The following is a 59,722-nucleotide window of genomic DNA, read 5'->3' on the forward strand; positions in this document are numbered from 1 at the left end:
TAGAATACCTATAAGCTCAGGGCGCCAAATCTTTAAAAATGCCACTTTAACTATGTGTTAAACCATGCATCTTGCTTTTGATCACTGAAAATTCTTGTCTATATTATGCAGGAAAGAAAATTTTAAACCTCTCTAAAAATGATTGTTTTCTCCATTTTTTGACAGACATTTTATTAGGTTTATTTGATTGGAAATAATGGTTTAATTGACGATGAATCATTTTATCTGTGGAGTCCACAGATTATATAACTGACACTGTATAACTTGGATACTGGATAGCATACATGTATTATCTATGCTGGATAGTGAAGTATGTTGATCTCCCCTCCCCGCTCCCGACGCTGGCACTAAGTAATGGCTGTAATGGCGAGTGGTGAATTAAGTAAATAATTTTTAGTTCCAATGTAATTGAGCTAGATTTATTCGGTTAAATGTTATTGATATGAGTAACTTATTTTTTTTATAAGTGGAATTTAAACATTTCTCGTTATTTAAAACAAATTCAAATTAATATTAGGATACATTTGTATGTTATTATAATTTACTAACATGGCCGAGTATTTGGCGGCTATATTTGGTACTGAAAAGGACAAGTAAGTTTATTATATTTTAGTAATTTACAAATACTTGCAGTTCTTTTGTTATTTAATTGATTAAATATTAATCTTATTTTTTTTTTGGTACATAGATAAAAGTTATCTTTAAGGTTATGTTGCTATATAGATGTCGAGTATTCCATATAGATGTATAAATACGTCAACATTTATCTATCTATTAATATAAAAAAATTTACAGAGTCAATTGCTCGTTTTACTTTAAAATTGGAGCTTGTCGACATGGAGATCGGTGTTCACGAATTCATAATAAGCCCACTTTCTCTCAAACAGTTTTGTTACAAAATTTGTATGTAAATCCTCAAAATTCTGCTAAATCTGCGGATGGAAGTCATTGTAAGTATCTTCTCATTACATTTTAGTTGCGTTACATAAAATTTTTAATGATAAGAATCCTTTTGAAATCAGACAATATCAGCGCCTTCGGACTTTTTCAAGAGGCAAATTAATTTTAATAGAAAAGCCTGTTTTTACGCTCTTCGTAACATTAATATATTTAATTCACAAATCAGTGTATAGGAAAACATTATATATTGTTCATTACAAATAAATATGTAACTGGCATATTCAACATATATATAAATGTCATTAAGAGATTTTGATTTTTTAATTGAAAAAAATTAGCATTTAATAATTTTTGGATATTTTTTTAATTTTTTTTTTGTTTTAGTGGTTGTGGCAAATGTTTCTGATGAGGAAATGCAAGAGCATTATGACAATTTCTTTGAAGATGTGTTTGTCGAGTGTGAAGACAAATATGGAGAAATAGAGGAAATGAATGTTTGTGATAATCTTGGCGATCACTTAGTTGGCAATGTGTACATTAAGGTAAATTAATATTTATCAAATTACTATTTAATTATATGGTAGTAAATATGAATTTTCTTATTTGATAAGAATTGATTGTTTGTATTGTAAAAAGTACAAAAACATTTAATTTAATTTTTTAATAACTGCTATTGCTATTTGTTCACAAATTGTGAATGTAAACACTCGCTTAATATTTGGTATGTAAATAATTTCAGTTTCGTCGTGAAGAAGATGCAGAGAAGGCTGTTAACGATCTTAACAACCGCTGGTTTGGTGGTCGGCCTGTATATGCAGAGCTATCACCTGTGACAGATTTTCGTGAGGCGTGCTGCCGCCAGTATGAGATGGGGGAGTGTACTAGAAGTGGTTTTTGCAACTTTATGCACCTTAAACCTATTTCAAGGGAGCTTCGGAGGTAATGTGATAATCATTTCAGAATATTACATTGTAAATTATTATAAATTATTGTTATGATAGTGATTAATAATTTTTCGGGGGGAATTATTTTACTCCTGGAATGAAAACAAAATCTGAATATTTCTCAGATACCTGTACGCGCGACGTAAAGGTGGTCGCCGCTCCCGCAGCCGATCGCGCGATCGCCGTCGCCGCTCGCGCTCGCGTGAGCGTCGCCGCGAGCCCCCGCGCAACTCGCGCTCCGGACGATACTAATTCACTATATCTGATAACTTGTGCGCTTTTCCTATCATGGCTCTGGTAATTAAGTATAAAATGGGAACTATAATTGCGAGTCTTTTAAAAATTTACAGTAATCAAGGAGTTACTTCTAAAAGTTATGTCATTCAGGTTAAAGCGCACAATAACCCGACGATTTGTATTCAGAATACAGCATCCATAGTTGAATTTTTTATAAAAATTTTAAATTTAGAAATTTAAGGCTTCAAATATTATAAAAATAAGACCATTTGTTTGCAGAATAATATTTTTTCTTCTGTTTGCAACGTTGGTATCATATAAATGTATACTGCAATATCTTTGAAAAGGTCACATGTAATACAAGATTTAAATTTTATAATAGTAACACAAAAACCTATAATAAGGCACTAAAGAGCCGCTTTGGTTCGGATTGTGCGAAAAGTCTTGTTCTTACTTTAATTAATTTAGGGAAGTAAAATAATTTGTGAGTGTTTGACAGTTTTATGTAATTATAAATATTTTCTTTTCGTTTTTTTTTTCTAAACAATAAGTTAAAAATAGTACTAAATTATTCACAATTACAATGGAGATTGTCTTGTGGTATTGCCGTACACATTATTATATCATACAATCTAAAAACTACAACAACAAATACATTGTATTACATTTATTATAAGTATATTCCACTATAAAGTTTTTTTTTTTTAATTCGAGAATAATGTTAATGCATTATACTTTAACATTAAAAAGTTAGTATATTGATAAAATTAGGATAAGTTTTTCATATTTACACTTGAATCATTATTACTTTCCAGGTGTATAAGACAAAAATAATTCAGGGCAAAACAGTTTCCTCGAAAATATTTTCCCAAAAATTCATATTCTCTGCGTCAATATTCGAAATACAGTTTAGGGTCTTGTCAATTACAAAGCACTCGCGTTCTTTGTCTGTAAACTGTTTCCACTCAACCGCTATATTCGTGGACGTAGGATTTCTAAAAAAAAAAAAATTAAAAAAAAATTATAGTCCTGCAATTTACTTATGTACATTACATGAAAAGTACTTTTTTATCGGTTACATACCCTGTTGAAGCAAAGTTATACCATAATTGGACGAAGTTTTCTACAACATGTTTCGATTCTTCTGTCATTGGAATATCAAAACAGGTGATATTAAAAAGGTACGGAAGGTCGTCCGCGTGACAAACTCCAGGTATAAATTGCATATTGTATATTTTTTTTGTAAAGTTTCTGTCCGTTTCAACCGTCATTTTATACAAATACACGGGCGTGGACGAGAAGTTGTAATAACGTGCGAGTCTAGTAATATTGTACGCGAACAGCTTGTCTGTTTCCAAATTAACCACTTCTTTAATCATATCTGCATTCAATTGTTTGCCCTTAAAATAATACTTGCGAATTTTATCATCAGCGTCCTGTAATTTTGCTATGTCGAATTTTAGTTTTAGTTCTCTCGGTACCACAGCGCCTAGAGTTGTTAAAAAATCCAAAGTCGCAGGGAAACTTCTTCCTAACTCTATTCCTTCTCCCGAAGTATACCCTACAATTAAAGGTACTTTTGCAAAACACCCTCTTTTAACAAGATCAATCGGAGATTCTGTGATAAATTTTTCAACATTCAGTTCAGATTTTTCTATAACAGGCGCGAAAAATATGCCGTCTGTGATATCTCTGTGATTAGTTTCGACTAAGGGCAATTTAATATTGACTAATGAAGACACTGGGACATTCCTTAAGAATTCCAACAACTCGGCCGTATCTTCGGTGTCTTTACCTAACAGTCTTCCTAGCTGAAACGCTCGCTGTCGACCGTATATACTGTAGGCCCAATCATTAAGGCAAACGCCGCTTTGACATATTGCTTTGTTGAATAGCCCAGTGCTCATTTTAGAAAGTAAGTGAAATGAAACCGATGCAGCGCCAGCACTGCAGCCGAAGATCGTTATGTTATTCGTATCGCCTCCAAACGCACCTATGTTATTTTTGACCCATTGCAGCGCAGCCACTTGATCTTTTAAACCTGCGTTACCAGGAACCTCTTCGTTATCAAGACATAAAAATCCAAGGACTTCCAATCGGTAATTTATTGTTACCAGGATAACGTCGTGCTTCATAAAAAAATCCGGACCATAAAAATCGGAGTTTCCAGATCCCGTGTAATAAGCGCCACCGTGGATCCATACCATCACGGGCAATGGGGTCGAGGGCCGGACCGATTTAGAATATATATTAAGGTAAAGACAATCTTCGCTGCCAGCCTCAATACTTTGTAAACGTTCATTAAATTGAGGACACACAGGCCCATGCTCTGATGCATCACGAATACCTTGCCATGGCTCTGGGGGTTGCGGGGCCTGTTATATAAAAAACATTCTATTCTATTTCTATATGAAATTTGAATTCAATTCTATTTGAAAAGAAAACAGTACACAGATAGACAATTCAGTTAATATTGTGTATTTGTTTGTTTTTACTATATAGTGTAAGGTTCGTATATATATCATATAATATAACAATTGAAAGATCAACGTCAAAATACTTTAGCCTGTTTATAATTTTGTTTTATTATTCATAATGGTAGCCTAAAATTCGGGATTATAATATTTAATAGCATTCAGAAATCATAGATTATATTCTCTTTGGCGACTAGATTGTCATGAGTACATAGTACAATATACATCTATAGAGTATTGAAAAATAAAATAAAAAAATAAAATTGAAAATATGCACATTTAAATATAAATTTTGATAAAAGATTTAATATAAGAACAAAAGAGCCTTTTAGATAAACAAAAATTTTAAAAACTTGTCTACCCTCGCATCTAAACAAGTTTCTAATACTTAATTACGTTGTATTTTAGAACTCTAGTTTCAAAAGCGAGAAACATGTAAACGTGGTGAAAAGGATAAAATAGGTATGTATAGACTAAGGAAATATGAGCTAAGGTTTTTTAATGTTAAAAAGAAACTAGGAGTTTTGTCGATTCAAGTGCCAGTAAAATTATGAAGTGGGGTCAAAGATGACTATTGCGTATACTGCACTTTTGTTTTCATAAAATTTACCATATATTGTGGAATAGACCAATGCGTCCCCGTAGATGTGAATTTATATATACTGAAGCTAACAAACTAAAGGTTAAAAGGCTAGGAGTGATTTACATATTAGGTAATATCATGATTTGTGCTAAATTCCTTAAAAACAAATTAGCAATGTCTCCGAGCCACAAATGATAAAACAAGTATGGAATAATGATTGTTTGTATACTGGCATACCTTGAATCTTAATGGTCCGAGCGGCGGCTTTGCATATGGAATTCCTTTAAACGAAACATATATGCCATCGTTACTGCCACACAGAACTCCTTTTACCTTTCCTTGTTCAATTTCTATAACTGCCATTTTTAGAATTATTCTGTAACATTTAATGTTTTAATCAATTATATCACTACCACAATTTGGTCTGTTGCCAAAAACCGCATTTGATAACCTTGTAAGTAAATACAAAATATGTGTCTATATATATCGCAAGTGAATAATTGATAAAACAAACAATGTTTCAATGCAATATTATATACTTTAATAAAAAGAATGACACCAATCCATTTTAAGGAATTCTTAATATTCCTATCGAGCTTGTATTAGGAGTAGGGACGAAAATAGCTTAAGGATTCAGAATCGAACCTGCGACATTTAGGTAACAACGCTACGCGGCCTGCAACACGCTGCGCTATGGAGGTTGAAAGAGTGTGGTAAGTGACTGATGTCTTTATTTGCGTTTCAATCATCTGTGGATACTCCGAAGTAAAGGTGGACAAATTCAAATGTCCGTTTCTAAAGCGGCGTTTTTTAAAATTCGAGTGTAGATGTATTCATTTACGTACCAGATAATTTTAATTACTTATAAAAATTAAAAAACTTGTAGATAAGGGTTAATATAAGCTTATTTTTGTAAAAAAGCATTTTAACAAAATATCTACTTTGCTCCCATCGATTTAGTGGTGTGTTAATATATCCTTTTCAAAATATACGACATAGTACTTATAATAAATTGTTTGAAGTACAAGACAATAAAAACTGTAAACAACGGCGTTTATATATAAATAACACTTTCGTACATATATACGTTCTAACGTATATATGTACGAAAGTGAAGTTAGAAAATATTTTTACAAGAAAATAAAATTAAAACGTTAATAAATTTAATAGTCTAGCTTATGTATGTATATATATGTGCATACGTTATTACATATGATAGATAATATTTATGTCCTTAATATTTATAAAAGAAAATTTCAATGTAACGTATCCAAATAATTTCATAACGTAATTTTTTTAAGCCTACCCAATTTCGATCAGCAATACCACAATAGTGTTGGAAGGTGGAAACTACCTAATGATTAATAAGTATTTCGTTTCGTATTTTGGCAAGAAGGAAATGTTTAGTTGTGTACGTAATACATTTTTAGATTATATTTATATACTAACTGTGCCCACGGCTTAACCAGCGCATAACTTAAATAAATCACTAAGAGTAGACTTATAATATTTCAGTATATACAACATATTTAATTTTATTTTCGTGGAATATTGGTATTTATTAGTTTTCGCCGCACAAGGATTTAGATAGGGCGACATACAATTGGCCATAATAAAAGCAGTATTCCCTTAAATCTATTCCGACTTACTAGAACGCATTCCCCTTTGATTTATTTATAGAGACTGGAAACGATACCTTCACAGGAAATTAAATCCTTAAATTAAAACCTTTTAAAACTGAAAGGTAAATAGGGGAAGGTAGCCCCAAAGCACGTAAGTTAACGTTTGTGGTATAATAAAAAACCACTATATAATACACACATAAGTATTTTAATGTTATATGTATTTAATACGCCTCAGTTTATAGTCATAAAACTTAAAACAAATTTTAAAAAAATCTTACAATTTCATAATAATAATTATTTTTGAACTGCATTTTCCCATGGGGGGGCAAGCAGGTATATTAAGTATATATATTATATTTGCCTTGCCTACCCGCTTTGGGGCCTTATTGATCTATATGTGTAATGATCTATATATATATATATATATATATATATATATATATATATATATATTTTTCTTATATAAATATTAAGGACATAAATATATATATATATATATATATATATATATATATAGATCATTACTATCGCTATATATATATATATATATATATAGCGATCAATTACATCAACCTTTAATAAACCCTTTTAGATACATTTAAATTAACATTTTATGATCTTCAATAAACAAACCAAGTTCGCCTACTTAGTCTCTTCTTAAGATTGACATGAAAGATGAAGGATTCTGTGCTGATTCCAGAACAATTTTTAGCATCAACGTTTTCAAAAGTCATGTCTTGATCTTCCTGCATTTGAAATAGTCAATAATCCTGACTCCATTCGTTTCCTACGATTCTGATCTAAATTCTCACCTACGTGAGGCTGTACGATCAGAATCAATCAAATAGGCTCTTTTGTGATGAGACCAGCAGCGAGTGTCTTGGATATATTATATAGGCAGACAGATTGGCTTCAGCATCAAAGCCTCTATTTAAAGGGGTCGATCCGTAAATTCTCAAAAAAGAAGATCCATTTAGCGTTGTGCGAACTAACCGCTTTTAAATAGGCCTCCCCAAGCAATCTTCAATCGGGTATACCCGCTTTACCCAACGCGATTTTTTTTTTATTTCTAGATACCTAACCTACAAATCGAAACTAAATGACCAACTATTTTTGAAGAAAAGTGCAGTTAATTACTACTTAATAATCATAGAATAATCATAGACATCCAGCATACACGGTTTTTGATTATTCGTTTTTTAAAAATACTCAAATATTTATGAAAATGAAATTAAAAAGATTATTGTTTTGCCTTGAAAACTTTCAGTGCACTTGCACAACTGTACAAGCTCGTCTGGGTAGGTATCTCCCACTCATCAGATTTTCTACAAGAACACAGCAATATATTGTATACTTTGTATTGCTGTGTTCTGGTTTAAAGGGTGAACAAGCCAGTGTTATTACAGGCACAAAGGACATAACATCTTAGTTCCCAAGGTTGTTTCATGGGGGTAACGCGTAATATGTTTTTCCTGCATTAAATAGAAAGGTATACTCGCTTTGGGCTGTATACCCGCTTTGAGCAACTATCATCTTTGCGTATTTAAAAAATAAGTACCTATTTATTATAAACTAACTGACACAACAAATATATATATATATACGTATAAACTTTAACTTGCAAAGTTATTTACAAACCGAAAACAAATACTTAAGTATTTTCAAACAACCTACTCAACCTGTTGAAATATGTCAAAACTATAAAAACTGTCTATAATCTTATCTCGATATCTTTCATATGAATTAATCCCATGTTTATAAAAACGACTTCGTAAATAATGCATTATTTTACAAAAAAAAAATTTATTATACAAAAGGTTATAGTGAGTCAACCTTAAAAGATAGACATATGCTATCACTGACTTTTTTTAGAACCTTTCAAGAGGAACAATTCCGTCATACATGATTGTTGTGTAACTTTAACCGTTTGCGCAGCGCACGCAACGAATGCTCTCAAATGGAATAAATTTTTCCCGTTTTTGCAACATTTTTCATTGATGCTCCGCTCCTATTGCTCGTAGCGTGATGTTATATAGGTTCTCGATTAATGGGCTATCCAACAATAAAATAATTTTTAAATTAGAATAAGAGTAGTTCCTGAAATAAACAAACAAACAACTCTTCAACTTTATAATATTAGTAAAGATAAATAGTCAAGTTTTCAGATAAATAGTAAAGTTTTCAGTGAGTTAGTTTTGTTTAATCTGAATACTTTGTAATAAAAAAAATGTGTGCACTTGGACATTTACAGCATTAACAATGACGTGGATGACGATTTATACAGACTTCCATACAAACATTTATTCTTTACCTACATTTACGCCCGAGCGAAGCCGCGGACAATAACTGGTTAAGTATTTAGTATCGAAAAACAAAAGAAATCTGTTTTATAAATCCGTAATATGTACAGTTTCTTTTAATAAGCTACTACTACTACTACTTGGGCAGTTGACGGTCAGTTTGCTTATTAGCTATATAAGATCAACTATCTACGTCAACATTAGCCGGCTTGCTATGACTTTTGTATTTGCAACGCTACCTCCCGACCAAATCTTTACTGCCGATTATTGTTGTCGTACTTTAAAATATGTTAGCAATTACAAAGAAAAATTTCATCCGGCGTACTATGACTTTATTTTTCACATTATTTTAGAAGTTCATGTGCCTAGCTGACGCATAAACCCCCCTCCACTTTACAGCTGACGATTATTTTCCAGCTCAGTATAATGTTAACACAGCCGGCGTACTATTACTTTTTTAAATGCAACGCACTACCTCCCGGACCATCAATGCTATAGGCAACAGTGAAGCAATCGGTGCAAATTGTCCAGTATAAGCAGAAACCTATTTAATATGACTGATCATATAGATCTAAGCTCAACTTACATTGAAACAATTTAAATATCTGAAACTGTCCATTTTTTAACTTTGTTTTATTTAAATATATAAACTTTTAATCATCATTTTACAAACTATAATTTATAGGAAGCTAAAGTTTTAAGCCAATACAACTGAACAGTTATTTTAATATCATTTTTATCGAATAATTGTTCGACATGCTTTTTTAAAGTGTCATTTTTTTATTTATAAGGCGATTGAAATGAAACAAAAACTCAATTTTAAATGAAGTTTGCCGCAATACTTTAGTGAAAACCGCACCCAAATCAGTTATGCCGTTTATGTTTTTTGGCAAGGTGCCTAGTGATCAAAAAACAGGTGAATCATAACTGATTGAGAATTCAAGCTCAGGCAAGCACCACTGAATTTTCGAGTGCTTAATTTGTGTAAATATTTCGGTGGTGAATGATATTTTTACCATTTGGGAATCCAGCAACTCATATCGGACTAGCGTAGTAGAATAAGCTTAAAACTTTTGCCTCAAAAGAAAAGCCTTTAATTTAATCTTTTTAGATGCTGTAACATTTATTGCCAAGATCATTTACAAAAACTAAGTTAAACAAAAACAGAATTGCAATCTACAAATCGTCCTTACAAATTCATAATTCGACCCTTGAAAGGCAATCCTCACTATAGCGACATTAAGAAAACTTTAGACGAGTGAATCAAAGTTCAAATCTTTGAAAAACAAAACTTTTAAATTCGCCTAATTGTTCGATTTTTTTTTAATGGCCGTCAAAGAAATATTTGTTAGCCTTTTAAAACTGAAAGGTAAATCTGTGTATTAACAAATATTAATATTAGGTAGTTAGTTGGTAGGTAATTTATAGCTTTTGTATTAAGTAACTAAAAATGTTAATTCTAATCTCTATTTAAGGTAACTATAAAATCAGTCTTCTTTATTTATAAAGAGTAGTAGGTATTAATTATAAAATTAGTTTACTACCACTTTGCTGTATTGCAATTTCTTCCTTTGACAATCTAATCTGCAGTCGATATCAATTAGATGTTTATCGTGTAGAACACATATATTCCCGCAATATATGTATATAATCTGGTCTTTGAAAATAAGTAAACGAGTACCTAAATTTAAACAAATTAAAATATTGATGGTATTTTTTCATGTAAATTATTATATATATTATTAAATGTTATGTAAAATATTACAAGAATTTTCAGAAATTGTGATGCGATTAAAACGGCTTGACGGTATTGAAATTATAAGATGGTAACAATGAAGCAACAAGAACTAATAAAGTTGTAATATAAGTGTATTCTAATTCAAATTATGATATAAATATTATATTACATGAAATAATCGTAACTGAAACATAAATTAAAATTAGAACCGGAAATTGACGCTATATTAGATGCATACAGATGCATTTAAAATATGGACAAATTTTGTCTATTTTAAAAAAGGGACTTTTTTATTCTGTAATACCTAGTACTAACTTCCAAAGAATAGCTGCAGATATAATATTATAGAAGAGTAAGTATTCCTTAAGGAATTGCAAAATTTAGTAGAGACATCCCCAGCATTAGTTCTCGGTCAACGGCGCTGTCGTTAGCACTTTTTTTTTTTTTTTTAATAGAATAGGAAGGTGGACGAGCATATGGGCCACCTGATGGTAAGTGGTCACCAAACGCCCTTAGACATTGGCATTGTAAGAAATGTCAACCATCGCTTATAGCCAATGCGCCACCAACCTTGGGAACTAAGATTTTATGTCCCTTGTGCCTGTAATTACACTGGCTCACTCACCCTTCAAACCGGAACACAACAATATCAAGTATTGCTGTTTTGCGGTAGAATATCTAAAGAGTGGGTGGTACCTACCCAGACGAGCTTACACAAAGCCCTACCACCAGTACTACTACTACTATTCTATTTTCGTCAATATTCTTTGGTACTTTTTCTCATGAATAACTTAAGAGGTGGGTAACTGACTACCTTTTTTAAAAAAAAAAACAACTAGTACCTATATACCTATTTTTATATGTGACGATGATGCTAATGATGTCATTCTGACAGTTTCCGTCAACTTCAAAATAGGATTAGATTGACTGCGCAGAATACTACGAGACTACGAGTATATTGAACAAGTCTATTCTCTCGCTCCACAATCCGGTGGGATGGTAAAGGCGACACGATTGGAACAAGTTCAGGCGTAGGACCTACGGCTTCACGTGTATTCGATACACGCGTTTTTTAACACGTTCTATTTCCAAACTCCGGGCTGCTACTGAGTCTTCCTTGACAGGAAAACCCAATCACATTTTAATGGCCCGACCTGGAAATGATCTCAGTACTTTTACAACCTTATAAACAAGCCACTCGAGGCAGTTATAAAAGTAGTAAGATTATATTTTAAAGCTTAGACTACGTAGGCAGATACTATAATTTGTCGTCGCGTTTTTAGTCAGTTATGTCAAAAATGATCAGAAAGTTGTTCAAAATACAAGGATCAAGGCAATTGGCAAAGACAGGTATTGGCAGGGCAGGCGCGGATACTTCGGAATCCATGATAAATCAAAATACACATTATATGAAATCCAAGTGAATTATTAATTATAATATATCCTTGATCTTCATACAACTGCAGGTAAATATTTTATCAATAAACTTTTACAAAGCCTGATCTTATATTTTCTTAAATAATTGTAACCAATAAAATAAAGCAAATGTGGTACTTACTTGTACTTAACAACAAGTTTCACTTAAAACTGAACTAGCTAAAACTGGCTAAATTTATACTGAAAACAATGGTGAGATACCTACGTTTTATCTTAGAAAGATAACTTATGTTATCTGTATTTTACTGTGTCTATAATTAATTCTGTTGATACTAGTGATGGACTGATTATGAATTTTACCGAATACGACTATTCGGTAAAAAATACCGAAGACAATATTCAGGAAACTTCTTTCTAACTATGTTACTTTGCGGTAAAATATTGAGTGGAAGAAAATATCTCATATTTCGATAAAATTATTCGTTATTATTGGAGACTAACTGTGCCCGAGGTTTTGCCCGCGTAAAATTAATAGTAATAAAGAAATTACTAAGAGCAGACTTATAATATTTCAGTACATACAACATTTTTCGTTTTATTTTCGTGGGATATTAGTCTTTATTAGTTTTCGCCATACCTGGATCTAAATAGGGCAACATACAAATAGCCATGAGAAAAATAGCACTTAAATCTATTCCGACATACTTTTATGTCTTTCCCTGTGCTTTATTTATTGTAACTGCAAACGAATGTTCACAGGAAATTTTGTCCTTTTAAAACTTAAAGGTAAATCTTTGTATCTTAAAAAATAGGTACTTATTATCAACTAAACGACTAGGAGGTGATTTCGCGCTTAAGATGCCATCTGAACCGATTTCTAAAGATATTTGTGATGATAAAACGCTCACTTTGAGTCAAACTACACCGTTTGCTATCTCAAATTGTCCTGTTCTCTTTCGAAATACGTCTTCAAGATAATGGATATAAAAAGATTCAGAGTATTCCATGTAAATAGTCGATTTTCCGATAATATCGTCTCAATTCTGCACAGCCTAAGCGAGTCTTTGTTGGTCTTAGTATATAGTTGGACAACACTTATAGACTTAAGTCACCTTAACCGCAATGGTTGAAGATGTAAGTTTTCATTTAACTACGTCTTAATTGATACTGTCATTCTATACTATATGGGCGCATCCGTACTATTTAGCCATATCTCATTAAGTGTTCAAAATTTCGTTTCACTCTAAATTATCAAAGTATCACATTTTTGAGAAACCTGCGACTCTGGGACTTTTTAAAGATATCAAATGTGCTGATAACTCTAGTAATGCGTCTACCATGTGATATCTTAATTCAATAAAAGTCTAAACATATTAAATTTACACTAACATCAGTTTTATTTTCTAAACAGTACAATACGACCTGACACTATATGATTACGATATATGATACGAGCGAGAGCGAGAAAAGAACAAGAGGCGCGCGCGTGCCAATAATGAACGAGGTCAGACCGAAGAGGTATCGACAGTCGTCTTTGATTTGTTTTATATAAGTAACAGTATATACAATTAATATATTGATAAATTGTCTTTTATTGATCTTTTATTTGCATTTGTAAAATATAGCCGTTTCGAAGACTACCCCGAACAAACAGACCTAGACATATAAATAAACGGACAAAAATAAAAAACAAACATTGTTTTGGTAACTCTCAAATAGCCATATAAATTTAAAAGGAGGCAGTTATTTTGAAGTTACAGACAGATTCTTCAATTTTATTCACTTTAATAGATTTATTTATAAATTTACTAGTAGGTATCCTAATTATATAGTAATTCAGCTTAGATGCATGCTTTTTTAGTTTTTGTCCACTTCCTTTTTTTAAATTCGTCCATTTTTATATAATTTAACTTTATTGTTTTTTAATTTAGCCTTTTCTTCGAATATTACGACCGCTTAAAAATCTGTTGTATGTAGATAAATGTTTACTTAAAAAAACAATTTGCCTTGAAGGGGAAAAGAAAGGGGAGTGAACCCTCGTCCTTGCGGCAAAATGAGAGTCTTGCAAATATATATTCCTTAGGGACAAAGGGGAGTTGGAAATTGAAACTGGTGATGTGAAAGTGCTTTTATTACATCTTATACGATCCCGCAGGCAATTCATATGTTGCATTTCTATGATAATGTTTTTTAGGGTACGAGGAATTTTATTGTTTACGGTCTGTGGGAGTCGGTAGAAATATATTTCGCCTCATTGATTTCCTGTTGATGATTTTCTTTTATCGTTGTATTATTTTTTCAAATAAATTATTATATTTATATAAGATAAGTCTCGATAAAATGCGTAAGTTACGTAATATGTATTTGTAATTTTATAACGATATGTATACTGATTTTGCGTAGAGTTGCAACGAATATAATAAATAGAATACCTATGTCAAATACCTAATAATATAAATACAAGTATTCGTTGTAAGTATTTTTTTCTGATTTCCGAGATAAAGAGACCAGCTTAAAAACAATGCTTTGTTTTGACTTAGCTATACAGAGATATCTTCTCTGCCGTACAGTAGTAAACGTAGTTAATTAGTCACATCATCGGCCATCTGATGGTCAATAATCACCACCGCCAATAGACAGTGGCACTTTAAGAAATAATAAGCATTCTTTCCGTCGACAATACGCCACCAACCTAAGAAACTAAGATGTGGCTATTACTGGTTTACACACGGGCTTGCACAAAACCCTACAGCCAAGTAGATACTTAATAGCAACATAAGCTTAATAAACAATAACCTTACATTTTTTTATTTATCATTACATTACCTTACGTTTTATCATTTCATAGGTAAGGAGTGCGTTACGTACGTTTATTTGATATTGTTAAATATTTTAATATATAATATTCTTTTAAAACAAAAATAGGATATTCAAATATTTAAAATCAATATATATAAAGTTTCACTTTATAATTATTCAAATATAAGCACCCCTGTAATGATGACATTTGATGTATTATTTGGCTTAGGGTAAGCAGTTGGCCAATTTGACACGGAGTATCGCAAGGGAGATTGTTAAACTACTAGAGGGTTCGTGTCGGGAATATGCCCATGGAGAAATAATCCATCCCACGCAATCATCTTAATTGTGCAACCATTCCAACCCCTTATGAAACATAGATATTATGCTTTTATTAAAATTACTAACCAGCAAAAGGGACAGTCTAAATTTAATTACGTCTCCATTATGGACGCACAGTCTCATTTCTCAGTTTTTGATTATGAATGGCATGGTATTTCTAAATTGTAAGCTGTAAAAGAAGGGGGATTGTTTTTTTCTTATTTATCAAGTAAGCGGGCTGAGGATAAGTAGTGCTTTCGCTCGTAACTAGTCAACTTAATGTTTAAAGGAAACACGCACACATTTCACTTTTACTTTTTAATGCGTTCTTACAAGCACCATAATTTAATAATCAAAATTACTTTTATTTTATTTGGACAACAACAATTTTATCTCGTGCCTTTAAAACACTAGATATACATTAACTGAAACAATTGTTATACCTTCACAAACTAAAAGTTCTTGTCAAGTGTAAACACGCGTAGACTGTATTTTTATTATTTTCTTTATTTTTTCGATTCTTCAGTGAATTTATTTTATCATATTTTAGCATCGGTTTAAGTATAAAGTTAATAATATTTATTCCGATACATAAACGTTCTACCACCTTCGGGTTTCCCTTAGCAAAGCCGTCCCCTATAGGTGCTATTCACCAAAAATTGTTTTCTAATGACCACAAAAATGCACGTACTTTTTTAATATTTTTATACTCTTTCTACATATTCTGTAGAAAATAGAACAACTGGCAATGTTCAAGGTATAAATACATATTACCATGGCGTAAATTGGAGCCACATCGCTTTAATATACCTATAGTATTTCTACCTACTGCAATAGGTTTAAGCTTCAGCACTATAAGATGACCTCCCTAAATTCCCTAAAATTAAACTGACATGCTTATGTTGTACACTATACAATTCTAAATGAAACATTTGATTGTAGTGACCTGCTACGACAAATTAACCTCAATGTCCCTTCTCGTTTACGTAGTAATAATGTTTACAAGCATTTTTATATTTTTACATCTAATTCGAATCTTGGACACTATGCTGCTTTGTCAAGGATCTGTAGACTAAGTATATAATATGCGTCCTAAATAGTCCTTTTAACCATTGTTTACCTGCTTACAGTTCATATGTTAATTTGTACTACTATGTGACATTTATTTTTAAATTCTGATTAGTCATTATTTCATGTGCTTGATGTGGTCTCCTATACATGCAAACATACATAATCGTAAGTGTGTATTATTTGTCTGAGATCATTAATAAATAAACTATAAAATAAATTTAAATGGATTTTAGAAAATGCAAATGAACAATCCTATTAATTTAAATCCACGCGGATATATATTCTCTAGTTGCCCAGACTCGAACTTGGTTCTCGTGGAATCTTTGTTTAAGATTGACATATTCTAAACATTGGGCCATTTCGGCTCATTATGAATTATAATATTGTTTCTGCGTTGTCTTCTATGCGACACGCCTGCAAACATAATATCGATGTTACGCATAAACGTACAAAAATGATGTATCAGTAAATGCTTTATTATTGATTGTAAAATATGTATTTAAATGTCACTTCAATTTCAAATAATAATTGTTGTATTACATACTTACTCTTATTACTCTTCTTACGTCTCATTTATAATTTCTACAAAAACCAAAAAAATACAGACTAATGAAACAAAATGACAGCAGAGTTAATTGCAACTTAATGACACAGAGTATTTAAAATTTAATAATGTAATAATGAAATTAATGAAAAAGCCTATAACAATCAAACGAAAGAACGACAACACAAATTTGAACAAAACACGAATACTATTAATACACCATCACACACCATCTATGTGCTACATAAACACACACGTGAACTTTTGACAGACTTAACCGATTTTGATGAAACAAAGAATAAACGATACCTTGAAATACTTCTTATAATAATTCAGTTATTTCAATTTGTAATTTTTAGCCGTTTTTAAATATTAGCCGAATAGTAGTCGAAGAGAAAACTGTCGGTCTAGGTTGTTATGTATGAACGCGAACACTATAAAAGTTTAACAAATTCTTTTTGTAGGAGATTTTTAGATCTCGAAAACCGTAAACAATAGCACATAATAACCTTTGTTTCATAGCTAACTCATTATAACCACGATAACTATTTTGTTAAATGTATTGTTATAAACAAAGAAAAAAATTATGCCAACTGTAGTTAAGTTTAATAGTCATATCAGAAGTATAAATCATTATTAAATTATATAACATATTCATTTTAAACGCTTCCTGTTGGTATAGGTAATTTTGCTAACACTAACACTATGTAAATCGAACCAGTAATATTTTATAAATATTATTATGCAACTTGCACTCGTGCACTTTACTGTATGGGCGGCTATTTAATCGATTTACGAATGTTTAATAGCTCATTGATTAAAAATGCACGGAATAAAATACTTATTTTATCCGTACGAAGTCGGGACGAACGGCTAGTTATTTAATAAAAGACTATAAACGTGGAACTTCGAACGGGCTAAATAATAAATTAAATTTTATTTAACATGCCGAATATATAAATTGGTAGAAAATTACTAAGTTTCTTGTCGCCTGCCAGTTCTAGTCGGTTGAATATGCATTACGAACCGGTAATAGCTTTACGTTTCATGACTATCCAAATGTGGTTTTATGAGCCTACTTGATTAAAAATATGTTTGTTTTTTTTTATTTTAAGTACATTCGTTCGATTTATAATATTTTTATTTTCTACATAGTTTAAAATAATACTAGCTTAGGTCAACCGAAAAAATGAATGAAGTAGAAGTACGTTTTTCAATCGCCAATCCTCCGTGCAGAAGTTGTAGACTTATGAGACAACATGTGTCGATTATTTGCTGTCTCTTTCGTTCGTTGTAAAAGAGTGGCGCTGAGCCGGGTGGAGCGCGGCGGGCGGTTAGCATAGTGATGCACCTTAGAGTATTGTACTTCTCGAGTAAAAAAATCAAATTAATATAACTCGAGTTTGAATTAAACACTAATTTAAGGATTACTCGACTTAGGCAGAGTTTTCAAGAATAATGACTAATGATGTACTAAAAACTTACAAGAACGTCAAAGCTTTTAACTAATAATTTAAAGTATCGATACTATTTATTTTGAAATACAATAATTACTTGATATAATTATCGAAAATTATATAATAGGAGAAAAAAATAATATTTTCAAACATAAATTCTTTTTTAATATAAACTACACAAAATATATATACTTAAAATAAAAATATTCGGGTTATATTTTTAATAATAATGTTGTAAATAAAATGTAAATAGCAACTCAAAAGACGCTCAAATTTTTATACTTATATACATAATTTATTTATTTATATTTTTAGTGAATTGACTTAAAATTTAATTTAATTTTAGTTTAAAAGAACAAAGACTATCATAATCGAACTATGTAATTCTATCGAGTATTATGGTGGCGAGTTGAACTCGATCCTCGGCAACTCGATTGTAAGCGGATCGAATCGCAACACTAGTATGGCATGTCTGCATTCATAATGAGTTTGTGTTTAGCCTGAGTTAACCGTCGCTCTAGAGTTACGCTTATGATGTGCGTCGAGAACTCGCGCTAATGTTTATTAATTTTTGTATTTAAATATGATACAACCGTGTATAACTAAGTTAATGTCATAATAATTTAACGAAAGTGGTAATGTTAATAATGTCATAACAGTGAAGTTTAAATTAAGGAGACATTCCTTACGTGAGTGAAGTATGGTTGGTAAAGTGCAATCGCTAAGGATTTATAAGATGCAATCGTTAAGGATTTGTTAAACAGTGAAAATATTTTTTATTAGAAAGTTTCTGCAGCGCCAACATGGGCCCAAACCGGTTGCTTTCACCATTTATTTGCCTGCTGATTAGTACAGGTAAACGAACCAAGTTGCCTTACTTTCTTACTTAACTCGCGCGTCGTGTCGCAGCCGCGTGTTTCAAGTTTCAACAAATGGTCTTATAAACTTGTTCGTGTTTAAGATTTGTATGTGTGCGTCAGCTTAACTGTGTTGTATCAAAGGCACTTTTGTTAAACGTTGTTACCTGCTTTCGTTGTGATATTATTCTGCAGCAACTGTGCAGCGTATTTTGGTTTTGTTTAAACTTATTGTTAAATAAATTTTACAACGAACTTCTATTTAAACTACTCTATGCACCATTAATTTGGTACATTATTGTTTGACGTGTAAACTGTTAAGGAATTTTTATATACTTTCACAATAACCATTACATAATTAAAGATAAAACACATATATTCTAAATATTGAAGTGATTTGTTATTCGCCTGTAATTCTATATTATTTTCTAGAAAACCAGTGTTGCGTGGTCAAGTCCATCGATACTATAATATTTACGATTATAATCACATAAAATAATACGCCGAATTAAATTACGTATGATATGAACATTAATTAACAGACAGGTATAGTACTAAACGTATTTAATAAGTAAATGTTGTGTACAATACACATCTAATGAGATAAACGAGATTTTCAGCGAGTATAAATATTTAAAAAAGTTTTTAAAATGACGTTTCTTAAAACTTTGATAACTTTTTATCGACAATCATTCTATCACTTTATAGGTATCCACCATTTTGTTTCACTCGTTCACTATCTATCTCTTTCGCGCCATGGACGCGTTCCTCTAAATAAAAAACACTAAAAAAAATCCTGGCGTCCTGTACTGGGACAACGGCGAAACCATTGATAAAATAGATGTCGCATATATTTTTAGCCATACATAAAACTAAAGATAAAAGCAAGTCTTGTTGTAATAATAATATATATTAAGGTAAATTGTTTACTAATAAAAACGGCTAATACTTCTTTAGTAGATATAATAATACATTGTCAAATTTCAACATTTTATTTGTTTTAAATAGCGATCGTTGAAGTTTGTTTCATTACATACCTCCTAAGATAAACATATTTAGAAAGAAATGAGATTTTACTTCAAATTAATATCACGTAAATGTTCCACTGCTAGGCAAAGGCCTCTCCTATTACGGAGAAAGCATGGAGTTTATTCCGCCTCATTGCTTCAGTGAGCGTTGGTAGGCACAAGTAGCAGGATTTCATCCATCACACCCATGACCTTGTGATGTTTTCTTTCAACGAGTACAAAATAATTTGTAAACGATAAAACATAAATTAATAACAAATAAAATCAGTAGTGTTTCTCTTATTTGAACAGTTACTTTCGGTTCAGATCCACGTGTTTTACTTATTGGGCATCTTGGCAAATATTTATAGTAGTAAAAAAATACGTTGCGCGTTCGAACCCATTCCCCTTCTGTTATCCTCCCATAAACAAGTTTTACGCTTATCTGATGGAGAAAGTAGGTATCAAAATCAAAAATGTATTTATTTACGTTACAATGTTTTTGCACTATGGATGCGATGACTGTTATTAATAGTAGGAATATTAGTAATTCGTTAAAAACACAATTGTTAACAAATTTATTGAATAATATTAATATGATTACAATGAACAGTCAATCGGTAAATTCCCAAAACAATTCCAAATCCCAGTTCTTAAATTAATGCTAATTCAACTTCTGTTTGTATACTTTATTCCCTATCGAGTTATAATCACAAAAATAATAGTAACATTTCAAAGATATTAAAAAACAAAACTGCAAAAAGGATTAAAAGTTAACATCGCAATGTTTGTAATGAATAAAAAAAGCAATAAAATTCTTAACTACCAACCAGAAACCTTTTGCTAGTAATTCTATTTCTCATATAATAAATACGATATATTATAACATTTTATAAGCAACTTAAAAATACATTTATATAAAAAAAACTGCTTCGTGTTGATTATTTCCGTTATTCTATTTAATTTCATACATTGCGGTGTATCGTGTGAATAAGGACATTCACTTTTACACCGTCCACATCATATTATATATAAATTAACGTTAATCATTACATGAATTGTATTTGCGCTTGAAAATGAGTAATCCGCGATTACATTATTAATTACTAGCTATTCGTCCCGGTTTTACTCTTCTACACTCTTTACTCATTTTGCAAACATTTCGGGTGTAATACAAATTTTACAAACGAAGTTTTGTTGTATATTTTATAGTCTTGACAGCGTTATCTTAGCGTTCGAACCGTCAGCTTGTAATAATAAACTACACTTACCTACAAAACTATAAACATACGACACGCTATTTAGCCTAAGAGAGATTTAGAGTCTTAATTCGTTCTGAAAGTATAAACTATCAACCAGTCTATTGGGCATTTTAAAATAAACGAAAATTGTTACCATTATTTCAAAGAAAAAATTAGCTGGCATTAAGTAACAGTTGTCATAAGATTTAAAGACAACAGTATGTTCGAATACAACCTTCTCCTCAAAAGGGAGAGGAGGCCTTAGCCCAGCTGTGGGACACTAACAGGCTGTTACTGTATGCTCGAAATTCTCTACGCCAAAAATATACAAATTTTCACTGCATATTATTTTATGGCTTATAAAATATCGTTTTGAAAAAATCTTTAAATAACTAGTGAAAAAAGAAATATATATTCATATAAAACGTATATTACATGCAATTATACATGTACAATCTAAACTTAGATATATATTATTTAATTTATAAGTTATATAATGTATTATGTAACTTGTAAATTGAACAAAAGTTTTTTTTTTAAATTAAATGAACACATTTTAATTAGAGAATCAAATCAGAGATCAAACAGTTCAATATCTCTTATTTTCTCCTATGTCAATCGATTTTCTTTATTTTTTTTGCTAGTTATTGGTAAGCTTAAAATAAAAAAAAAAACATTAAATTACCAATAAAAAAATAGCATTAACAGTAGAATAAAAGTTCGAAACAAATTCATGCATTATATTTTCCTAATAACGACTATGGTCGAATTTCGAACACTGGCAAATGCTACAAAAACACATCGACCCCAATCTGTGAAGTTTATAAGATACGAATGATTATTACATTTAAAAAAAAATGTATTTCAGGCACCTATTGTGTATCAAGTCTGCAAATGACTAAAAACGCTATAGTTAATTTTACAGACTAATGAATTTTTAGTATGAAATTACAGTTTTTATTAGTTATCATAATAACAATAGTATGACTATTGTTTCTAATCACTTACAATAAAATTTCAACGAATTCTAATTAAAATGCATAATTATTATATGCCTTTTCTGTTAATGGTCTTGAATGTAAACTTTAAACTGATTAAAAATCAAATAATGTCTCCCGGAATTTATTTCTTCTTATAGAATAGGTTACGTTACCCCCCAAAAATAATTTTCGAAGTCGAAAAGTTGGCATTGTCCTACTCCCCGTTTAATTTAACGTTTTAACATTTTTTTATTTAAAAAATATAATTTTTGATATGAGTTCGGGTATTTTTGAGACATTAGTTTTAGGGGTAATTTATAAGCATCCTTATTTGTATGGTGTACATTGTACACCATCGGCATATTCACAAATTAACAACGTTAAATTACGATAATAGGCTAGTACAGTGTGATACACCATTATATTATTACATAATCTTTATAATCTATTTTGAAGAATTTTGAAATGATAAGGTTTTTTTCAGAGATAAGTATTAACAAGTATAATATCATTGGATCTCATTATGGCAACGTAGTAGAAAATAGGTCTGGACGCTTTGTAAAGTCTTAAACTTTTATAGAAAAGTCAGCGACAGCTTTTTATGTTTAAAAATTGGGAAGATATAATTATATCATCATTAAATACGTCACTGTTTAAAAAATATCACTGGATAAAATTTTAATTCAATCCGTGCGATGTCATAACGAGTACGAAAATATGATGAATATGAAAATAAGTATTCATGAAACAAAAATGTAATTATTTTTAGCTTCAAAAATTAAGAAACAAGCGACATGTCTCAACTGCCTGGATCATTACGAGCTTTATTTTAATATTATTTATTTCATATATAATATTATTTCAGTCCAAACTAAAACGATGAAAATTGATTAAACCAACAAAAAAAAACATAAATATTTCTTTTTACAGAGGTTGCCTGAAAAAGATCACTGTAAGTGATAAGGCCGCCTTTGCATACCATATGTACTACTTGTTCTTTTATATGTTTTAGGGGTAATTTATAGGCAATTGTGTAAAACGTAAATTGTGTGCAAAAAAGGATTAATAAATAAAAAATTAAACCAATCTAAAATTTATTAATTTTGAACCATATATGTATATATTTTCTGAGCTTGTTTTTACTGAATGTTACAGCGGGATAGCAAACGCTACCCAATTCAATCGTACATTTCCTTTTGAATAGTATTTGATAAATCGAGCTACTTTCTTAATTGCTAAATATTATATATATTAATTTATAAATTAATTTTATTGCTACTTCAGAAACACGTTTAAAATCTAATTCAGTTAAAATTATTCCAAATTTACTTCCATTTCATTTATTATATAATTCCTAGCAAAATATTTTATCTTTAAATTACCTATTACCCACAGTCCAAACTACTAATAAAATATAGCGATTATAAATAGTTGCACGATACTTTGTCTTCTTCTTTCCAATGTCAAATGACTGATGACAGAAAGAGAGGAATCAATATCGTAACTGTTCATCCGATAAATTGTTAGTAAGGCCGTTCGTATTCATGCATCTATATGAAATCGTGATAATATAATATTATATTTCTTCTTTGCTAAATACTTCAAATATATAAATAGTTTTTAATAATTAATAATCGTAAGAAAAACTTTAGAGGAGAGTACAAAATGTTATTTCTAAAGATGCCAATGGCTGAACGCCATCAGAGAGTGAAATCATTTTTATAAAAACCAGTTTGGGATGCAGGTGTGCGGCGCGGGCGTAATGCTATCTCCAATGTGGAACGTGAGTTTCGAAAAAAAAAAATACAAGCGACCCGTCCCGGTTTAACTTGGTTTTGGTTTACAAATAAGGTTGTGCTTAGGTTTATAATTTCAGAATCTTTATTATTTAAAAAAAGGAAAATTAGCAAAACGGCTTATCGCGTGAAGAAGGTATATAAACTATAATTATAGTCATTATAAATCTTATTAGATTTGAGTTCCTTTTAAATATATAAGTTCAATGATTTATCTTGCATCTCTTCTGTACATTATATTTTAAGGTATTATATACATTTATTGTAAAAACAGTATTATTTTGTATATTGTTATACGTTTAATAGATCAATATATAATATACGCTTTAACTTTGAAATTTGGACAAATAGTTTCGGGAGTTATTAACAGATGTTCGAAAAAACACAAAAAAAGGCAGCGAGCGTGAGCAGGTAAGATGTGTTAGCACCGGGCACTGGGTAAACTTGGTTTCGTACGGAGAGTAGCGTCGATGTTTGTATGATATTGAGAAAATGGGCCACCTTAAAATACTGCTTTTCTTAAATAATTAATTTAAAGTTTACATGGTTTTAAGAAAAAAAAATTTAAGCTAAATGTAATATAGTTTAAATTGGTATAAGACTTGCAAATTTCGTTACCACCTCGAAAATTGTCTCAAAAAGTTAAAGCGACGACGAACCATTTTACATCTGTACTAAAAAATAACTAATACAGCTATAATAACGCAACGTATTTAAATTTTTATTTGAATAAGTTGAACCTCTTGAAGGGAAACCAGTGTTGTAGCGGATGTTGAAATTAGGTATAAGTGGCGAAATAACATAAAACCAGAGATCTGAGAGTTATGAACGTGAATGATTATGCTTTATGTTGGAAATATACGTTGTAGAGAGCTTATACGGAGAAGACCAGAACTTAATCGAAGCAGCTGACCGCATTGAACAATGTTCGAAACGCAGCCACAAATGACAATAACTTAAATTATTTCTTGCAAACAGCTATATTTTTGATCTATGGTGTCGTATAATATACTGAAGTTAATCATTATAAACTAAGTATTGACTTATTGTTACTATAATTCTAAGACTGTCTTATAGTATACTTTTAATGACTTAATTACACTTATTTACACTAGCGAAAGATATGAAATAAGTACCGTATGAATGAATAAATAATAACTATTGAGACAGGTGCACCCGTCGATATACCTGGCGACGAAGAATGCCTCGTGTGCAGTAACTTAAACCGTATGGAAAATATAGAGGTTATTAGGAAAGTGTCACAATCTATGGCTTAAATGAATGCCGTAGTGGTTAAAGAGGATAGTAGGATTTGTGTTGCTATTGAAACACCTACAAAGACGTGCATATTACTTAACTACCTATGGCTTACAGGTATGAAAATCGTTCATAAAATATTACGATGATAAGCTTCAATGCGCCCGGTATGAAAGTGAATTAAACCCACGGTCAAGACATAGGATATTACAAATAATTGCATATTGAAAGGTAAACTTACAACATTGCTTGGACGATATAAGTTTCAAATACGTTGTTGGGAACAAATTGTGTTGATTGAGTGTACTTTATTATGATATAAATGTTTGGGGTGCAAGCGTAATCATCACGAAATAGAAAAAAATAAAGTTGGTCACATTAAATAATAAGACCAGAAAATGATGGATTAGTATAATAAGAAATGTATATATCGGACCTACAAACTAAGCTACTTAGGTTATGCTTTGAGTGTGTAAGCAGATAGATAAAGATTAAGGGTAACGTTCTTGAAGGAGTTATTATAATATATACGTGTAATATGTTTTCATTGCAAAATATATTTCGTTTTCTTATAATTAATGTTAATAATATCAAGTATACAGCCAGTTTTTCTAATACTACTAAAACTAATTTTCTTTCCTTAAAAAAAAGTAGTTCCTTATCGGACTATAAATATAAACATCATTGAGCACATACGATCTTTCCGAGATTTTTTGTGTCATGTTGAAAACTCGACATGTGTAGAAGAGGGCTTTAACTCAGCCCACATGTGGCGTTCTCAATGCTCTTCGATGTCACGCACATCCGGGTTTTAGGGTGTATATACTATTTTTAAGAGATTTGAATTAGTTAGCAGTTTACTTAATACTATATTAAATTAGATTTTTATTTTTATTATCCGATACAGTACAAAATATATTGCTATTTGAATTCATATCGGTATCTGGTTGTATGTAAATTTTATTTATTTATTTTTATATAATGTGTTTTCATTATTTTTTATCGGTGAATTTGTACTGTACTTCGGAACTGCCTCAACAATCTTTGTCTTTTATCCAAAGGTTTGGGAAGAAATCGTTTCCTTAGCGTTAAGATGGTCTTTTGTAATATTATTTATTATAAATTAAATATATATATATGTTGTTATGCCTATTGTTACTATATGTTTTCAGAGCACAATAGGACATATCTTTATTGTATTCCACTCGTATATAAATTAAAAAGATGTTAATATGTATACTCACTATCTTAGCTTGTATATTATTAACTATTAAAAAAAAATTCAAGATGCAGACATTCCATAATTAACGAACACATTTGAACACACGTTTCATATTGTAATCTTTAAAAATTAAAAAGATGTTAATATGTATACTCACTATCTTAGCTTGTATATTATTTACTATTAAAAAAAAAATCAAGATGCAGACATTCCATAATTAACGAAGACATTTGAACACACGTTTCATATTGTAATCATTAAAATAGATATTTCATGATCAATCTTTTATAAAAAAAAATATATTGCATAATTACTGTCCTAAATATTATCAAATATATGACGTGGATGTGAACTGATTGTACGGAAAATATTTTGTTCATCACGTCACGTAGAAACGAGAAATCACGAAGGTTTTTTGAAAGTTTGAAAGTCGGATGTAGTTATAATGATTCACAATATTATAAGGTATTTAAACGGGCAAAATGAGTGTTAGATTTATATTTTTATTCTCGCATCAATTAAACAAAAATCGATACTATACTAATTCAAAGATGAAAAATAAAACGTAGTTATAATGATATTATTTAAAAATCAATAGATTTGTCGTATGTATCACTAATCTTAATTAATTGTTTGATTTATCTCATGACTGTTTAAGTAAAATACTTGAACCGACAATTAGTATGAAATATTTGTACACAAAGTTTTTTTTTATATAAAACAAATTGTTAATTTATCGTTTATTTGAATCGCGTTTCATCTGAACAATGCTTATGTCTAAATATAATTGTATGCACATGCACTATCCTTGACAGTAAATCCAAAGACGCGCTGACGAGGTAGGTTATGAACGGGATAAAAATCAAGCAGTATAAATATGTTGGTTGTAAGAAAGAGATAGATGATTAGAATTAAGGTGAAGGGGGACGGGAAACCGGCGTGGCAGGTAAAATGGCCGGTGCTATGTGTGCGCTCACAAAGATGGAAGAGCAATAAATCGAACAAACGTTCTATTTAATAAAACCGTTCTTTCCAAGAAGTCGAAAAAAATGAAGTGCTAAAATTTTGCAAAAACTTAATCAATTGTTTAAAATGCAGCTTCACGTCGAATGAAATTAGATTTCATTATTAGTATCATTTGCTCTTTAGTTTTGGAAAAAGTATGATACTGATATGACATGGTACATATTATACATTACACAATGGTACATATTATAAATCGCATACACAAATCCTTAATCCTTACTAATATTATAACTGCGAAAGTGAGTTTGTTTATTACGTTTTTACTTCTTAACTACTAAACCGGTCATCATAAAACTTTGCATACATATTTACAGGTACATGAAAGTGTAACAACATCTCCCCCACCCCTCACACACGCGGAAACTAGTAAAAAATAATTCGGAATTGACCTCAAAATAGATAATAGGAACAATAATGTCAAATATGTCATACAGTATAAAGCTTTTTTAGATTATATATAATATATTGGAAGTTTACCTACTATAGTTTAAGACTCGGTTTTTTTTGCTGATTCTTGTTTAATACAATGTCCATACAACATTCAATAATAATCATCTTAAACAAGATTTACATAGTAAAAAACAAAAATCCAGTTTCATTTAATTAATATTTAACATGACAACTTATCTATTTCAAGAGAACATTTTTTTTTTCTTAAATTGATTATTTAAGAAACGTACCTGATTATGGCGGCAAGACCGCTGACGTTTAGTACATAAAATCAACGATTGATGTACTTTCAACATTTTAAGTTTGTTATATTTTAAACGTAACAAATCTTAACTATGGTCTCTTAATTTTTTTTTTTTTTTATAAAATAGGAAGACTGACGAGCATATGGGCCACCTGATGGTAAGTGGTCACCAAACGCCCTTAGACATTGGCATTGTAAGAAATGTCAACCATCGCTTACATAGCCAATGCGCCACCAACCTTGGGAACTAAGATTTTATGTCCCTTGTGCCTGTAATTACACTGGCTCACTCACACTTCAAACCGGAACACAACAATATTAAGTATTGCTGTTTTGCGGTAGAATATCTGATGAGTGGGTGGTACCTACCCAGACGAGCTTGCACAAAGCCCTACCACCAGTACTATTTATTTACCAGTATTATTTCACGATACATACCCCGCGGTTTTTTGTTGAGCAGTTAAGATGTAAAAACGTAACAATCAAACTAAGAAACAATCTCGCTTTTGCATTTATAATATTAGTAAGGATATTCATGTATCTACAATAAAACTTAAATCTCTTGTACTAACTTGCTACATTAAGCAATTAAAAAAAAGATAAACGTCAATTTATTTGTGAGAGTCATATATATTTGTGAGAAAATTGGTATAATATTCATTTAATAGAAAATTTAGTTGTGTCCAAATCATTAGTACTGTGATGACATCATTAATTATTTTTGTCTTTCAACATTATGACATTGCTTACACAATTGCATTTGTCAGCCCAATTTAGTATAATTGATTTTTAACTTAACCTTTAACAAGTACTCATTATAGTTGCGCTTTAATTAACTTATTAAGGTATAATATTTACTAAATCACATGCTACAGCATAGTTTACTTGTAAATAGGGCTTTGTGCAAGGTCGTATAGGTACCACCCAATCATCACATATACTTCCGCCAAATAATACTTAGTATTGTGATTTTCCGGTTGACAGGGTGTGTAATTACAGGCACATGCGACATAACATCTAAGTTCTCAAGGTGCTGCCGTATTGGGGACGGGGTTTCATAAGAAAGTATTTATATTTGTTATAGAGCTGACTTCTTTGGGGATGGTAACAACTTACCATCCGTCGTCTGTAAACCTAATTTAAATAAAAAAATACATCGAATGATAACTACGTGTGAAATAGTGTTGTTTAAAAAATATATAATATATGTTTTATTTATACACGTATGTATAATAACTAGCACAATGCCCGTTAAACTACAAAATAAATCAGAAAAAAATGCTAATATGCGATAATTTAAAAACATTAATCAGATAAGGACAAAGCGGTAAAAATAAAAATAAATTATTTTCAAGTGTTCTTTTTTATCTGTTTTAATTTAATTGTGTTAGCAATTATATTCAGGTAACCATCGAAATTACTTATAACCATATAAACATACACTTTGAACTACATATATCATGTAAAACTACCTATATATTTACCATATATATGTACTAAATAATATATTTGCAGTATAACTTGATTCAGAGCGCGCCTAATACTAGTAATATTTCACTCGCCTGACCCTTACACGTCCCACTCGTGAAGCTATCTAATTTTTATGTTTGTCCATCAAAAGTAACCGTCAGTATGGTAACTTTTTTTTCGTGTTTCATATATTTTAAAAATTATACGGTATAGTTCTTTTAACTATATTATTATAAAAAAAACCATCTCAACGGTGCCGCGGCGAAAAATTTAAGAATAAAGATATTTTAATTATGAGTAGTATACGACAGAAGATGTTAAATTACGTGAAAAGAGAATGTGGTTAGCACCAAAATCTTTTAATTATTATAAAAATAAAACGAAAGGCTTTTATAAAAAATTCCACAGAGGCAGTCCTCGGTTTCTCGTAAAATATAATTCATTATCCAGTTTTTTCTCATTAACAATATAGCATTACGAGTATATATCAAAGAAATGTAATTAAATGACATGTAATTTTTTTCTATTAAAACAATGTTACTAATCCGACACAACCGTAGTTATACGTAAACTATTTTATTTTTAATTTTGAAATGGATTTACCCAAGCGAAATTAAATAAAAGTAAAGCAATTTTGGTTTATATCGCGTTTATGGCCTAGTAAATAAAATTTTGGGCTATAAACGGGTATTATTCTTCATAATCCCTATTTAATCTCAGCGCTGCTGCTGGTTCTACTGCGGTGGCAAAGCTCTCGGGTTACATACACAATCCAGAAAGTGGTTTTACTATTTTTTTCGTTTTGAAAAACGAGACGTACTTTCAAATGTTAAACGTAGCAAAAAAACAGTGTTTTGTCTGAAGCAATAATAAACACCTAACAGTCTATAATATTTAAAATATTAACTGATTTGTTTAATATGTGTAATTTTTTACATATGTAGAAAGGAAAAAGAAAATACCGACAGTATCTTAACCAATAAGATGAGTATATTGTAGTAGTATGAGTATATTTGTTGTTGAATGTTTAAAATATTAAGAAACATATTTCTTTCGTAACTTTCGTTGTTAGAGGAGTTCAACAATATTCTATTACCTTTTTGGAAACCTCACAATTGAGTAACCGAAGTTTCATATAAGTTAAGTACTACTAATATAAAGCTACTCGTTCACTATTCTTTTTCGTTTCGCAGGTAACAAAATTTTATGTCAATACGTGGAATGCATTTTATTTTATGACCGTCCATACCTGGCTCTCCATAATACTCCATAATACTCCAGGTATTATAGTTATTGTTAAACTAAAAGTATAATAAGCGTCCGACAATTACTGAAGTTAAAAGTGCAAATTTTTGATATTTCCAAAAGTCTGACGTTTTAACTATGTTTCTATTATGTAATCTAATTATCTAACAAATAAATTATTTAATAATATTATTAATACTTGATAGTAATATTATGAACAGGTTAGTTTCCATTGTTTGTTTTTCTGGTTTCACACAAGTTGTATTTTTTTATATTTTTTTGAAATATAGTTCCTTATAACGTCAACGAAGTTGTTGATCCGGGCACTTTTGAAGTTAACGTAAATATCCATAATTTCTAAAAAAATATGTCATGGTGTCAGCATGTACCTATTTCATATAGATAACTACAGTTTAAATTAACAGTCTCAATTAATTTATCCGTTGAAAATAAATAAGACATTTTAAACGTTTTATATCTAGATAAAATGCTTGTAATGCCTTGCAATTCGAACAGTAGCTTATGAAATATAAACGCTTAAAAATTCGCCAATGTTTAAGAACAGAAAGTGCGAATAGACCGGTTGGGATAAAATCCTTATTACATCGACTACACTTATGTGTGGTATTTGAGTTTATATTCATATTCATACTGAATATTCCAGTTTGTTTGTAAAAATGTAATCTTGAAACTCGAAACAGCTTGTGGGACCAAGATCCTCTCGACAACCACATGTCTCTTTTATTAAAATCAATCGGCTTAGGTTACAAGGAGATAAGGTTCACCACACACTTAAAAAACATCTAGTTAACAAATTAGGATCTTCATTACTGGCACGTAGAAATTGCTTTTTTTTAAATATATTCAATGTATTATATTAGGTTCTGAAATTCATTAATTATGAATTGAAAGACTTTTGAACGAATATTTACATTTTTCTTTTTTACTTGGTTTAATTACCCTAACTTTAGCGACATTTTAATAATAACTAAATCTGGTTAAAAGCTAAAATAATTTCTAGTGTTAAACGGGATTTTACCTTGAATTAAAATAATTATTTATATATTGTTGTACATTTCTACATGTTTTACACTTAGGTATGTAGTAGTTAGTATTATATATATAGAAATGTACAACATTATAAAACACTGCCTCGCTGAAATTAAATGATCGATACGATTTTAAAACCTTCTAAGTGCAAAGTAGGTAACAAACTAGAACAAAGCAGGTAACATCATTTGAAATTAGATTATTTACGATAAATAACTAATAATTAAGCAGAACAAACTTTTGGAATACAATTTAAATGAACACAAATTATATTTAAATATTCAACTACAAAAGAGTAGGTGATATTGAAAATACATATAAAAGGTAATAAAATCTGATCGAAATTATCCTACAAGAACCAATTTTTTTTTAAATATAGATATAGTTTGCTATGTAATACGCATAAAACATACAAATTAACCGCCAGTAAACTATACTATAATGACAAAAAAAAACGTATACGGACCATATTTTCAGAAATTCATTGCATATTAAAACATGTATAGCAATGCTGTATATCAGTTAATCAAAACATATGTTATTTTATTACTTTATAGTTTTACCCCAATATATGTTTTGTAAATAGTAATAAGACAATTATTATCATCAAACAAAGCTATCAATCTGTTTATATACCGTGTCCATATTGTTATATGTGTTACCACACGCAAGCCATACGATTTCTTTGTCATGTCTTTATTCAAATACCTTATCTCTAAAACGATTGGTTTAAATTGCAAGGTGGTTGCAAATTAAAAGGCAACTTTTAGGTTCAGAAAACGCTAAACAATATTCTTTCTTTTATAATATATATCTAATGATATTGTGTGATAATTTACAAATTATACTAACATTTTTTTAGGTTTGGTTTGATTTTTTAAACATAAAAATATTTACTGTGATTTTTTTATCAAAACTAGATGAAATATACCGTCGCTGACTTCTCTGCGGAAGTATCTTTTATACAAAGTTTCACGATATAAGCTATATAAACAACATGTTTAATGCTTGATATAGCCTACTTGTCCGCCCTAAAAATTTTATGTAAAGTAATGTAAAGTGCCATATCAATCCATTAGTAGTTGCATAAATCCGAAGACATAAACACAAACAAATAACGCATTGCTAATAATTACTCTTTAACCAAAGCATTTTTATAATATTATAAATTAGGCATTTATAATATTATAAGAAAATTTCGAACGCGCTTTAACGCGCTGGACGGGTTCTAATAAAATTTTACATACAAGAGGAGTATGTTGATTATAGTCGTTATGAAAAAGTACTATACATCCTATACGTAAGGTACTTTTTTATAAGTCACATAAATGATAATTATATCAAGTCGGTTATAAATTTAATTTATACAGAGACAAAGGAATGAGTGGGTAGGGCAGGGTAGCTGTTTATTGTAGACTAACGATTTCAAATGTCTGCACTTATTTTTTGCAGCTAAGTTCTAGCCTTTGTGATAACAATAAATATTTTGTTTGACCAATGCAAATTACGGGTCAATGTAATAAAAGGAAAATTTAATTCAATTTTTTCAGCTCCTGCTAAGTGGGACTGACAGAGTACTTTTAACAATATACTTTGAGTACTAAGTTACAATTCCATACATTGTGAGGGTTCCCGCATGCTCCCACGCTCTCGCCACGCTACGTGCTCGTGGTACCACTTGTAACGGTCGCTGCCTTCTTCATTGTCAACCCAGAACACGTGTGAGCGAGTGTTAACCAAGAACAAAGACGCATTAGTATGAGAGGGAAGATTGAAAAAATCAAGATATTAAACATTCTGTGCGTTTAAGGCTTTATTATTAAAAATAAAGTGAATAGAGTTCAAATTGTGATCAATAATTTATCTCCGGTAAAAAATATAAGACCGCAATAAAAGTATAAAAAAAAAAATTTAGCCGAATTTGTTTTATACGAAAAAAACGAAGTTTCTTTTTTAAAGTCGGTCAACAGTATTAATGTTATAAAAGTTCATATATTAGGTGAGCACATATAACACCATCAATCAATACTCACCATCAATGCGCCTCAAACCACGTGATTTAAAATGTTATACTTACATATCCCTTATGCCTGTAATTCTTACTAAAGACTCACTATTGCAAACAGAGGGAAGATAGCAATATAGAGTATTGTTGTTTAATATATATTCGGTATTTTATAAATTCCAATTCTTAATATTATTTGCGTTTGAAGTTTTTTAGCCGACTTAAAAAAGTAGGAGGATCTTAAATATATAATAAGTACCATAACTAAATGTGTTGTTCAAATGAGACGGCGCCGATTTAAGGACACACGTGTCAAAATTCATCATTCGTTAAGATTAGGATTTCAGTTATGTAGCTAACTACTTACTAAATATTTCAATTGTAAATTTACTACCTTGATAAATTTATATAAAATTATTTTCGTAAAAAAAAAATCAAATTGGAACCGTTGCCAATCAAGGCAATGAGACATGATGTGTCCTATATTGACTTGCTTGCACAAACATCAAAATATAACTTTTATTCTTAAGACGTTTCATTAAATACAAAAGGAAAAAGTGCAATTGAAGCTATTCGATCTATTTTTACAAGAATATTGCCCGTTGGACAAATAATAATAATTATTCAGTGCATTTCTTTGAAATTATATCGTATTTTTAACTATATATATACGCGGGTGTAGTTTTGTAGTTACAATCGCCTCCCAGTAGGGCTAACGACCGTACTTTAAATTTGTTTTAATTTTATTTTCAGTGAATATAATTTAAAGGTGTAATTAATAAATATTATACATGAACAAATCCTTTTTGTGTATTTGCCGTATCATTATTAATTGAATTATAATACGTAATAGACAAAAACACAAATAAAGCCTAAACGACACAAAGTTTTAACTTTAATTAAATAAAAGCCATTATCAAAATAAACATTCATAAAATATGTTCGTTTCACCTCTGTAAGGCAGCAGGTTTGTTGTTTTTCTTAAAAATAGTTGGTACCCCTACTTGGCAGTTTTCTTCACGGCAGCCTGCGCACGAGACCTAGCGGTCAATGAACCGGTGCGCTGGCGCTAATAACCGTTGCGTCGTTCGCGTTGCGTCTCTCGTTTGAAATTCGTTTAAATTAATAATATCAATTTGTTTATTAAAAAAGCTTTGTTTCGTTATATGTACATACTATGTATTTGAATTAGGTGTGATATAAGAATACTAATTTACATACATTTTCATATTACAATGCGTTTTCATCTCTGTTATGAAAATGAAATATGAAATACCAATGAGGTCTTATTAGACGTCATTAGTATTTCATATAATATATGTATATATATATATATATAATATAATATAATGACTTTTACTAATATTGACGTTGCGCATTTATTTAAAGACTATTAAAAATATATGTTAAGTAAGGGCATATATTTAATAGCTAGTCTTTACAAATCATGACAGTGTAGAATTGTAGACATAATGTTAGCAGTAATTCTTTATTGAATTGAAATTCACATTACATATTTTACCGCCAAACAGCAATACTGAGTATTGTTGTGTTCCGGTTGAAAGGGTAACCACAGGCTCATGGGACATAACACCTTAGATCTCAACGGGCCATGTAAGGAATTGTTAATCTTTCTTATTGAAGTAGCTCTCCTCTTACCAGCGAAGACAGTAAACTTCACTACCAAGTTTTTTGTTCCGTCCTCTGTTATATCTTTGATTTGTAATGAGTTAGAATTTAAAATAAATTAGATATTTATTGCCTTGTGCCTACGACAGGGTGGAAAACCGAAAGTGTTTGTTTGGGTTATAATAGTCGAATAAGTGAAATAGAAAATTCGAGACGGGATAGCGAATAGCTGGAAGTATTTTATAGCTTGTATATGAAAAGATTTATGGATAAACGTAACGCTATTTTGGTACCATAATATTATATTATATAGGACATCAAATTGTAAAACGGTGAAGCCTAACTACGTACGTACTTTTTGCACTAACGGTACGCAAGCCTCGTACTCGTTTCTTTATATGAGGTCGATCGATCAGATACATCATTTCATTAGTAAGCTAATTTTAGGAATTAGCTTTATAAAGATGATATAACAACAACAAATGAAACGGACGCATAATAAAGCTACGATTTTACTAAATTTAGGTACTTAAAATTAACTTTTTCTTTATTACCTCAGGTTATATTTATATTTATATAAGCTATATTTTTATTTATAACAAATATCATGACTTGCAATGCGGTTCATTAATACGTATAAAAAAAAACCATTTGTCACTAAATGAGGATTTTTATATAAACAATAAATATAAAAAATATGCGTATAAATTAGTTACAATACGGTTTTTTTTTAAATAGACTAAATATTAAGACGAACCCGTTTTTATTTTCCTTTGTGATCAATTTTATTTCTAAGTAAACCTTAAAACGATGTGTATTTAATATAATCTGTTTTTTTTTTTAGTTCTTCAGTACGTGTTGAGCGAGAATGACCAATACGATGCGCGTGAAGGCGAAGATATCACAATGCAGTGTCGGTTCGCGCTGGACCCCGTACCCAGAGAGTCGATCACCTACTATTGGGTGCGGAACACCTTTAACGATCTCGATAACGTTGCTATCGGCGACGTACCCTTAGAGACTAATTACCAGTAAGTACTATTGTTATATAATTTATATTTTTTTTTATCTGTATTATGTCAAATTAGTTTTAAAATAAGAAACGTGTTGCCATGTTGTTCATTAGTATCGTTTGCTATAAATAAATATACATGAAAGTAATAAATTTTTGTGCTACGCTCACTGGTCTGTGCAAGCTCGTCTGGGTAGGTACCACCCACTCATCAGATATTCTACCGCAAAACAGCAATACTCGATATTGTTGTGTTCCGGTTTGAAGGGTGAGTGAGTCAGTGTAATTACAGGCACTAGGGACATAAAATCTTAGTTCCAAAGGTGGGTGGCGCATTGGTTATAAGCGATAGTTGACATTTCTTACAATGCCAATGTCTAAGGGCGTTTGGTGACCACTTACCATCAGGTGGCCCATATGCTCGTCCACCTTCCTATTCTATAAAAAAAACGTACATTTTTGTGCCCATTAGAATTCATATAATTATAAGGTTTAAAGATTAATCGTGTTAACAGAAGATTTACCAACTTTTTATCATTTTAATGTACTAAAATAATACAAATAATTACATTTGTATATTTACACCATATCACAATACTATTCCTTACGTGTTGTTTTATTTTTTAAATAAAATTATAAAGATAAAAAAAGGTTTTTAACAATATACGAAGATATATTCATCAATATGTTCATCCGCTGCTTCGCCCTCGATTTGGGAGATGTTAGGCAAAAAAAGTAGCCTACACCTTTCTTGTGGTTCAAGCTTGCTTCGAAACAAATTTCATCAAAATCAGTTCTGTGGTGTAACTGTGGAAGCGTAACACACACACAGACTGATATAGTTATTGTATTATTATTGAATTTATAATATTAGTGTAAATTGAAACGCTCACAAAATAAGCGTTATCAGAATTCCATTTGAATCATTTCTTTACCAGATTTTCGAAGAAATAAAAAATGAGTACGTACAATTCAGCTTTCACTTAAATAAGCGTTGTTTTATTAGTAACTACTCGTAGCAAAATCTGAGTCTTCGCTAACAATGAATTCAATTTGTGATGAAGATCTTTCTAAATACGCCATTTTAAACGTACATAATGCCTATTTGAATTATACATGTAAATAATTTTATTTATTTGGTAGTAGCGGTAGTCTAAAAAAGTGGTTGTTTTGGTTTTGGTAACTCGCAAATATCTATATTAATTTAAAAAGAGGCAGTTATTTTGAAATTACAGTCGGACACTTAAATCCTATTTATTTATGTAGAGTATAGATAACTGAAAATTTGTAGTCGAAGACAGACCAACAAGTAGGAGGCGAGAGGCGAGTGGCGAGGTTACAACCGTTACAGTTTCCTAGAATGTTTTTATAGGTGCTTCATTAGGTCATCGCTAATCTCAATGCGTTTCTACGAGCAGGTCATTTTGTAGTAAACTATTAATTAATATAATATAAATTTCATTTAATATAAATGACAAGAGAACGCTGATAAATTCATTAAACTAAATAATTTTATAAATGTGAGAAACAGACCGTTAGGCAAATAGAAGTTTAAAGTGATATTTTTTAAGGTCGAAAATTGATTGGCGTTGTAAATGTTTACTCGCGCATTAGTTTATTCGTAGGCGTATTGTCGACAGGCAGCAGTCCTGCGGTACCGAGTAAGTCGGTGGCTTGAAATACCGGTCGTCGCTCGCGCATCGTCCGTTCCATACATGAATAGTAATTTTTAATTTATATTCAGCGTAATGGAGTTAGCCTTTGTTTTTTTTTATTTACATTTTATTCAAATTATCAATATAAGAGCGTGTTCGTCCTTTACTGGACTGAACCCAATTCTTATGTTAAATATATTTTTGTTAGTCTGCCCGCGGCTTTGCCCGCTTATTGTACAGGGGGAGGCTTAAATAAACTGCACAAGAGGCGTTGCCGGGACTAGAAGGTTCTCAGTACCCTGGTAATTCCCCCTAGAGAATGGAGGCCTGCATAGGTGGGCCGTCCGTCAGAGCGTCACGATAGCATGCGCAAGCGATCCCGTGGCGCTCCACATTAAGGCGGAAAGGGTACCGCTGGTTTTTTAGTGGTTATTCCGATGTTCGGGGCGCACTCGGCGCTTATGACACCGGAGAGCACCACATTTCACCCACCCCCCCAGCGTAAAAAAAGGCTTAAACAAAATTATACAATTATAATATTAACGAGCGTTTTTTATGTTCCTGTCGGTGCTGGATGATACTTTTTGAATTTTAGAATATTTTTATATAAACAATTACTATCATTCTTAGTTGCAAAATATGGAGAAGCAAAACTTTGTATAATTCGAAAAACGTTAAATTTATGTACTATTTGGGTTTTACATGAAAACTCGACATAAAAAAAAACTAAAAAATACTTTAATATAATTTGGATATTCTATAACTAATATATTTCAAATTCAATATTTAATTCGTTTCCATAAGTAGAAACATTATTGAAATTTGAATGACAATATTCATACTATTTAAATAAATATTTGAGAATATGTAGTAGAATTAATTTTCGATTGGTCATCGATAATTAAATGGATGAGAAACCATTTAGTTTATTGGCAGATATAACCAATTTTATATACATTTGTAAATGTCCCGGACTATACAACATTTTGTGTGTGTGTTTTTTTTACTTTCGTGTGCGCCCCGTCGTCTATTTATTTATTTACTTAGAAACAACAAAAATAATCGAAATAATACGTAAAAAAAGATATATGTTAAACGTTCTGTTGATAACAGGTTATAGCATCATGCATTATAAAACAACAAATATAGAAAAATAGAAATATTTCAAACATAATAATCAGTGGCATCATTAGTTCATTAACAGTAGTTTATCAGTCATCATTAATAATAAAATTATAATGAAAAATGTAATGTAAAGTAAATAAATATTTATAATGTCCTCACAAATTTTATACTACAATTTTATACTTGCATCTAATATATTATAATTTTTAATAGGTCTGGTTTGACAAGATATTATTTTTACAGGATAATGTACGCGCCATCAGAAGGTCGATTCGATTTGAAAATAACAAACGTAACTTATGAGCGGGACAACGGACAGTTCGAGTGTCGGGTGAAAGCCGGTGGGTCGGGACGCACCATGCACTCGCAAGGATACAACCTCGTGGTACTCACTCAACCACAACCTCCAGTACTGAACACTGGCCCTCAGGCTCAAGCACAGGAAGGCAGGCAGCTCAACCTGACGTGTTCAAGTGTCGGAGGTTCCCCTAGTCCAATTATAAAGTGAGTTTCATTTATATTATGGTAAATAACAATACAAGGGAGCGTTCACAAGTTAGTGGTTAGTCGAGTTGGGGATAAAAAGAAAGGTATGTTGGACTACGTGACGGCAGAGAGGAATTAGATGACGAGTTAACATATATAATTTATTGAATTTTACACGATCAGAATAAAGTCAGCTTGTTTTTATTGTATATTACATCGGTTTTTTTTTTAATTTGCAAGATATAAAAATCATTCGAATTTTTTTACACTCACGATGATACAACAAAATGTCAAGCTAGACTACACGGAGAAGGTTTAATACAGACTAACACGGATCGAATACTTATTATAATTTACCTATAGTTACTCATATATTTGGAATACGTGTTAAGAGCGACATACTCATAACAACAACGGAAATCATCTAAATAAATGTCGCGCAATGAGTTATTACGTCCGCAACTACGTTGACGTGGAATATTGCGATAGCTTTCTCTTAATGTAAATACATTTACAATTTTAATCTAAACTATAACACTGAGATCAGTTTAAATATGAATGTACTTAAGAATATATTTTATATTCAAAAATAGGATTATATACTGAGTGACAATTTTATTTATGTTTTACTAATTTACGCCCGCGTTTTAGGAGAGGAAGCAGTTCTTAGGTATAAAAAAGTATGTATGCTGCCTCAGTCCTTTCTTGGGGCTTAACCTTGCTTTATATCAAATTTCATCAAAATCGGTTCAGAGCCGCGAAAGCGTTACGGAGTTACTTTCGCTATTTTATTTTATCGCGGTTTTAGTATAGATAGATAATTAGGTACGTAGTAAGTTTGTAGTTATGGAATCTTGTAAGCTTTTTATGCAAATTTCTAATTATGAAGATTTTCAGTAATTTTATAATAATTGAATATCGATTCAATAATATAATTATAAATATTTTATATAAAACTTAACTACAGACAAACAAAAACAAAAAATTAAAAATATTAACTTATAATGCAACTTATATTACAAAAATAAAATAATAAAAATAAAAATGGGATATATATGTTTTTTTTTGTTTCTTTTATGGATGGATACTAATATGATCGCCATGTAACGGCATGTATTGGCCATTTGTTTATATTAATTGATATTATTTTTCAGTAACCTGTTAATAGTCCCCTCCCGATTTCAACGGAGTCCTAAGCCGAGGTCCGGCCTCACAGGAGGCACCCTTAGGACGCCCGTCTCTCTTGAGCCCTGTGTGGCTCCCAACATCCGGCTGAGTTAATCTCGCCCACCCCGGCCGGTGACGCTGTAGAGGCCAATAAGGCCAACAGTATTACTCACTTCGAAAAAAAAAAAAAAAAACCTGTTAATAGAACAGCCCAAGTCAGTATTAGTGTTAATACTAATCCCATAGTATTACTACACTACTATACTAGGCTCTACGCTTTTCCATAAATCCGCAGTTTGCGCATGGTCTCTTATCGTGTCCCTACACTCGCAACGTTTCCTCCAATCCTTTTGTCGGGGGGCTAAAAACCGATAACAAACGAGGAATGCCGCGAAGCCGCGGATCTATATACACTTGCGTGTCATAGCTTTCGCGCCGTGGATATGGAGCGGTCATTTGCTTTTCTTATACCATTTCAATACTGATTATAGAACATTAATCTTAAAAATTCATAGATAATATTTAAGAAGATGGCCTATTAAATATAATGAGAGTAATTTTATTTATATTATATGTATAAATTCAAGATACGTCTTCTTAAGAAAAATCAGTTTGAGTTTTTAAATTTATTTACTTTATTTTAAATTTATAATTACTGAATATATGAGTAATAAGTGGTTTTAAACAAATTAATTATCATAAAAATTATCTATATAGGTGGTATCGCGATGGCTCTAACCGTGCACTAGAAGCTGAGATGATAGTCGGTAAAACACGCGTGGAGCCTACCGTGGCTGTACTCACACTCGAGCCAAGCCGTGAAGATGACGGAGCAACCTTCCGGTGCGACGTGAAGAATCGCGCCATGCGTGAGGGGCAGCAGTTAGAAGCAACGGTGGAACTTAGCGTCAACTGTAAGTAATATATATTTAAAATTTATAGATATGTCGGCGAGACTGTGGTGCCGCCATTAATTTAGACTATTGATTTTGAGACGAGAGTGATAACAGACATTTTGTTTTTATATCACTCTGGCGGATCTTAAAACGGACAGATATCGTGGTCAATTATTCTTTGGTTTGGATTACAATATAAGACTTACCTAATATCTCTATTTACGTAATGTCTCTACCATATCAGATAATAACCACATGACAAAAGTTGAGCCAACCCTATGGACCCGTAGTTTTATGGACGTTAGTAGGGTTTTGTGAAAACACGCCTCTGTATAGTCTATTCCAACCACAAGAAGAGTAAATACAAATAAAAAACTTTGACGTCGAATTGACGCGACATCATTGGTCATCTTGAATAATCTATGATTATCACTATGGATTCGAAATTCGAAAAATGACGTTTTGAATGAGCGCGAACTTGTAATCGGTACTTTGATATTAAAATTAAAGTTCTAAGTAGTTAGGTGGAATGGTGTTGAATAGTTAGTGGAATAAAAGTTAATTAATCAAGAACCGTTTGTTGTGCATAATACAACAGGGCTATTAACAAATCGCAATGAAGCCGAGATGGCCCTGTGGTAAGAACGCGCGAATCTTAACCGATGATCGTGGGTTCAAACCCGGGCAAGCACCACTGAATTTTCATGTGCTTAATTTGTGATTATAATTTACCTCGTGCTTTACGGTGAAGGAAAACATCGTGAGGAAACCTGCATGTGTCTAATTTCACTGAAATTCTGCCACATGTGAATTCTACCTTCCCTCAAAAAGAGGAGAGGAGGCCTTTAGCCCAGCAGTGGGACATTCACAGGCTGTTACGGTACGGTACGGAATGAATATGTAAATCTGAGGTGTGTATATCTTTACTCCTTTAATTAGAATAGGATATAGTTGGTATTCAGTTATTCTATTACTTGTATAGTTATGTTTTGACTTCAGGAGCGAATGAATCAATGTAATCATAGGCACAGGGACATAACATCGTATCTTTTATTTCTTACAGTGACAATGGTATAGTATGGGTGAACTGGTAGAGGTGACCTCTTACGTCATTATGAGACTCATTTGCCTGTTCACAGTGCGAATAGAAGACATACGAAGAGGTCTAATGGTTTTATTATTTCAAATATTATAATATTAAAACAATGTAATAGCTTACATTGTGTAATTTTACTTTAGAATATAATAAGTTTATCTATAAAACGATTTATCGCAAAAAAATTAAAAAGTATACAAAGTAAAAGTGTAGATACAATGAAAAATTGGTTTATTAACCATTCTTAATTGATTTGGTAATGTTATTACTTGGAATGAATCAATAAAATTACACTTTTGACACAAATAATAAAAAAAAACTACAATGAATCGAGCGATTAAATCTAATAATCTTGACTTTATTAGTAAGAACGAACTATTTACTAAAAAAATATATCACAATATATAAATATAAAATATGACACGACACGAAAAACAAATACAGGAACGCATACTTACGGCAACCAACCTTGTTGAGTTATGCAACTCCATTTTAGAAAGGCCGCTTTCGAACTAGACAATACGTTAACTAAATACAATGAAATAATAATATTTTAATAAAATAATTTACCCAAAATAGTGTTCTTGTGTTACGAGTTCCTTTTGAAATAGCAAATAGTATTGATATATTTGAGGTAACTAATATGTGCAGCCAGGCTTTGTGCAAGCTCGTCTGGGTAGGTACCACCCACTCATCAGATATTCTACCGCAAAACAGCAATACTTGATATTGTTGTGTTCCGGTTTGAAGGGTGAGTGAGCCAGTGTAATTACAGGCACAAGGGACATAAAATCTTAGTTCCCAAGGTTGGTGGCGCATTGGATATGTAAGCGATGGTTGACATTTCTTACAATGCCAATGTCTAAGGGCGTTAATGACCACTTACCATCAGGTGGCCCATATGCTCGTCCGCCTTCCTATTCTATAAAAAAAAAAAAAAAAAGCATTCGTTCTATGAAAACGAACGCTTAGTTTAAAGCCATGGTTTTCATAGAACGATGTAACAATACAAATAAACAGGACGTCAGTTGTATTTGTACACACGGCGTTATTTAATAAACGTGTAGCGGTTGAATAGCTACACAACTACCTCTCTCTGTCTCTCATCAGCTGTACAATACAACGATTGTTTGGTAGGGGGGAAAGATAATACATTTCTCCTTTTATCTCGATTAAACAATAATGTGCTAAAAAAACAGTCTGAATATACACTATATTATATATAAACGCAGGAACATGCTTTTCATAATCTTTCAAAACGTATTTTAACTGTTTTTCTGTTTAAAATATTGCATCAAGATGTTATCGCACAATATCAATAAGAATAGAGGTGGGATATAAATTCAATTCTGTAAAGTAATTAATGTTTATATCTTTGGGTTCAACTCCAAGATATTAAACAATTATTATACCATGAATTGTTATATATATTCTGGTGGTATTCATTCCAAAACTATAGCAGTTTAACATTTGAAATAATACCTTTAATAATAACTTAATCCTTAATTCATTATTAATGTAATTGAAAAAAATTGAAACAAACATACGAATACTTAAAATTCTGTGAGGTCAATATGGAGATTTTTACAAAGATGATTTAAGTGCTATAAATAATGCTTTGAATGGCTTTATAAACTATTGGCATATAGCTAGACATAAAAGAGAGAAAATATTCTTATTTTTCATGAGCTGTGCAGTTTTCCCCACGGTTATGAAATCGACTCCGAATGTTTTTGCCTTTGTTTACGTTGAACTCACTACGTGGAACTGTCAACGTAGCAGCCAATACATACGAGTTCTTCGCTAAACAATCAAAGATACGAGTATGTGTTTATTGTTTTGATTTGATTTAATCAATCGAATAATATCATGATTGTTCAAATAATTTCATTTAAAATAATTAATCTATATATAAGCGAAATACCACTCATCACGAGATCTCCTAAACTATCCGCCCAATTGACTTGAAATTTGTCACACTCGTTCCCCGACGTAGATGCACATTAAGAACGAATTCTACGCAAAACCTATCCAAAATTCATTTTTTTTCTAATCAACCCATGTAAATCAGGAAAGACATAGATAAACTTAAAAAGCAAAACCTTATCTAAATACAAATCCAAATCAGATTGAGCTAAATCGTTAGAGAAGTTTCCAACATACACGAAGTGTAGTATGGAGGAATTCCTCATTTAATAGTATAAGATATTATATTTACATTAACAAATACTGGGAGGTGTTGTCAATCCTATGTATGTATATAAACCAACTAGTTTTCGCCAGTGTATTGTGAGTTTAGGCCTACGTAATTTTTTATGGTTCAAGCTTATTCATACCAAATTTTATCATAATCAGTTCAATGATTTAACCTTAACGACAGATAGCCAGACACGCTTACTTTTGCATTTATAATATTACTATAGATAGTCATATAGTTACAGTAATTTTTGTACAATTTAAATGACCACATATTATAAAAGAAAGTCTCCCGGCCGCGTCTGTCTGAAAGCCATAAATACAAAAACTACCGAAACGTTTTTCATACGGATTTCACTAATGGACGGAGTGATCATGAGGTTAAAAGGTTTAAGTTAATAAGTCATTAAGGTTTTGTGTAAATTGGCTTTAATATGCCTATTGGGGGTTCTACTGGCTTTCGCCGCTTAAACCAATAGTAATATGTATTACAAACTTGTTGTTTTATAAGATCTATTAACTGACTCGCGAGTTAAATTGATAAAAATTTAATTTGACTCGTGCAGTTGAGCTTGCGACATTTTAAAAATACCTTTTAAATTAAAGTAGACGTTACTTTCTCTTCTTATGATTTTAAACAGTGACATTGTAAATATAGGGTTTATATTCATCGGTATTTTTATCTTATTTTGCCTCTAAAATGCCACTGAAATAGATAATTAAATTTATTTAAGATCAATAAAACTTTTGTGTCGAATCACTTGTGTCCATTAACGTTATTATATGAATATAATTATATGCATGTTTTTTTGTATTGTACGCGTTCCTAAGCCATTCACCATTAAAAAGTTTTAAACTTTGTGCAGTTGTTGTTGATACTTGAAGGTTTCTTGTATAGTTGTATCAACTCACAAATGTACACAAACAAGTAATGTTTCTCGTAATTTACAACAAAGACAAACTTGCTCTAAATTTTTATTTTTTATTTACGCTGATCACAAAACGACTGCTAGAGAAAAAGTATTATCATAATATATTATATTATATTGAGTTTTACGTTGCTTTCTGGACGAAATGTAGAGTTTAAGAAACTATTTTCATCTGACGTTAAAAGTGTAAAAGTCTTTTTCATTTAAAGTAGAACTCTGCAGTGCGCTATGAAATGAGGAGTTTTGTTTATGCTTCATATGCTGCGAGAAAAGCAAATATCCTATAAAGAGATTCCTTTAAAAAGCCAAGGGGCTTCGAGAAATACGAGCTTTTAGAGCTTTCTTCATGCAGAAACCTAGAATGTAGAAAGAGTCAAGATGAATGCGCGTTTTGTTTAAGCGAAGTGATGTGTATAATACTTGTACTTCTAATATAATTATGAGTTTGAAAAAAACTCTTTGAGTTTCTACCGTCGGTTCTTTTCAGGCTTGAGGTGTGTATTTCCAAACCAACCGATGGTAGATTTTTACAATTATTAAGCAAGTGAAATGCTTTTATGTTGAATAAAGACGAATTGAATTTTGACGTCGAATAAATGAATTTATGATTTTGAAAAAAAAACATTAAAACGTAACGGGTTCTAGGAGTCACGCAGTAAATAGTATTGTACATTGTATAAATAAAGACTAGTCTCAAGGTAAAGTGTAAACACGTTATAGGTCTGTCCATTCGCTTCAAGTACAATGTTTCACCTGCCGAGGTCAAATATACTCCTGTTGGCCAAAAAAGGAAAGGGACGGACAGACATTACTGCTCGTAAAAATATATTTTATTTGAAATTATTAAACACCGACATTTTCAATTAATTTAAGTGTCATATCATTTTAAATAATAATAATTTTATGAAATATTTCTTTCTTTTTTTTTCATATCATCTGTTAAATAAAATACTTGCTGTAATCGTATTTCAATGTCGAGATTAAATTAATTAAAGCAAAAATAAATACAAAAAACTGCTTTACAAATAAATCATTATTTTAATATATATGTATATATACATCTTAGAAAGAATTTTGCCTAAATTGATCAAATAGTATATAGTATATGAAATGTTCTATGGTGGTTACGTGCATTCTAAAACTGGTTAAAAATATGCACATTACAGTTCGTTCTATACTGATGTAAACATTTATATCATGCAATTCCGGGCTTCCTATTTATCTAACCTGTAATAACTGCCAGATGTCGGTAATATTTGTAATAAGATGACCTAAATGAAAAACATGAAGCAGCTATATTACGCTGTCCGTTCTAATTCTGACACATACTGTAAACAGTGCTTTGAACTGTGTATTGAGAAAACCATTGCGTCCGTTTTCTTTTCAATTTGTCTATACAAAACATGGTGTGTTTACGTTTAAGCGTAAAACGATACTTTTTTGTGGAATTCAAATGGTTTCATCATCTATTATATGATGTTCTTTCACAACTACTGAGGTAGATTGAGTAGAATAACTTCTACAACTCCAAAATCATCTTATTTTAGATATCTTACAGACTGAATTTACTTATTCTTATACGTCTTTCGCAGATTTCCCGCGAGTTGAAATCGGCCCTGAAAATCCACTGCGAGTCGAAGTAGATGGAACTGCGAACATGGTTTGTAAAGTCGACGCGAAGCCTAAAGTGAGCGGTGTGAGATGGACGAGAGAAGGAAAATATATTTCAAATTCATTCAACCATGTGATTCAGAGAGTGACTGTGCAGGACGCAGGTAAATATATCTGTAGCGCCGACAATGGGCTCGGCCATCCCGGCGAAAATGAAATATACTTGGATGTCCTTTATCCTCCTAATGTCGTCGTGGATTCCAAAACTTATGAAGCAGAAGAAGGCGGTAACGTTGAAATTAGGTGTGAAGTATCATCAAACCCTGATCCTATTTCCATAGAATGGACTATGGAGGGTAGAAATGATTTTCGTCAAAAAGGAAATACTTTATTACTCACCAGAGTAAACGCCGATATGGCAGGAACTTACGTATGTCGGGCTATTAATGTAGTTTCGACAAGCACCGGCAACAAAGTAGAAAGAGCTGGCAGTGCGTCCGTTGCTGTACTCGTAAGGCATAAACCAGGTCAGTCATATATAAGTCCCGAAAATCCCGTAGCGCAGGAGGGCATGGGAGTAACTTTAACTTGCAGTGCGAAACCCCCCGGCTGGCCAGTGCCACAGTATCGCTGGTTCCGTGAAATCGAAATGGAAGTCGGTGACTTAAAGCCAGCGGTCCTCGCCACCGGCAATAAGTACATAATACCGAGTGCACATCTCGGTAGCGAGGGAGTGTACCATTGTCAGGCAACTAATGAACTCGGACACAGTGAACTCGCTACCGTTAATCTTGAAGTACATCAGCCTCCGCGGTTTCAATCGAAATTGCAACCGCATATGATTAAAAACTCCGGCGAAAGAAACTTCTCATTGACCTGTGTTGTTCTCGGCAAGCCTTTACCTAACGTGAAATGGTATAAAGATAATTCTGAAATACGTCCTGATGCTAATTTGTACGAAGTTAAAACTGAGATCAATAAGAGCAGAAACGCCGTATTTAACATACAAAGTGTGCTCTGGTTCCACGGGAGAGCGAGACCAAATGGAGATGATTTGCTGCCTGCTGATCGGGGCGTATATTCGTGCTCTTTTGAAAATGAAGTTAAGAAAGTCGATTCCTCTATGCAGCTACGAATTGAACGTAAGTAACCGATTAATTTATTAATATATTTACTTTTTTGTGTATTACCAATAAACTTTTACAAAAGATAATAATATAATTATTTAAATATAACAGAAAGTACGGGTGTGTAAATGTCTCACCTGCTTCTTTCCTTTTTGAGGACAAGTTTAATAATAAGTAAAATTGTGTAGTTATTTAATTTTCGTTTGACTTCTGTTTTTATTGCTTTTAAAATATGCCATGTAAGGGTAATTAAACGTTTGTTTTGTTGTTAGTCCTGCATTTATTATTTTTTAAATTGTTATTAAATTACAGACGAACCGATATCCGTTAAGCAGCAAAAGAAAGTCGCCTACGATTTGATGGAAAATGCTGAAATTTCATGCCGGGTACAAGCTTACCCGAAGCCCGAATTCCAATGGTTCTACGGAGCGACTCCTGCGCCGCTGCAGATAACTTCTGACGGCCACTATGAGATCATTACGACGACCGACGAAAACGATTCCTATTTAAGCGTGCTGATGATTCGAAGTGTCAGAGCTCGAGATTACGGCGATTATTATTGTAAAGTTAAAAATTCATTGGGAAATATTAATCCCCAAATTCGCTTACAACCCAAAGGCGCCCCGGAGCCACCTAAAAATTTAGCAAGTCAGAAAGTTGATGCAACATATGTAACATTAAAATGGGAGGAGGGTTTCAATGGTGGGCTGACGAGCACGAAATATTTCGTATGGTACCGCCGAGTACGAAACTCAGCTAATGGTGCACACTGCAGCGCGAAACAAACTGACGCTTTTGACTGGAAAGAATACGAATGCGGTCGGTCTAATCCATGCAACGTGACTCATCTCGACCAGCACAATTCTTACTATTTCAAGGTAGGCAACTGCAATATATCTACATTATGTAATCACACTATGCTGATAAATGCCTATTATTTTATAAAATCTAAGCTACATATAAAAGAATAACCGACTTACTGACATATCAACTCACAGCTCAAGTTACTGGCGAATCATATACATTTCATACGGTTTCTTTTTACAAAGTAGATCAGGTAAAAGCAATTCTGAATTATATCGCGAGTAAGGCGCTAGTCTTTTATAGATTAGGAAGGCGGACGAACATATGGGCCACTTGTTGGTAAGTGGTCACCAACGCCTATAGACATTGACATTGTAAGAAATGTTAACCATTGCTCGCCAATGCGCCATCAACCTTGGGAACTAAGATGTTATGTCCCTTATGTCTGTAATTACACTGGCTCACTCACCCTTCAAACCGGAACATAACTATACTACAAAACCGGACGCTTACTAAAAACGAATTTTACATAAATCCTATGCAAAATACATTTTTCTTCTTATCTACCCGTGTGAAGTCGGGACGATTAGTTAGTGTCATATAAAATTAATACATGTTTTAAATACTTTTTAATAGTCTTGTAAATAAATTAATCCTAAATTTTTATTATTAATGCTACCAGCAAGTGACCTATGAATTTAAGGTAACACTTTACATTTCTTACTAAGTTGTTTTTGAAATGTGTATTTAAATTTAATTCATTAACAATTTTTAGGTTAAGGCGGTTAACACAAAAGGGCAGAGCAATTATTCGAATGAAATTTCGGTGACGACTAAGGTGGATAAGATAATACCTCCAGACACGGTTAACTATAATCCCAGCACGAGAATGGTTCGCTTTACCGTAGCGGCGACCTGCCTACCACTTGTTGGGGTCATTGAGAAACTAATGGGTTCAGATGGATGGCAGGTAAGAAATATAACAAGTGATTTGAAATAAACGTGAAATGAACAAGATTGAAATGTGCTACTATTTAATGCAATTCATCGTTTTAAAATGAGCTTGAATATTTTAATAGACACAATATTTATGAAGCTATACTGACCAGTTTTTAAACACAAAAAAAATATTAAAATCGGTTATAAGATGTTTTTGATATTGAAAAAAAATATAAGATTTAATTTTAAGCCTGTTTTTTGTATAAGCTTATATTTATTGAATCTACCAACATAACATCATCGAGCATCATGTCTTAGATTTAATATATTAAATAAGAATTTCGCCTGTCAGGTAGTGGACACCATGCCCCTGAGCCTGCCGGCCGCGGGCGCCACGGTGCAGGAGAAGCAGCTGGACCTGCCGGCGCCCAAGCGCGGCCGCGGCCTGGCCGAGCCCGCCTACGACGGCGACGTCCGCCTGCGCCTCAAGCTCTGCTTGCAAAACAACCAGAATGTGTGCAGCGACAATGTCGATGCGCAAAGTAAGCTTTACTTATTTATCTTCGTTATATTCATGCTGTACGAAAAAAATATTTTACATTTTCTTCCGGCCTGACGCGAACCTTTCTTGGGAAAGCTTTTAATAAACGCTAAATCACCAATATGATTTAGCGTCTACTGAAATTCCTTTAGTCGTTTTTTTATAAACTTCTACGGGTTAAGAAATGAGATAGAGTGAAACTGATCTACTCTGCTGTACTAATTAACTGTACTAATTTCTTAATTGTTTTTATTTACAGTCGGTACATCGTTCGCAGAAGAAGCAATAACATTGACAACATCTACACTTGTCGCAATAATAATCTCGAGCCTCGTTTTCCTGCTGTGCTTAAGTCTGTTGGTTATATTTTGTCGCTGCAAACGCAACGAAAATAAAAAAGAAACTTCAAAAGACTACGAAATGGATTCCATGCGATCACCGATGGGCTCCCCTCAGAATCAAGCACCACCACCTTATTATCCCAGCACTGGTATGGAAAATAAGGCCCTGGAAAATTCTATGGATATACCACTCACGATGGATGACTCCAAGAACACTGTGTATGCAACTCAAGGAGGCTACGGCTATCACATCGCTCCACATACGCAAACACATCCGGGACAAAATATGACGAATTCAGATTGTAAGTAAACAATATTTTACTTGCCTTAACTATCCGTATTAGCCCAAACAAAAAAAGAGAATAATTGATTTAAATTAAACTATTAACGATAATAAAAAAAAAACGGATATTTTAATGTTTTTTTTTAATTATAATTTTTAATAATACAATTTGCATTTAAAGAAATCAACTTGTGCATGTCATTCAATCCATCTGGATTGAAATGGAAATAATCATTGACATTAACGATTTAAAATTTCTTCTCATGCACGCACAAAGGACTAACCAGTAGTGACAGCGTAGACGGTAACACTAAAAAGTGTACAGTAAAAGTCTATTTGCACGAAGAATCGTGCAATAATTTACATAAGACTACAATTCCTAAAACGAAATTTATTATAGGGGTGAATATGGGGTACATTGAAAATAGCTACGCTAACAGCAACAATGGAGGCAGCGTCAACTCGCAGGACTCGTTGTGGCAAATGAAGATGGCCGCGGCTAACAACCCGCCTGGAATCTCTCCCCATCAGATGATTGACCGGCAAAGCAATTACGGGTAAGATTACACAGGTGTTCGAAAGATAAAGGGATTGATTGAAAATTACTGGATTTTAGTTACAATTTTTTTTTGTTTTAAATAATGCAACTAAAATATGATACAGATACGATCCCATCGCACATGGCGGCTACGGAACCATCGACGACTACGCCTCTTACCCCCCTCTGCCCCACGGGACCCAACTACCTGCGCCAGATTATGGACTACGTAACTCTCAGAACCCCTCGAGACAGGACTACTGCTCCGATCCCTATGCCTCCGTTCACAAGCCCAAGAAACGCATGGACCAACATATCGGTACGTAGTTTAATCTGTTCATAAAATAATAATGACCCCGTCTGTGCGACTATCAACGGACAGCTAAAAGTATTAGACATAAAACTTGAATCTTTGATGATGATTGAATTTCTTGTAGTCGACTCATGCAGTAGATTTTTTGGTAGTACATTATGACATAACGAAGTTATGTCTCTACAGGTCTTAGAGCTTTGTGCAAGCTCGTCTGGGTAAGTACCACCCTCTCATCAGATATTCTACCGCAAAACAGCAGTACTTGGTATCCTATACTTCAAATGGTGTTCCGATTTGAAAAGTGAGTGAGCCAGTGTAATTACAGGCACAAAGTTGGTGGCGCATTGGTGATGTAAGCGATGGTTAACGTTTCTTACAATGCCAATGTCTATGAGCGTTGGTGACCACTTACCATCAGGTGGTCCTTATGCTCGTCCGCCTTCCTATTCTATATAAAAAAAGTTAAAAATATTATTGTGGTTTGAAAATTGTAACTCTGAAAGCCCCCATATATATATATATGTAAGTACCGAAGTAGTGAAGTTAGCGCCGTGCCCGCAGAGTCCCCGTACCACGAGGTGAGCGGGCTGCCGGACGGGTTCGCGGCGGACGACGCGGCGGGCGAGGACAAGCCGCCGCACCTGTCGCTCAGCTACGACGAGTCGCTCGAGTCCGGCTACTCCACGCCCAACTCGCGCGCGCGACGCGTCATCCGCGAGATCATCGTCTAACGCACGCACACCTTAACACATTGTAAAATACTACTCGATGCATTTCTGTGAAATCTGTTGATTCTAAGAATACTCTTATCTGGTCCCGGGGACCTTTTGACTCGCGAATCGATCGGTCACGAATTATAAATGCTCCTGCGATTATTATGTTAACGATTTAATAAATTATAAACCACCGAACTAATGTGGGTAGCTAATGATTACTACTTCTCCCTTTCATCTCTTTGTAAAGGTGAATTTTTCTATTTGTTTTATGGTTCTATAATGAGGAATCCTTTCTTGACTAAGAATACTCATTTTGTCTCAGACTTGTGGGCAGAATGTTAGTTAATAAGAAATAAGGGGCGCTGAAATCTGAAATCTCGGTCGCTGCGACCGGACGGTGAGGTGGCGCTGAGTATGAGTAAGATAATTGATTAATGAGACTGTCTCCGAATACTTCATATAACTGCGTGTAAATACATTTACGCATTAGATAAGTAATATGTTAGGAATATATCTGAACATTCAAAATTTATTTTTAGTTTCCTTGTATTTAAAAAAAAGTAATTTTTATTTATTTTTTAATTAATGAAATATCCCATTTTTTTATTTTTTTAACATTTTCTCATTTAGGGAAAGGCAAAAGCATTCCATATACAACCAATTACTTTTTAGATATCTATATTTTTTTCTCATTCCGTGTACGATTCTTTATCATGTTATGCATAAAGTGTATATTTTTTTTAAATGGGATATGTAAGCCATAAAATTGTCTGGTATGAACTACATAACATGAAAAAATGTATCTTTAAAAAACAATAAAATTGTAATATATAGATACTAATGAAATGTGTATGCATGTGTACTACTTTTTACTAAATGGTATCTTTAAAAATATGTTACTATAAGTGTACATGGATTGACTTTAAGGTACCACATACTGTGTTTTCGTAAAGAATATTAATTCACAATTATATTTAAAATTAAAATACATGATAAATTACGATGAATACGAATGATAAACGACGAAATTAAAATATCCTGCATCTCATATGTTTTTATACATCGATTGATTTACGAATTTAATTTGACGTATCTTTTTGGTCTGAAGCGAACTGGCTGTATCTATAGTCCAAACTGTACAGGGGTTATCGAATCGAGAACGTATCGAGACCTTTGTAAATTAGTATTTGGCTCTCAGGATTGATAAATAAAGAGTATTAAATTATATTGAAGAGTTAAATACAAGCTCCCGTTGTCCTCCTACTAAGATGTTTCGGTTGGATTTATTTTATAAATATACCAGTATGTCTTTCACATACCTGAAAGTTTATGCACCAGTTTTGTACTACACTGACCAATGTTTTTCAATAATGTTCATTTAAGGCATCATTTTTTAACATGGGCAAATAATATTCCAAATATAAATGAGCATAATAGCTTTTTATATATAATAATCAAAAGCTTCAATCTAGTTGTTTTTGGTGGGATCGTTCAGTTCATTGAGGCATCTCGCTTCATTTACAAATTGATATCATTTGAAGAATTGGTGCTCTGCAGAGATGAAATGTGTACTTACCATATAATTAGATTCTGGATCGCAATAGTATTTTAAGAATAATATTATGTCTTTCTTTTAATTTAGTTCTCTTTCTGTAGTGCCATTTTTAGAGAAATTTATTCGTACATATTTAATGTATTTTTTTATATTATAGTGTTCATCTTATGTACGAAATAATATCTCTTTTTTATTATGTCTCGACAACATATTCGATTATAAATAATGCTTTGCATAGTTATCTTAATAGCTTTACACGATTTCTTATAGTTAAGCATTAAGGGTAGTTACTTAAAATTAGTATTATTTTTTACAAATCGTATATGTAATTATTATATTGTAAATAGAAGCTTAAGCCTTTATTCAGTTAATAAATTTTAAACATTTCACACTGCTCATTATTATCTAATACTGTTTACAAAATATATTATTAAGATGCATCTACATTTTCCGACTTCACACGAATGCCGAGGACAGTTTTTTTTTTTCAAGATATTTTTCTTATGTTAAACAAATACATGCACAATCTGTATGATAAACCACATACATAGGGGAATGGACAGAGCTATCCCGATGCAGTGTTGAAAATACGAGCAGATTTATGCGGAAGAGACAAAGCGACCTAGACCTTCAAAAAGAAAACAGGTATTGTCTGCACATTTGTTTTGTCTCTTTCTAAAGAGTTGTCTATTCTGAAAGGCTATAGCTCTGTCTCTTTTATTTGTATGTAATTAGACAACCGATTCATCAGTTTGTTGGTTTTTAAATCCCAAAAGACAAATAATACTCAAAATATTAATATAATATCACACAGTTCATTGTTAAGTATTGCTAATTATAAAGAAAATGTTATTTTTTAATTAAGATACAAAAAGGGCCTATCTTTAAATATAGTTTTTAATATCTGTAATCGAAATTGTCTCTACTTTAGGCATAGTATTATCAGATTCATTACATTCATTTATATTTTATATTTTTCTTACACGATTTATTATTTAAAAATATGACTAAGGAAACTTAATTGTGTGTTTATAAACAGGTGCTATTTGACAGACTCAACAATTTTTTTTTACGATTCGCAAGCAAAGAGATACAAAAGTACTAAAACAAGAGTACAACAAAGAGAAGAGAACAAGAGTAACCATATATAAAATTACTAAAGTTTTTATTGATGTTATGGATTTAGCTTATTAAAAATCAATTAATTAGAAGCCAGCATCATATTTGTTTTCCACAGAATATTATATTTTCACGACTTATTTGCAGAGTGCAATGTGCAATGAAACAAAGGAAAAATATATCTCATTCGAAGCCGAGACGCCTAAGGCCGTGGTTTTAGTTTAATCATAGACTAATCTTTCATTTAGTGTATAAGAAGTTTAACTGATTACAATATAACTTCTGTTCACAATGTATAATAATAATTATATTAAGAATTATTCATCTACGTCATAACGATGTCACAAGGTACCGACGTTAATATTTTATAATGTCATTTAAACCAGCAGAAGTTAAAAATAAATTCTTACTGTTTCTATTGTTGATAATATTTTTTACAGTTTTAATTCAAGAAAGATATAATAAATCTTAATTATAAATTTTTTAATTGGAATGTTTGGAGGTCGCGCTTTAGTGTAAATCTAAGTTTCATTTGGAGGGACTGAACTTGAAAAATGTGTTTTTCCGTACATCTTATCAAGGAAAAATCTCATAAAATGTCGATTTTAGATGAAATTATATTTATTTGATTATATATATATGATAAATTAGTTGATTATAAAGATATTGGACCATTATCAGATTGTGTAACTAAAGCTTTAAATTGATATTGTTTGACTAAATATATATCGAAAATTATTCATTTCTACAGAAAAAAATATCTAGATAAAAGTTAAAGTATTATATTTAATGTCCTACAAAAAAGGTCCTTATGATTATTGTTACGACACGCAGCTCATGAGTTATATGCAAAAACGTTATTCAAAATAACGATCAAGGCTCGCCACCCTCCCGGGACGACCGCTTGAGTTTATACTTACGGGTTACCACCAAAAATTCCAATCAAAAAAGAAATACTATTATTTTTCTTGAATAACTTTCTTGGATACAAATAAAATAAATTTATGTTACTTTTAAGTACATCGAGAATGTTATTGTATTCTATTATTTCTCCGATATGTAAATGTACACACGCAAACGATTCTATTGTATAGTTCGTAAATACCTCAAACCTTTGATGACACACCCACCTAAAGATATATAATTGATTTTTGATCTCCGCATTCGTCCTTATGGATAAACGTTATTATTTTATGTATACTTGTAATCTGTTTCTAATTATTCTTTTATATATAACAATTAAACGTTTTTATTTTACATTTGAATGACTTTAATACATATTTTTTAAATTTTATTTTAGAAAATAGTTCATGTCTTATATAAGTGGTTGCAATGCTGGCATATTTGTAAGTCCTATCATTACAAAACGTCTTACAGATCTTTTCTGATGATACAGAAGATTATAAAAATTGCCATATTCTAGACTTCATCGTCGTCTACAAAACATCATTACTTTTGTTGGGGCGGAGAAGTTAATTTGTGAAAAAATCTTGTAAATATATCAATATCGTATAACGTTCGTAAAATAAATGTTTCTTAACAATGCTTCAACTTTGTTTTCCTATACCTTTTCAAAAATTTTTTACTTATAAAATTATTATTTACACATCTACACGCTCGCAACATGCACGGTGATGAGCGCAGAGCTGCTTAACTTTGCAGATAAAGTGAATATGCATCCTTAGATCCGCAGTAATAGCTCATACCTAACCGTCTTTGTATAGACAAAGGCATCGTCTTTTTTAAATAGAAAGCTCAGAGCTTGTTTCACCACATTGTTCCAGTCCAGGTCGGTGGATAGAGATGCAGCAGAATATCATTCGTGACATGCAGGTTTTTTCGCGATATTGTCTTTACATAAATTAAGTACACGAATATTTTGTGATGCGCTATCCGGAAATCCATTGAACCCGTGATTTTCATGTTTCACATTTTCTCTTCCGAGTTAAAAATATTTTTCGTAGCTACTATTTCCAAATATTTAATAATAAAATAATATTTAATAATAGAATAAATAATTTATTATTATTTCGAAGCAATTACACAACGTCCATTCTTATTCATGATAGCCAATTCTGCTGCCTTTAATTTTTCTTGTTTAATTCGCAATGGTGTGCCTTTTTTATTTAAATTTAATGTTCCTGTGCTGTATTCATAATATCTATAGATTTAACAATTCTTCTGCTAACCCTACGCTAGTATAAAAACGATGTGTATATCTGCGTCTATTGGCTACATGTAAGGCCGTAGACCCGGGTTTAAATCCCAGGTCGGAATAATAAAGTTATTGAGTTTTTCAGTTGAAAATTCTCAGTAGCAGCCCGGTGTCTGGGAGTTGGAAGTGTGAACACTCCCGTGCCTCGAAAAGCACGTAAAGCCGTTGGTCCTGCGCCTTAACTCTTTCCGGTCGTCTGTCGTTCCATCGGATTATGAGAGTTAGGGAATAGAAAGTGCACCTGTGTTTGCGCACACACTTCTGCCCTAAAATATGCCCAGTTGGCTAATCTTTCTTGAGGTTGGCCGCCGTGGCCGAAATAGGTCTGGAGGACTATAATTATTACTATAAGAGTTAACTCTTAAATTTGGTTTTAATCTAACGGTATATGTTACCACCATAACGGTTTAATTCCGATTCGAATAAATATAGAATAGTCAAAGTTGACTTGAATCGGGAACGTGTCGTAATTGTTATAGATTAGTAGAATTGGCCACCAGCTCTCTATGTAAAGACACCGTCCTAACTTCGGGCCAATTCCAATAAATGTACAAATATTTAGCATCAAAAAGTTGATTTTACAAAAATCTCGAATTAAAAAAAATATGACACGAAATCATATAAAATGATGTAAATAACTCACTAATATCACTCGATTAATTTTAATAATCTTAAAAATTTGAACACATTGAACAAATCACAAGTCGCGGCAATAGAATAGAATATGCTTTATTGTACACCAAAAGAGTTACAGAACCATTTTAAACACAAACACAAAAGAAACGAAAACTATTTTGTACAAAAGGCGGTCTTATCGCTAAAAGAGTGATCTCTTCCAGACAACCTTTGGGTGAAGGACATGAAATAAATAAATAAAGCGGTAAGGAGGTGTACTAATCATCTCAATTTCTTTTTTTTTAATAAATATAAATATATATATACACAGTACTATAGCTAGATATACATACATTTAAATAAATAATACACTGGCCTCCAAAAAAATCGACCCACCTACATTTTTTGTAAAAAAGCTATCGTACGGTTTTAAACTACCACATATTTATATTTTTAAGATTGATAATGAAAAAGTGCAATTGTAGGATTGTACAAAAACAGAAATAGTGCGCAAAAAATAGGTTTTTAGGTAAATATGTGACAAAACACGAAAACACAAAATTTTACGCAATTTTATTTTTTTGTGTACAAAAC

General features: G+C 31.8%; 3 protein-coding genes across 5 annotated transcripts; 2 read left to right on the forward strand and 1 right to left on the reverse strand.

Annotated features, from left to right (window-relative positions):
* Positions 1-322: 322 nt before the first annotated feature.
* Positions 323-2,774, forward strand: LOC126771065 (splicing factor U2af 38 kDa subunit). Its single transcript, XM_050490752.1, has 5 exons — positions 323-593; positions 796-950; positions 1,285-1,442; positions 1,640-1,839; positions 1,970-2,774. Exons 1-5 carry the CDS (start codon positions 550-552, stop codon positions 2,094-2,096), a joined length of 684 nt encoding a protein of 227 aa, XP_050346709.1. The 5' UTR covers positions 323-549; the 3' UTR covers positions 2,097-2,774.
* Positions 2,775-2,780: 6 nt separating this feature from the next.
* Positions 2,781-12,448, reverse strand: LOC126771055 (juvenile hormone esterase-like). Of its 2 annotated transcripts, none has more exons than XM_050490739.1 (4): positions 12,360-12,448; positions 5,376-5,514; positions 3,165-4,456; positions 2,781-3,076 (listed from the first exon to the last, which is right to left on the reverse strand). In XM_050490739.1, exons 2-4 carry the CDS (start codon positions 5,499-5,501, stop codon positions 2,917-2,919), a joined length of 1,578 nt encoding a protein of 525 aa, XP_050346696.1. In that variant the 5' UTR covers positions 5,502-5,514; positions 12,360-12,448; the 3' UTR covers positions 2,781-2,916. The 2 variants fall into 2 exon arrangements, with proteins under 2 accessions (XP_050346696.1, XP_050346695.1); XM_050490738.1 differs by lacking the exon at positions 12,360-12,448 and adding an exon at positions 5,784-5,902.
* A 6,427-nt stretch (positions 12,449-18,875) lies between these two features.
* Positions 18,876-55,566, forward strand: LOC126771052 (hemicentin-2). 2 transcript variants are annotated; one of them, XM_050490732.1, is made up of 13 exons: positions 18,876-19,073; positions 19,154-19,225; positions 36,694-36,880; positions 39,885-40,145; positions 42,012-42,208; positions 48,004-49,164; positions 49,462-50,027; positions 50,729-50,923; positions 51,245-51,434; positions 51,693-52,076; positions 52,458-52,614; positions 52,721-52,914; positions 53,470-55,566. In XM_050490732.1, exons 2-13 carry the CDS (start codon positions 19,174-19,176, stop codon positions 53,637-53,639), a joined length of 3,714 nt encoding a protein of 1,237 aa, XP_050346689.1. In that variant the 5' UTR covers positions 18,876-19,073; positions 19,154-19,173; the 3' UTR covers positions 53,640-55,566. The 2 variants fall into 2 exon arrangements, with proteins under 2 accessions (XP_050346689.1, XP_050346690.1); XM_050490733.1 differs by lacking the exons at positions 52,458-52,614; positions 52,721-52,914; positions 53,470-55,566 and adding an exon at positions 52,335-52,387 and having other exon boundaries at positions 18,876-19,225.
* The last annotated feature ends 4,156 nt before the right edge of the window (positions 55,567-59,722 follow it).

This window comes from Nymphalis io, chromosome 10 (assembly GCF_905147045.1).
Source record: "Nymphalis io chromosome 10, ilAglIoxx1.1, whole genome shotgun sequence".
Lineage (NCBI taxonomy): Eukaryota > Metazoa > Arthropoda > Insecta > Lepidoptera > Nymphalidae > Nymphalis > Nymphalis io.

Coding starts and splice junctions, on each gene's coding strand:
- LOC126771065 (XM_050490752.1), top strand. CDS start 550: ATGGCCGAGTATTTGGCGGCTATATTTGGTACTGAAAAGGACAA. Junction 594..795: donor TTTGGTACTGAAAAGGACAA/GTAAGTTTATTA, acceptor AAAAATTTACAG/AGTCAATTGCTCGTTTTACT. Junction 1,443..1,639: donor TTGGCAATGTGTACATTAAG/GTAAATTAATAT, acceptor AAATAATTTCAG/TTTCGTCGTGAAGAAGATGC.
- LOC126771055 (XM_050490738.1), bottom strand. CDS start 5,887: ATGATTGAAACGCAAATAAAGACATCAGTCACTTACCACACTCTTTCA. Junction 4,457..5,375: donor TCGGACCATTAAGATTCAAG/GTATGCCAGTAT, acceptor TTTATATAACAG/GCCCCGCAACCCCCAGAGCC. Junction 3,077..3,164: donor TATAACTTTGCTTCAACAGG/GTATGTAACCGA, acceptor TTTTTTTTTTAG/AAATCCTACGTCCACGAATA.
- LOC126771052 (XM_050490732.1), top strand. CDS start 19,174: ATGGGCCCAAACCGGTTGCTTTCACCATTTATTTGCCTGCTGATTAGT. Junction 42,209..48,003: donor GGTGGAACTTAGCGTCAACT/GTAAGTAATATA, acceptor CGTCTTTCGCAG/ATTTCCCGCGAGTTGAAATC. Junction 52,077..52,457: donor AAATATGACGAATTCAGATT/GTAAGTAAACAA, acceptor AATTTATTATAG/GGGTGAATATGGGGTACATT.